At 38.6% G+C, this 62,094-nt stretch overlaps 3 protein-coding genes across 4 annotated transcripts in view; all 3 read left to right on the top strand.

The window, feature by feature from the left end:
* Nucleotides 1–1,765: 1,765 nt before the first annotated feature.
* On the top strand, nucleotides 1,766–30,826 carry PAIP1 (poly(A) binding protein interacting protein 1; the record flags this gene model as incomplete). Of its 2 annotated transcripts, none has more annotated exons than XM_084233781.1 (11): nucleotides 1,766–1,793; nucleotides 2,586–2,755; nucleotides 10,773–10,958; nucleotides 14,321–14,433; nucleotides 17,774–17,885; nucleotides 19,295–19,420; nucleotides 21,892–21,998; nucleotides 22,784–22,901; nucleotides 23,654–23,708; nucleotides 28,672–28,765; nucleotides 30,733–30,826. In XM_084233781.1, 11 exons carry the CDS (start codon nucleotides 1,766–1,768, stop codon nucleotides 30,824–30,826), a joined length of 1,203 nt encoding a protein of 400 aa, XP_084089907.1. The 2 variants fall into 2 exon arrangements, with proteins under 2 accessions (XP_084089907.1, XP_084089906.1); XM_084233780.1 differs by having other exon boundaries at nucleotides 1,766–2,018.
* An 8,682-nt stretch (nucleotides 30,827–39,508) lies between these two features.
* LOC311170992 (uncharacterized protein C5orf34 homolog) lies at nucleotides 39,509–55,037 on the top strand (the record flags this gene model as incomplete). The annotated part of the gene is made up of 12 exons (XM_084233528.1): nucleotides 39,509–39,703; nucleotides 39,847–39,936; nucleotides 41,085–41,725; nucleotides 43,791–43,892; nucleotides 45,014–45,137; nucleotides 46,172–46,263; nucleotides 47,130–47,199; nucleotides 48,258–48,428; nucleotides 48,820–48,914; nucleotides 50,040–50,138; nucleotides 52,527–52,567; nucleotides 54,847–55,037. 12 exons carry the CDS (start codon nucleotides 39,509–39,511, stop codon nucleotides 55,035–55,037), a joined length of 1,911 nt encoding a protein of 636 aa, XP_084089654.1.
* Nucleotides 55,038–61,209: 6,172 nt separating this feature from the next.
* The window catches only part of TMEM267 (transmembrane protein 267), a gene marked incomplete at both ends in the record, with an annotated part of 3,163 nt that continues 2,278 nt past the window's right edge, over nucleotides 61,210–62,094 (top strand). Inside the window, one exon of the mRNA XM_084233258.1 lies at nucleotides 61,210–61,521. Coding sequence (XP_084089384.1) covers nucleotides 61,210–61,521 — 312 coding nt within the window. The remainder of the gene's footprint in view (nucleotides 61,522–62,094) is intronic.

Genomic DNA, 62,094 nt, shown 5'->3' with positions numbered 1-62,094 from the left:
GGACTGGACACAGTGCAGGTTTTCTAGGATCCCATGCAGACCAGGTCAAGGAGGAGTCAGAGTCCTCAGTGGTTTTTTGCAGGTCTTTTATTGGGATTTACCCGGTACACAGCAGGCAGGGGTGCTGGGGGGCCGGGAGGCTGGCCGTCCTCTCAGCCCCCAACAAGTCTTCATTCTATCTGGGCTCTCTGGCCTTCTCTCAGCTTCTGCTTCTCTTGCTTCTCTTGCTTCTCTTCTGCTTCTCTTTTGGCTTCTGCTGGTGTCCCCGTGACGCCGCCCTTAAAAAAGCCCAGTCTTAGCCCAGGTGAATCCCATCTACCTATGCCCACACCCTACTCCAGGTGCCCGCCATCAGGCATGCATTCAGGACCTCAAGGTTCCATCATCTATCCTGATGGCGGGAGGGCAGAAAAGCCTGGCATTTTCTTTATCCTACAATGTTTCAATCTAACCGGAAAGAAGTATTTTTTTCTCCTCTGTTTCATTACTTCCTTCATTTGATGTTAGCACTGCTGGGCCTGATCCCACCAAATAATTTACACATAAAATATCTAGAACTTAGCAGTGGAACACGGTAGCCATTAGCCACATGTGGCACCGAGCTCTTGCAATGTGCCTGATCCCAACTGAGATACCCCGAAAGTGTAAAATATACATCGGTTTTTGATTGGTACCGAAGAGAGAGAGAGAGAGAGAGAGAGAGAGAGAGAGAGAGAGAGAGAGAGACATGTCTCATTAACATTTTTATGTTAAGTACACGTTGAGCTGACACCATTTCAGAAAGATTGGGCTACGTAAAATATTTTATTAAAATTGACTTCATCTGTTTCTTTTCACTCGGTTAACGTATGTTCCAGAAAATGCATAATTACATAAGTGGCTTGCATTTGTGGCTCGCGCTGTTTTTATTGGACAGCACCGGTGGCAGATGAACTAGAGGGGAGTTCCAGCGCAAGGCAGTGTATTTTCTTCACATTTCGGCAGGGGAAGAGAAAAGGTAGAGACCGGAGTTCAGTTACCGTCGAAGCGGTTCACGCGCTCACCCCCCGCGGGGCCCGGGCCGGGGCGGGGGGCGCGCAGGGCCGGGGCCGCACCTCGCCGCCCCCGCGGCCGGCGTAGCAGGTGGCGGGGCTCGGCCGGGCGCCCTCCTCCCCAGCAGTCCTCGGGGCTCGGCCGGCGCCGGGTCATCGAGCTCACCTGCGCGCCCCCGGAGGTGCGGCCCGCGAACCCCGCGGCTGGCTCCACGCCCCCTCCCCCCGTATTTTTATTTTCCGGGCCTCAACCGTCGGTCTCGCACGGCCCTCCCGGAACCAGCGCGTCCAGCGGGCCCGCCTGGGGTAAGCGGCCCCCCGCCCTCGCCCGGCCCCAGGGCCGAGATGCCCGCGCCTCGCCCCCGCGGCGGGCCGGGCCGTCCGGCGGCGGAGCCGCCACTCGAGCCCCGAGGCCTGCTGGGCCTCGCCCGCCCGCCCGCCGCGAACCGGCGCGCCCGGGGCCTCCGGGCCGCGGGGGGCCGCTGTGACCCGCTTGGCCCCCGCCGCGCCGCCGGGTTTTAAGCGCCTCGGCCAGTCCAGGGTACCCGCGGGCTGGGGGCGCTGTGGCGCGGCGGGGTCCGCGGGAGCTGGAGCCGCCGCCTGCTCGGCGCCGAGGAGCCGCCGCTGGGCCCGCCGCCCTGCGCCTCCATGAGGCCCGAGTGAGCGCCGCGGCGCCTCCCCCCGCGTCCTCTCCCCAGCGCGGCGGCAGCGGCCCCCGGAGGAGGAGGAGGAGCATGTCGGACGGTTTCGACCGGGCCCCAGGTGCTGGTCGGGGCCGGAGCCGGGGCCTGGGCCGCGGAGGGGGCGGGCCTGAGGGCGGCGGTTTCCCGAGCCGAGCGGGGCCTGCTGAGCCGCGGCCGCAGCCCCAAGCCCCGGGCTTCCTGCAGCCGCCGCCGCTGCGCCAGCCCAGGACGGCCCCGCCGCCAGGGGCCCAGTGCCAGGTCCCCGCCGACCCCCCGCGGCCTGCCCGGGCCGGGGCGCTCCCAGGTACGGAGCCGCTCTGGGGGACCCCGTTCTCCCGGGCCAACGCCTCCCCGCAGCCCCCCGCACGCGTGGAGCACCGGCGCGCCGCCCTCGGCTTCGCCCGCGTTCCCCGAAAGCAGTGCCCCCGGGGCCGGGGGGCAGGGCGGGTGGGCCCGGATCCGGCTCGGGAAGGTGGCTGCGGGAATCCTTTGTGCGCCCCGGCGGGGGGAGGGGCCGGGGCGCGGGCTGCGAGTTCTGCCTTCCCCGGAGGAAGGCAGAACCCCCTTCCCTGCCCCAGCCCGCGTTGGGGAGACCCCTGGGTGAGCGGCCGTCTGTCCTTAACCCACTCTTCCCAAGGAAAACATCCACACCCGCAATGTTCATTCAGAAGCTGGTATATTCATAAATGAACTCAAGCAAGGCTATTGTTCCTCTTTGCAGGCTTTCTGTACTTCTCCTGGAGATAACCTGACATTTCATGATGGTTCGTGTTTAACTCTGAACACCATCCCGTTGCAGATGACTTCAGTGTGTAGGTAGTTGTTATACAAAGGAATGAATGCATCTCACCCCCTTTTTTCCCTTTCTTAGAACAAACGAGGCCCCTCAGAGCTCCACCTAGTTCACAGGATAATACCCCGCAGCAGAACTCGGAGTCAGCAATGGCTAAACCCCAGGTGGTGGTAGCTCCTGTATTAATGTCTAAGCTGTCTGCCAACGCTCCTGAATTTTACCCATCAGGTTATTCTTCTAATTATACAGTAAGTACACCCTTTTGCTAGCAGCGCTGGGTTAATATTGCTGGAGTGATGTAGTTATTACTTTATTAATTATAGTATGCTGGTGCTTTTTTTTTTTTAACTGCATGTGAAAGCATTATGCATCCCTTGAACTTGAGAAAACAAGTGATTGAGGAATATTTATTTTGTAGTGATTATATTCAAATGTCAGGATATAAGCTTGAGAATACGTGTTCTTGTCTGTCTCCTTCACGGCTGTATTCCCAGGATCTATTTAGTCTCTCAAAGCTAATGAAAATAAACTTGATTTAGGCAAGGAAACCTTCAGTCTCTAAAACTAAGATCTGTGTTCAGGATCTATAGATAACTTATAGAGTAGTGGCCCAGCAAATTTTTAATTTGATTTTGGCAAGATAGCTGATTATTTACTGATGGTTTTGGTAAATTAAACAGTTTTGCTGTAGACTAATTGAGGTGGCTTTTTGAATGTTAACAAGTACACATGTGGGCTCCTTTAAGTTGAATGGAAGTATTTTATGTTCTAATTAAATATTGCATGCAGAAATGCTATAGGGAGTGTGATAAAGTCTTTACATAGGTTTAAACTTCAAGATTCATGTCTGGTGAATCCTCTCACTCCCCACACCTCTGGCTTGTACCCCAGTTCTTGTATGCATAAATAAATCTTTAAAAGAAAAATTCATCTTAGTAAGGGTTTTAAAAGTTGGTCAGACTTAAATAGCAAGAGGAAATATGAAATATGGTTTGGGTATACAGAATTTGTTGTGCTAGGTAGATGCCTAGCAATTAATTGAGATACAGGGTAACGACTATTCTGGAAGGAAGAAAAGATTGATAATACTTTAGTATAAGTTTTTTTTTTTTAAGATTTTTTATGTGTACAGGAGCTGGGGTACAGGCCAGAGGTGTGGGGGGTGAGAGGATTCACCAGAAACAGGGTGGGTAACAGAACAGGCAGATTGAAATACACTGCTGAGGGGAGCAGTGGGGTGAGTCAGGAGAGGTCTGCTGCGCCATGTGGGTTGCTCCCTGGGCGGGGATCGAACTCGTGCTGCAGTGGCTGTAGATAGCTTCATAGGTTGTGTCTTAACCCTTTGTACCACTAGGGAGGCCCACTTTAGTATAAGTCTTGTCTTTTCTATCTCCTTAATCTTACTGACTTATAATATATAGTGTTCATAAAGGTTAGTGCAAACTTTCAGAAAGTAGAAACTTGGGCAACCAGCATTTAAATCAAGAAAAGGCATATTGTTAACATCCCAAAGCTCTGTCTGTCTCTTTCTGCTCATTACTGTTCTCCCAGGATAAGCAGTGTCTTGGTTTACAATTTTGTTTGTTTCCAAAGTTTAATTCTGTTCTCATGTTGAACATCAAAATCCTGTGTTGTAGCATATAGTTCGAGGTGACTTATTTTCATAAGTCTGTTTTTGTCGCATTTATCCCATGAATGCTTTGTGGCTTTCAGTTTCAAACTGTTATGAGTAGAGCTGCTATTCTTATCTCTGTCTTGGAGGATATATGCTCTTTTCTTAGTAAGGGTTTTAAAAGTTGGGTATATACCTAGGAGACAGCAAAATGGTTTTTCAAAGAGATTGTGCCACTGTACTCTGAGTAGTGTGTGATTTCCAGGTTCTCTACTTCATTGTCAGCACTGAGTGGTCTGTTTTGTTTAAAAGTTTAGCCTTTCTGGTGGGTGTGTGATACCTGGCTCTTATTTGTATTTACTTGCTAACTAATGGTTTTGGTTTTGGGTTTGTTTTTTTTTTGCCTTTGGTTTCCTTTTTTTTTTTTTTTTTAAAGATTTATTTATTTTATACAAGCACTGGGTACAGTCAGAAGTGCAGGAGGGTGAGAGAATTCACCAGAGCCAGAGCAGGGAGCAGAGCAGGCAGATGATGAAGTACATTGCTGAGGGGAGCAGCAGGCGCAGCAGGAGAGGTCTGTGTGCCTTGTGGGACCCTCACCTGCAGCCGGGGGTCGAACTGGCACTGCAGAGGCTGCAGGCAGCTTCGCAGCTCAGCGCTCAACCACTGCGCCACCGGGGAGGCCCCTTCATTCATATTTTGTAGAAAAAGCTTAGAAAAGCTGTATTCCATATTATAGAAATTCCATGCATCTTGGATTGCTTTAGGAAAAAGCATTGGGGCTGTAAAGAGGAAAGTGTATCAGAGCCAGAAGAGTTGATTTAGCTATCATCAGCCATGTGAAGTAGAAATGAGAACAGCTTGGGCTCTTGCCAAAAAATTGTATTTGGCTAAGTGAGGAAAGGAGTAATTGGCAAACCGTGAATCATTGAATAAACTCTTAAAGAAACTTACCTTCTGCCAGCCATTAATAGTGCCCCATTTGCTTGTCTTCTGTTAACTTGGACTCTGAGGATAGGACAGATGTAAATTTTTTCATAATTCTGGACGGTAATTTTTACACAAAATTACTATAAAGCAGTGCTCTAAAGGGCTATAAAGCAGTGTAGTTGTTACTTCGACCCACTGCCATCTTTTTTGGCATTCTTTGCTATCCTTCAGTAGATCACTTTCTTCTATGCTCAATTTGCCAGAAAAGACTAATCCGGAAGGCTCTAGCTCATGTGTGGCCTGCAGGTGTGTTGTCTTTGATGCTCAGTGTTTTTCAACAAAAGGTTTTTCCAAATACCAACATACAATTCAGATTTAATTTTTTTTTTCCTTAGGTTTCTCTTGAAATCATAAGAAATGGTCATACTTGACTGTTTTTTTACTAGAGCAAAAATTAGCAGGAGCTGAATAGAGAGGCAGCCCTTTTAGATAGTGTGTGAGCTCTGATTCATTTGCTAACTGACTTCATTGATTTGTAATCCACCTGGATTCTATAAGCATCAGTCTTGCTACCCACACTCCATTACATTTTCTAGCCTTACTCATTTACCCTTTCACTCCGTGTTAAGGCTAAGAGTTCTCAGTCCACCTAATCACAAAGCCACAGATCCTTGCTTTCCCCTTAACATTCAAGATATGATCTTACTGTGAGGGAAACTTGAGTGGCAACCATAATATATATTTAGCTGTCTTCTCTCACTTTTCCTGAGTCAAGCACCGGGGATAGAGCAGTGAACAAATTGGACCATAATCCCTGCCGTTGTTGACCCTCTAAGTGGTCGCTGACTTGGTTTCTAGAAATTCCTTGAGTCTGCTTTTGTTAGATAAATGAAAATCTGTTGCTTGATATCCTTCATCTAGGTTTCCCTTAAGAATGCGTTCTTTTTCTAAAGCCTTTGTAATAGTTTTTGTTGTGATTTCTTAACTCTTCCAAATCTCCAGGTCCTTTTGTCTCCACTTCTTCCCTTTTCCCTTGCTGATTTCCTTTTCTGTACCTTCTTACCAGTGAGCTGCTGTCTCCATCCCTTGCTGGCCATTGCTTCTCCTCAGATAAACCATTAGTTACAATTTAATATTTAATTACATTTCACTTATGAGAACCAAAAATTTCACATAGGAATTCATAAAACATGCATTAAGAGAAAATCCTCCCCCACAACAAGAAAAAATTACAACTTTTTTCTAAGAACGTCCAGTTTTACTTCTGCCTGTCAGCAGTGATGTTTCCCAAAAATAGTGTTTACTTTTGGTACCACTGTACTTACTGGGCTGATCAAGCCTCTGTGGACTGGTGCCCCTATTCTTTATAATACTACTTATGTGACAGTTGCTGATCCCCTTCAGGTTTTATAATTTATTGCCCTCTTAACCTTTACTTAGTAGACTTTGTTGATCACACTGTGGTCTGTTTGGTTTAATAAATCCCACGGTGCCAGGCGCCGTGGTTGTCGCCACGTCTACCTTCATCGTCTTAAAAAAATTCCTTTCGTTTTTTAGGGACCAAATATTCAAGATACTAATTTTGTTTTAATTTTTCCTTCTCTGTTCATAGTCTCCTTCACTCTCAAGATTCTGCAGCCTCATTCATTCAGATTTCAGCCCCTGGACTTAACCCTGTAGCACTTGATATTGTGAGCATCTCCTTTCCCTTCTCCTGTGGCGTCTGTGGCAGTGCTCTTTCTTCATCCTTCAACTTACACATCATTCATTCTCTCCTTAGACTGCAGTGTTGGGGGTTTTGGTTTTGTATTTTTTTTTTCCCATTTTACTGTTTTCCTTTTTGATCTTACATATGTCCTAGAATCTCACCATCACCAACCTATCCCCTGGTAACTCTAAAATCTAGTTCTTTCTTACTCCAGGCCTGCCTGTGTTTCCATTTGTTAAGGGATCTCACGTTCAAATTAAAATATAAATTTTTTGTTTCGTCTTCCGAAAATCTCTTAATATTTTTATATTGCTAATTACGTGCTCAGGCTACAAACTTGGTGTGGGTCATTGATTTCCCTTTTTCTTTCACTCCCTTCAATCCTGTTAACTAAAGTCATCTTGACTAATTCATCTAAGTATCCAATCATTTTCCTTTTAATTCTACTTGGAATTAGTTTCTCACCTCTTGACAGTGTGTTCGAAATACCTACTGTGAAAAGTACATTTTCTAATTGATGTCCTTGCTAATCTTTGTCACAGAATTCTGAGAGAAACAAAACTGAAATCTTTCTCAGCCTGGAAGCCATTTAACTCCACATTGAAGAATGAGAAATTAATACTTTAAAAAATGTGGTACTAGAAAACTAACACACTTTTTGAGTCAAACACATTGGCAGGCTGCTTCAGAATATTTTGTGCCTCCTTTTTTACCCAAAACAGCAGACTTTGATTCCTCTGTTCTGCTATATTCAAAGCAACTCTGATTTCCTCTTTTACTTGTCAGACTTCAGATTTTCTTAAGAAGTTAAATTTATTTAAAAAAATCCACTGGAAATTAACATTCTAAATTGCATTTTTATCACAATGAATGGCATTTAATAGAAACAGAAAACTTAATACCTTTGACAGGACCTGAAGACTTCTGATTTTCACTATTAATAATAGGATACTACAAGTTTATAAAACTTATATATCAAATTTAAACTAGTTTTAAATTTTAAAATTCACACATTCATAGTTAATGTGAAATATATAATGTGTGTATTTACAGTGCTTAATTGCGTTCACAATTTTATAATAAAAGTTCTGTATTTATAATATGAACATTCCTTCATTGAAGAGGTAACTTAGAGGTAGCACTGTTATCTCTTGTCTATCTTTCCAGAAATCTTCACTGTCTATAATTCTTTTTTAAAAAATTAATTTGTACTAAAACAGATTTTCTTTTTAAACACTGTTGGCAGAATTTCTGTATTGATAGACATAAATGTCCTGAGTGAGTATCTGGTATTCTGTCTTATGGTTATAACTATTTAACCAGGTCCTTGTTGGTGGAATTATTAGATGGCTTTTTGGCAGTGAATATCCTTCTGTGTCAGAGTTGGGTTTTAAGCCTTTGTCAGTTATTTGCTGTGTAGCACAGAGGCTAAAGGTACAGACTTTGTTTTTAAGTTTTGGTCTGGCTCACTGTGTAATTACCTTAGGTTGTTATGTGGGCCTTCCTTGCTGAAACCCACACTAGCTGCTTCCTCATGGTTTCTCCCTGCCTTTAGAGCCTATTTCCTTATAGTGGTTACCAAGACCCTGCACAATTATCCCATCTGCCTCATTAATCTCATTAGCCATCGCTGCATCTGCACTCTCTGATCTAGCCTTTCTTAAAGGTTTCAGGCTATCGCTTTCTTGTTGGGGCCTATATACTTCTAATGCCCACTGCATAGGATATCTTTTCTCAGATGTTTGTATGGCTGGATTTTTTTTTTTTTCCCTTTAAAATTTAGATATAAGTGCTTCAGAATTGTTCCCTGCCCATTTTTAGGGTATATGTCAGCTTGTGAATAACTTCTTCCATCATGAACTATAAACTCCATGAGAGGAGGACTTTGTCCGCTTTATTCATGGCATGATAGTACACTTGATACCTGGTATAGACTTTGGCACTTAGTAGTAGACACTGAATACTCAAGACAGTTTTAAATAACCAAAGAGAATGAACTGCTTAGTGCTTTTTTCTTCATCTTTGCAAAGGAGATAGTAATATTTACCTTAAAGTGTTTTATGGTTAAGTGAGAGAATGCATGCAAAGCCCTTATAGTGGTTAATGCAGCTGGTGGTTGTTAGCTTATTAACAAATTATTTAGAGCACTTTCCTAGGTACCAGCAAGTGTAGCTTTTCATCGTTCTACTTTTTTACACTTTGGCCCCTTCATATATGTGTATATTGTTGTTGCATTTGAAATATATTTCTGTGTTTTCGTAGAAATTTTAAAATTTGTTGAGCACATAGTGCCTTACTTTGTGTTAGTCACCAGTCCAGGGGCATTTACTTATTAACTCATTTAATCCTTAGTCACACAGCTATGTCTCTAGCTAATGATTTGAATTTCGTCAACATTGATACCTTCTTGGTCCTCCCTAGTGGTGCAGAGGCTTAAGTCTTAGCACTGTGGCTCTATTGGCAGCCATTGCAGCATGAGTTTGATCCCTGGCCAGAGAGCTAACCCCCCATATGGTGCAGCAAACCTCTCCTGTCTTCCCTGCTGCTCCCCTCAGCAGTGTATTTCAGTCAGTCTGCTTGTTCTGTTCCCCACTCTGTGTCTGGTGAATCCTCTCACCTCAGCCCACCCCCCACTGGGCTACAGCCCAGCTCTTGTATGCATAAATAAATAAAATCTTTTAAAAACAAAACATTGATACCTTCTTTATTTTACAGTAGTCATTTAACTTGGATTCAGTTGTGTGATCAGACATTTAATCTATGAGAATTTATCTGCTGTTCAGTAAACACTATATGAGCATGTTATGGGCACATTAATTTGTTATTCCTATTGCTGATCTTATTTCCTGAGCGCTACTCAGTAGTACATGCAACTTGTCATTAATATCACTGTTGTGTCTAGAGATAAATAAAAACTCTAAAGTCATCTGAAAAAATGGTCAACACTAACAGTGGAGGAATAATTGACGGTTAGGAAAGTTCCACATTAGAGAGTGAGACTTAAGGGAAATTTTGAATAGGTATCTTTTTTCCCTTTGTTTCTAGACTGTAGTCATAATTCTTTCATGTGGTTTCTCATTTCATTCCTTTTTGTGGAAAGGTAAATTTCATCAAGCAATATAGTAGTTAAAATAATTTCAAAATGCTTTGGTTGGGATCCTGGGTATTGTTAATATAAGGGTTGATAGTCTGCTATTTGTAAAGCCCAACCTCCTGCCATTAATTAAAACATTACCAAAGGTACAAGTGGTGGAGGATTACCAAAGGTACAAGTGGTGGAGGCATTAGCTGGAAACTTCTGCTATTTCCAAGGTTAGCTGGATATCTGGATGTAGGCAAAAAGTCTGTCACTGTACATTATGGTGGTATTTTGTATATGTTTTTCTGTCTTTGGGATTAACAGGTAGACAAAACTATCACCTTTTTTCTATTCATAGTAGAAATTATCAAGAATATAAAGAATGATATAATGACTCCCCATGGCCTCAACAGTTAGTTACATGTGACCATTCTTGTTTCTGTGTCCCTGGCTCTTCTCCCCTTTCATTTTGAAGCAAATCCTAGATTTTACTGCTTCCATAAAGAGATCAAAACTTTCATTTTGGTTGGCTTTATAAAGGTTAGTGGACATAGGGGCCTCCCTGGTGGCACAAGGGGTTACGACGCAGCCACTGCAGCATGAGTTTGATCCCTGGCCAGGAAGCAACCCACATGGCACAGCAGACCTCTCCTGACTTGCCCGCTGCTCCCCTCAGCAGTGGTATTTCAGTACATCTCCTGTTCTGCTCCCCATTCTGTCTCTGGTGAATCTTCTCACCCCCCCATCTCTGGCCTACACCCCAGCTCTTGTATGCATAAATAAATAAATCTTAAAAAAAAGAAAAAGTGGGCATAGAAGGATAGCTTAGTGGACTTAATTTTATTAAAATTACAGATAGGCATCCAAGATGCCTCGTGTTTGTTTTAACCAGTTGCATGGATTAAAAAATAAAAATTTTTAACCTCTTATTTATAGGAATCCTATGAGGATGGTTGTGAGGATTATCCCACTCTATCAGAATATGTTCAGGATTTTTTGAATCATCTTACAGAGCAGCCTGGCAGTTTTGAAACTGAAATTGAACAGTTTGCAGAGACCCTGAATGGTTGGGTTACAACAGATGATGCTTTGCAAGAACTTGTAGAACTCATCTATCAACAGGTAGGTGATTGACTGGTATCATGGCCTGGGCATCACATAGTTTCCTTCAAATCCAGGAATTCTGGCTGTTCCTCAAGGAAGGCCAGGTTCATGTTGACCTGTCTCCGCATTTGTGAACTCTTTATGGTTCATGGGTGCTGTTAAGTCTCTCATATAAATTCTTTTAGTTCTAGGGATCCAGGGCTGAAGCCAGACTTCAGAATTCACCTGTAAAACCAAGACTTTCAGGCAATTAAAAGGAGCTTTGGGCATTTATGAGGAAGGCTACATAAGTGTCACACCTTTTTTCACCTGACCCCCAGATTTTATAGGACCTGAAATTAGCAATACACGAGAATGACTGTAATTCTTTTTCTTCTGCATCTTGAATTACATCGGGTTTATTGGAGTAGGGGAGAAGAAAAAGTAGGACAACACTGAATTTGAAGTCAAATTTAAAATCAGTGTATGAGTGCCCAAAAACAAGAGCAAGAGGTTAACAGAAATATCAATTTTAGTGTTAAAGTTGTTGGCTGAAAGAGCAGCTGAAACTTGGAATAGATAGTGTGATTTTGATAATATGTTGATCATTTTATCTTGCTTAGTGTTTCATTTGACTGCTTTTCCAAGTTGTTCTGTATTGATGCTAGGACTCCAGTGTTAATTTAGCCAACTTTTGGGTTTCCAGAAATGCTTGGAATTTTAGCAAGATCTATGTTCAACCTCTAAATGAATTAAAAGAAGGAATATGAATAAGAAAGGAGAACGGAAGAATTATACTACTTTTCTGGTTTTATTTAGTTTCATTTCTTCAGTAGGCTTCATGATTATAGTTCTTCAGGGCTAAACAGAAGGGCTGCAGCCTGACAAAATGCAATTATTTCTGTGATAAAGTTAATTACTCAAATATGAACTCAGTGTTATTGAAAGTGCCAGCAATCTGTGGTTGGTAATAAGCATATACCAACAATTTTTAAATTTCGTTGAGGGAATTTATGGAAACTTGCTCAGGACAACTAAGTAAAGACCTATTATAAAAGATGGCAGAAACACATATTCATCTTCGATTGCTTTCCAAATACCACTAAATTGACAGTATGAGGATTTTTAAAAGCTAAAAGCCCACAGAGAGGAAAGGAAATAAAATGTCCAGCTTGCAGACTAGAAAGCAAATGGGTGTTAACTGACTTAGCAGATACAAAGAAAATTCTAAGCCAGTAGAGCTAAGAGGTGCTTCAGTTTACAACAGGATTTCAAAAACACCTTAGGATAAGGATGGAATGAGGCTTAAAAAGATTGAAAATGAAATTTTAGGCCTTTAAGATCTTTTCACACTGAGTTGCCGGTTTGAAGTTTTGCTGTAACCTGGTCTCACTCATAGCAGGAATTTAGAAAACCTGAATAAGAGACCAGGAAAAAGACTAATCAATACAAAGTAATAATCAAAATCAACAAGCAGCTATAAACCAGACACACTGGGGGGGGGGGGGAGGGGCGGGGTAAGGAAGAACTAGTCGAAATAAGGGGGAGGGGGAATGCAATTGTATGGGGAATATAACCAAAATGAGAATGCATATATTGTGCAAAGATGAAAAATGATGTAAGAATTATATAAAATAAAATATTTTTTAAAAAGTTTTGCTGTAATCCTTCTGAGTTTTTGAAGGACAAATTAAGGCAAGAACTTGAACTAGAAAACAGGAAACTTTATAGGAGAGGCTAAGTGTCTCATGCAAATAATAGTGAAAGGAGAACCAAAGTAAGTAGTCACACATGCAGCAGTTTTAGAGCCGCCAGGCTTCACTGGAGCAGGACAGAAAGACTCCACAGAAGAGTTCCATGTAAGGTGAACGTAATGTATTTGTTCATTTTCTCACAATAACTTCAAACTAGGTGGCTTAGGGATAAATCAATGAGAAGTATATAAACAAAATACAAAAATTAAGTAATAACAAAGTTGTACAAAAAAGGAAAAGTCGGTATAATACATGGTTGAACTGTAACTGGAAACAGAAAAATAACAAAGCCATGATATAATTATATTGGTAATTGGAAAGACTGGGAAATAGTGGAATGGAGTGGGGTTGAAGCAGGGTGGAGACTAACTTCTCATCTTCCACAGTGGAAACCAGTAAGAAATAATGTCTGCATTTCTGGAGATACAGAGGTTAAGGCTTTTTTAGCTGAAAGAATTAAAAGTGGCTGTCATTAGGAATAAAACTGAGCTATAGTAGAAAGGTAGGAAACTTTGATAACAAGCCTTATAGAACTTCTTTGAATAACTAAACTAACTTTAAATTAAGGAAAACAAACAATGCCAATCAATAATTGGGAAAAGTATAATTTTTGAATTTAAAGCCTTTTGTGGAACCAGCTACACATAGAGGAAAAACCAGTCTTTCTCCTGTAATGAGAAATGTATAGGATCCTGTCTGAGCAAGAAAATTAGGGAAAAAAATAATATAAGCACCACATGCAGTTCTATACACTTGACACATAGTTCATTCATATAAACCTCAGTTTGTAGCAAGGAATTATTATTCCCCATTTTATACATATCTTTAACAGGCTAAGTGACTTATGTAAGGTTACCATAACTAATAAGTAGAACTAACATGGGGTTAGAGGGGCCTTGGGTCATTTGTTGGATAGATATCCTGGTTAGCTACTTATGTGACCTTGTCCCTTAACCTCTTAATGTGGATTTTTCTTAACTAATACTAGGTAGTGAATTAGTAGTTCTCTACTACTATTTCAAAATTGTTAGTAAAACTTTGAGTGCTGCTTTGACTATATCACATAGTCTTTAATGTGTAGTGTGTTCACACTGTCTTAGTTTTTAAAATAATTTCTCTGCTTAGATCTCTTTACCCCAAGCATTTTTTGAGTGTTCTTTAAGTATTAATCTCTTCTACCAGGTACCATTATAACTTCTTTAGCAATCAGTAAATTGAAAGAGAAGTTTAATGATATCCAAGGTCACAAAACAGAAGACCTGAGACTCTTGTTCTGGACTGCTAGATGCCAAAGTCTATGCTGTCCTTTCTCTGAGACATACCACTGATCAATAGCTTGGCAATTATTCTTACTATAATTGGCACCATGCAACTGGATATTTATACATATTTTGTGCAAAAATGGGTTAGTATAGAGATTGTTTGCTTTCTGGTAATCTCACATAAATGGTGAGATGAAGTTGTTCTGGTTCTTGGTGTAAAGTTGGGAGAGAGTAAACCTAATTTCCTTATGTCTAACGATTACAAAAGACTTCTACATTTTTCTGTTTAATATGGTCCGTTTGGGGACAGAAATGTTACTTTTAAGTGTTTGCATTAAATAAGTTGATGTATCTGTGTCACACAAAACTTTTTTCTCCTTGAAAGGCCACGTCTATCCCAAATTTCTCTTATATGGGAGCTCGCCTGTGTAATTACCTGTCCCATCATCTGACAATTAGCCCACAGAGTGGCAACTTCCGCCAATTGCTCCTTCAAAGGTCAGTGTGAATATGATTAAAAGAAAATTACTTCTGAACATACTAGAATTTGACCACTACTCTTTTTAAAAACTGTACATTATAGAAGTAACAGGGAAGAATGGGGTAGACCATTTTTATTTTATGTACAGTGTTAAAAATTTATAGTCATATGTGTCAGTCTTTCGTTATGTAGTAGCCTCTGTCTTTGGTTTTGTTCTTAGAAAGTTCTTTTCTTTCTTAATATCTTAAAAAATGATCCCTTTTGTGTTTCTTAGTACTTTTGTTTTCTTGAATAAGGATCTAATTTCATTTATTACCACTTGTTAAGCAGTTTTTCCCATATCCTTTTTTGAATGATTCATTTTCTTATTGATCTGAACTGCCACATTTATCACACTACATCCTTATATTTGTGTTTTGATTCTGAACTTTCATGATGTTCTATTCAGCACTTGTCCTTTTCCTGTTTAATTGCCATACTACTAAAAATTTGTAATTTGTTAATATCTAGTTAGTGCCCCATTCTTTTTTTGCAGAATTTTCTTTGCATGCTTGTTTTCTCCAGTGAACTTTAGAATCAGTTTGTGAAATTTCACAAATCTCATACTTATTGCCTATTTGGGTGATTACATTGAATTCATAAACTAATTTATGGAAACTAATTTTCCTATAATTTGGGTTGTCTTATTCAGTAACAAGGTTGTCTTCAAGTTTATTATAATTTGCCCATTAGTTCTATAAAGATACTTTAATGCTTGCGAAAAATTCCATTGTGTGGTTATACTGCTTTAGAATAGATTGTAAAGATTCCGAAAGTAGACTACAGAGACTTGAAAACTAACCTATTGGTGATAAGATTTCAGATACACCTGTAAAAGAAAGTGTTCTGACACAATTGTGTGCTCAGGCAGAAAAATAAAGATTGGTTCCTGTTTCACCCTTTAAATCAGAATATATTCCAAATACACCAAACAGTAAATAAATACTAGGGGGAAATTGACAATAATTTTTTAGTTCTTTTAAGCAAAAGATGATACCCACATGCCCTAAAATGAGATTAAGTTTTATTACATATAGGTTACAGTACCTTGGTGGAGGGGTCATAAATTTATGAAATGAACAATAGGGATATTTATGACACATGGCAATGACCTTATTTATTTAATATGAAGAGGAAGCTCTTAGAAATGAGTAAGAAAAAGACTGGCATTTTAATAGAAATATTTGGAATGGTTCTCAACATACATATACTTGGGAAAAATATAAATGTAAAGGTGTCTAAGTTTGCCTATAATTAAAGAAATGCAAATTGTAGCTTCTTGAAAGTTGTGAAAGGAAGCATTTCTAAGAGGTAGGATGGCAGAAAGTCTTGCTTATCTCATCAATGTTACTTAGTTCTGGCTATGCCTTAGTTACCTAGAAGCTTAAAATAGGGCTGAGACTCTGCCCCCAACCTTAGAAATCCTGATGTGGTTAGACTGAAGTGGAGCCTGGGCGTAGTTTTTTAAAGTTTCCCAAGTGATCCTACTGTGTAGGCATGGTTGAGGCCACTTTTTCACTTCTCTCTTTACCCTTGTGTGAATTTCCATAGTAAGTACTGTGATACTGCCAGATTCAATAATGTGGAGAAACAGCAATGATAACACAAGTGAAAATTAGAGTATAATTCTATTATGTAACTTAAAAATAAATGCATACTCTAAAAGAAGACAGAAGTTACTGTTGTAGCAGTTATCTTCAGTTTGCAGTGACTTTGTTCTTTATGTGTTTCTGTTTTAACCTTTGTAAAATAAGAATCTATTTATAATTGAAACTTGGGGGGGCGGGGGCGGGAGGGGAGAGATTGGGGTCAGAATGGGGGGGCTGCAATTGTATGGGGAATATAACAATAAAATTTATAAAAAAAAAAAAAAAGTCTTAGGGCCTTTACCCTCACCTAGATAATTAGTGATGTGTAGGCGTAGGCATTTACTTTTGCACATATATTAACATATCTTAGCATAAGTTCTTACTGTGGTATTTATAAAACAAAAAAAGGTCATTTTATAATCATCTCTTACTTGCAAAATCTTGAAGAAAGAGCTGAGAAGGAGAGCAGTCCAACAAGGTAGTTGAAGAACTTGATCTTTTCCATTATAACCATACTGTTCTATTTATAGAAATCCCAACTTAATATGTCTGATAAAGGAACAAATATCTTAGTGTAGCTGACTCAAATAGAAGATGTTGCACCTTCACTGAAGCTTAAAAGCATGGGAATTGACAACATAGATAAAAAAAATCTGTTCTGGTTTTATGACTCATTCACAAAACTGACTGAAGGTAAAATCTTGATCAGTTTTTTTTTTGTTTTGTTCTGTTTTAAAAAAGAGTCTTAAAAGCCAGCGGAAATTGGTCCCTCATATTTGGAAGCCCTTCAGTCTTTATAAAGCTCCTCCTTTTATCTTTAAAAGAAAAAGTGTCAGTCAATTATAAATCAAATGACTTTTCCTAGCGTTTTCTTACCACCTTATGGTCAAGATAAGACAAAATACTTAACACCAAAATGATAAATGTTTAAGATCCATTTTAAAAATTCGTTTAGTAACAGTAGTTAATACTATAATTTACTAACATAAATTATAGTGAATGATAGATTTAGTGTGAGTTTTGTTGCGGGAACTCTGGCCATAAGGTTTGAGAGGATTTCTTTATTTTGTATAAGGCAAATGTACCAAATTGAGGGAAATAAGTTATTTAATGCCTTCAGTTTCCATTGGAAATATAGGCCAAATTAATTGCTTTTTATGTTTCATTTGGGAACTTTTACCTTCATTTCTGATTTATTTTATGGGTATTATAAGGGCAGTGAACTTAATTCATTTTATTTTCCAGCTTACTTGTAGGCCATCTATTTATTTTATACATCTGTTTCAAAGTTCTTATATTCAGAAAAAAGTAGAACTTTTAAAATTGTTTTAAAACTCATTATTCAGAGTAGAACATTTTACAGAAACAATTTGAGTAAAAATAGTGCTTTCTAAACAAAAAGCCTGTAAGACAGTAAGGTGAGACTTTTTATTTTAGGTGCTAGTATACTGTGAACCTATGAAACCTCTGTTTAAATGTATTATGAACTTGGCCTGATAGGAATAGTTGAAAATAAAACTGCCAGTTTCTTGAAACAAGAAACCTTTGTATGAAAAGATGATCTATATTCTGGCTCTGCAACTGACAGGGACACATTCTATGATAGGATGTTGGGTATTGTGCTTGCCTCTTTATTGTTTGCGGACTACCAGACTGACAGATGGTCGTCTTGTTTGACTATAAAAAAAAATAAAGCAATGTGAGATTATAAAAGGTATGTCTTTATTAGATGTCGAACTGAATATGAAGTAAAAGATCAAGCTGCAAAAGGGGATGAAGTGACTCGAAAACGATTCCATGCATTTGTACTGTTTCTGGGAGAACTTTATCTTAACCTGGAGGTGAGAAAAAAAATTTCCTTTTGTTGAGTCCTGACAAAGTCTGAGAATGTTAACTGATCTCAGTAAGGAACTTTTTATTTCATTATGCCTTTATGGCATTAAGAGTGAAATGAAAGAGGAAATGGGAGAAAATATTAATGTCTCTACTCCTGGGAGTGTCTGCACTGTAATGAAACCTTTGTGACATTTGTTTCTCCTGTTCCTGCTGGGCATAGTGTTGGGAAGTACAGACAGCCATTAATAACTTTTGAGAAATGTTCATCAGACTTCCACATGAATGCATTTGTTCAGAGTTGACAGCAAGCATGTTTGTAAATTGATTGTATTCTTGAGAATATGCCTCTTATTGGGTAACCTAAGTACTGGATAATGGATAAGTACTGTATAAAGAATTTATTTATTTATTTATTTTGATTGGTTAGTCTGAGATAGAGGTGCTTTTTTTTTTTTTTTAAGATTTATTTATATCTATGCATACAAGAAACTGTGGTGTAGGCCAGAGGTGTGAGGGTTGAGAGGATTCACCAGAGACAGAGTGAGGAGCAGAATAGGCAAATCTACTGAAATACACTGCTGAGGGGAGCAGTGGGTGAGATGGGAGAAGTCTGCTGTGCCATGTGGGTCAGCTCCCTGGCCAGGAATCAAACTAGTGGCTGGCAATAGCTTGATAGTGCTGAGACTTAACCCCTTGCACCACCAGGGAGGCCCAGGTAATACTTTCTTAATTCCTGATTTGAGGACTTAGTATCATAAACCCTACTGAAAATAAATAAGAATTCACCATTAAATGTGCATGTCATTGCATCTAAAAGGGGTCTATGTTGAATCTGTTACCTAATTTACTATCCCTTTTTACCACAGATGTACTTAATTTTTAAAAAATCTCATGCCTTTTATTTTTAATCCAAAAGAACACCATTCTAAAATATGCCTTAAAGTCATTTTAAGAATGCTATTGAATGTTTCCTTTGTGGAAATAAAGATGCTGTATCTACAGGAAGTATAAAGATAGGACATTCTCCTGAACCAACAATTCTTAGTTGTGGAGTTGAGATGTATGTGTACCATTCTAATGCAAAGTAGTGTTTTTTTTTAAATAGTATATAAAAAGTGGCATAAAATGCTGTGTGTTCCTGGAAAGGCTGTAGCTTAATAGACTAGAAAATGCTTTGTGATAACATTAAAGTAGGCTTAAATATCCTTATGTTATGTGTTACAAATGAAAATTAAATTTTACTTACAGTTTACTAGTTTTATTACAGGTCTTAGTTACATGTAAAGGAAGTCTAATTTTCTGGAGATACCACGGTGTGTTCCTGTTTTTGGATTACTAAAACACTTGTCTATATATATATATGTCTGTATTATATTTTGGCACAGTTGATTCTAATTTTCTTTTGTCCCAAAAGATCAAGGGAACAAACGGACAGGTGACAAGAGCAGATATTCTTCAGATTGGTCTTCGGGAGTTGCTGAATGCCCTTTTTTCTAACCCTATGGATGACAACCTAATTTGTGCAGTAAAATTACTGAAGGTAGGTTTTACTTTTTTTTTTCTCCTTCATATTTAATTGTTTTACCCTGTTAGTATATAATTTAGAGAAAGGAAAGTTTGTGTATAATTCAGAGGAAGGAATTCAAGATTAAGTTACTACTTTAAGTTAAAAATTGAGAATTTATTTTGCTCACAGGTTCAAACATTAGAAAAGCATTGTGTATGCTTAAAAGAAGCAAAATTTAGAAGTAAAAAATGGAAGTCCCTCATCTTACCTCCATTGATCAATCCCCTCCTATCTTTCCTATGTCTGGTGTGTTAAGATCTTACTCTACTGTAGCTTTCTTTTGCCACTTAAGGGAAAATATAAGATCTTTCCATGGCACACAGATTGACCTCTTTTTTTGTTAGCTTTCTAATGTTCCACTGTATGTATGCACATTGTTTATCCATTCTGTTGTTGAACAGTTGGGTTATTTTCGGTTTAGCCACTGCAACAGTCAGTAATCCTCATGTCCTTATATTTGCAGTTGTTTCTGTAGGTTAAATTTCTGCAATTGAATTTGGTGAGTCAATAATGGTATATGTCGTAATAAGTAATGCCAAATTTTCCTTTCAAATGCTGAACTAGGGCTGTTCTCACCTGTAGTGAATAAGTATACCTTTTTCTTTACCCATATCACAAACATGATTCTAGGTTTTTGTTTGTTACAGATAGTGAGTAAAAACAAAAAAAACTTTTATTTTGTGTTTTCTTGGCCGCTAATGAATTTAAGCTTTTCTTCATGCTTACTACGCTTCCTTTCATTGGCTTCTGTGATTTACCTGTTTATAGCCTTAACTTTTTTTGCTGATGGAATTTATATTTTTTTATTGAAAACTTCTATATTTTTTGCATTTTTCAAAAAGTAATGATAGGGTTTACAAAAGCCAAAATGTGGAAAGAACCTAAATACTTATTGATGGATGAAGGAATAGAGAAAATATATATACAGTCATGCCCAGTTGAGGAAATGTCCTGGAAAATGCTTGTTAGATGATCTTGTCATATGAACATCCCAGAGCATAATTAAACAGAGTTACATGGTATAGCCTGCTACACGTCTAGGTGCGGTGGCATAGCTTACTGGCACGATTCAGTATGCAGTGCATTGTTGACTGAACGCAACACATGACTGTGTATACAAAGAAATGTTACTTAGCCATAAAAATAATTTTTTTTTAAGATTTATTTATTTATTTATTTATACAAGCACTGGGTATAGTCAGAAGCGCGGGAGAGTGAGGGAATTCACCAGAGCCAGAGCGGGGAACAGAGCAGGCAGACTGACAATGTACACTGCTGAGGGGAGCAGCGGGCGGCAGCAGAGGTCTGCGCGCCATGTGGGACCCTCGCCCGGTGGCCGGGAATCGAACCAGCGCTGCAGAGGCTGTGGGCAGCTTCGCAAGCCAGCGCTCAACCGCTGCACCACCAGGAAGGCCCTTTTTTTTTTTTTTTTTTTTTAATATTTATTTATACAAGAGCTGGGGTACAGGCCAGATATGTGGGAGGGTGAGAGGATTAACCAGAAACAGTGGGGAACAGAACAGGCAGACTGACGAAATACACTGCTGAGAGGAGCAGCGGGTGCGACTGGAGAGGTCCTCTGTGCCATGCGGGACCCTTGCTGGCCAGGATTGAACCGGCGCTGCAGAATTTGAAGCTGCGGACAGCTTCACAGCGCTGTGCTAAACTGCCTGCACCACCAGGGCAAGCCCAGGAGATTTTTGCTGTTTATAACAACATGGAAAGGCCTTGAGGTCATTATGCTAAGTGAATTAAGTCAGAAAGATAAATACTCTGATCTCACATGTGAAATCTTAAAAAGAAAAAAAGCCCCCAAACCAAACTCATAATATAGAGAACAGATTGGTAGTTGCCAGAGGTGGGTCATGGGCAATAGGTGAAATAGGCAAAGAAGATCAAAAGGTACAAGCTTTCTGTTATAAAATCAGTCAAGGGGGTGTAATATATAGCTTGGTGACTAATTAACAGTGCAGTGTTGTATATTTAAAGTTGAGAGACTAGATCTTGAAACTCATCACAGGAAAAAATACAGAACTGATGGATTTAACTAGACTTAACTGTAGTGATAATTTAGTGATAATACACAGATACCAATACCAAATTTTTATGTTGAGCACCTGAAACTTACGTATGTCAACCTCAGTGTTGAGAAAAGTGAAATGTTAATTAAACATGTATAGCCTGTCTTGGTAATACCAGGGACTAGACCATACAGTTATTGATGCATAAAACCTCTGGTTAAAGTTATGCTATAGTTCCTTTTAGTCAAGAAAACATACAGGGTATAAAGAACCCTGAATATTAGATGGTAGAGAATAACTGGAAATGTTTAACCTGCTAAATATATCTTGTTTAAAGAATGCTTGAACTGCTACTAATATATTTTTGGAATTTCTGTAATTTAGTGTATTGAATTTTCTATTTCCTGATGGTTGCTTTTTTAGTTGACAGGGTCAGTTTTAGAAGATGCCTGGAAAGAGAAAGGCAAGAATGATATGGAAGAAATTATTCAGAGAATTGAAAATGTTGTTCTAGATGCAAATTGCAGCAGGTACGAAGAGAAGTTAATGTTGGTAGCCAGTAGGTCAAGTTTTTTTCCCCCTTTTTAATCTCCTGTCTCTGATCAAAATTAAAATTTTAAAGATCTAGAAATATTTTCTTGGAAGGTATAAGATTTTATTTATGGCTATTGCTCACTAGCTGTTTTTATTCAATTATGTTTATAAATTGGACAAGTAAAGATTTTCTTGTGGTAAGATGAATTTATTGAAAAGGAAAATGATTCAGACCTCAAATACTGGTCAACAGATATTTGTTTAATGTATGATGAGTTTAATAGGATGCATAAAAATATTTGCCAAGAGAGCCACTGCCTTTAAGGATCATATAGTCAGTTATGTGGAACAAATTTCAGATTTCTTTTTTTAATTATCTTTATAGGAAATGACTTAGAAAATCCAGGATTTGGATATGCCTGTTGAATTTAGGAAATAAAGTTTCAGGACTGTGAAATATATTAGAGCCTGACAACATTTATGGTGGATACACCTAAACTGATTTTTTTTTTAAAGATTTATTTATTTATGCATAGAAAAACTGGGGTGTACACCAAAGGTATGGGGAAGAGAGGATTCACCAGAGTCAGTGGGGAACAGAACTGACAGATCTACTGAAATACACTGCTGAGGGGAGCAGCGGGCGAGGCAGAAGAGTTCTGTGCCATATGGGTAGCTCCCTGGCTGGGGATGGAACTTAGGCTGTAGTGGTGAGAGCACTGAGACTTAACCCCTACACCACCAGGGAAGCCCTTAACTGATTTTTTACTTTTGTCTGCAGAGACGTAAAACAAATGTTACTGAAGCTTGTAGAACTCCGTTCAAGTAATTGGGGTAGAGTTCATGCCACCTCAACTTACAGAGAAGCAACACCTGAAAATGACCCCAATTATTTTATGGTATGTCAATGTTTACATTTTAAGTTTTACTGAATGCATGAATTCCAGTTTTGGAAATTTCTAGAATGAGTTACAAAAATCTGTTCTCAGAATTTAATTACCTAGTAACTTTTCCTGAGTAAGGGTCACATGGCAGCTAGCAATTAGGTAAATAGAAGAAGAGGCATGAACTAAAGGAAGATCCAACCAATTTTAAGAGAAATTGATAAGCCTTGCATTCTGGTGAACATAGGAATTACAAAAAGCAGTTTTTCCAGAGAATTCCTAACTAAATACCTGCATCTCAAATTTTTGCTTTGTGTATTATAGCAAATTAAGGACAATAAAAATGCTTATCAGACAAGTTAATATCCTGAAAGCTTCTAACATAAGCAAACATAAAGCAACAATGGAAGAATGCTCCTGTACAGCCCCAGTCCTGGAGGTTCTCAAAGATAAAAATGGTGGGGAGAGGGAAACCTCAACTAAAAATGAATGGACATTAAATCACAATGCACAACCACCATGTGTGGAACAGACCATAGATGGGTTAAAGCTGGGAGAACCTGAAATAATAGAATTGAAACCTGAAACCATAGACTTTCTAATGAAAATGATTGTTAGGAAGTAGCTAAGGTGGTGGTTGGTTGGTTTTTTGGGCTTATTTTTTGCTTTGTCAGTAACAGATGACATCAGCCATGTTTCATTAAATAATGTTTTAAAAACTAAACTCTGAAATGTTTACATATTTTTTCACTTTGATTCCATCCTAGAATGAACCAACATTTTATACATCTGATGGTGTTCCTTTCACTGCAGCTGATCCAGGTGTGTTGTCATTTCCTTCCCACCCTTAGTTTTGGTGAGATAGTAAATTACAGAAAAGCATATCTTCACCACCACAAAGCTATTGCTTTTTTAAAAGTTCACATTCTAAAATATAAAGGTTTTTCTCAAATTATCCTTTATAAAGGATAATTTGAGAAAAACCTTTATATTGATCACTTGGAACCATTTCAAATGGAAAGTCTGACTCAATATATAGTACGTATCACTCTAACAATGGAGAATTGAAAGCATACTTCAATTATGTGCATTTTTAGTTTATATTTCCTCTAATGCTTTCTTTTTATATGCTGAATTTTTAGGTGATTGGAATGGAAGGGTAAGATGGTTATATGTAGCTTACTCAGCAACATCCATTAATGTGGATTAATACTTGCAAACCTTAAGAATGCTGAACTTGATTAATACTTGGTGGGCCAAAGTCAAAATCTAAATTTCTACACACTTACCCTTCAGAAAAGGACTGTATAGGGAGATCCCTTTAGTTGTAATAGTTAGGATGCAGTGTGAACAAGAGAGAAATGTTTCCCAATGAGTACAGCCCACAGCTAGCTTATTGGAATTTCCCCATTTGTTTCCTCTGGATAGTAAGTACTGACTACCCTTTGTCTCTAGCGCAAAATAAATAGCGGCTTAACTTTCAGCTGAAAATACGAAACAGTTCAAAACTAAAACCACAAAATTCTAACCTATTGATTTACTATCAAGATCAAACCATGTCATTTTGTCATCTATACTTTGAGGTTTTTTAGTTTGTTTTCTTTTTTAAAGATTTATTTATTTGTGCATACAAGAGCTGGGGTACAGGTCAGAGATGCAGGAGAGTGAGAGGATTCACCAGAGACGGAGTGGAGAGCAGAACAGGTAGACTAACTGAAGAACACTGCTGAGGGGAGCAGTGGGCAAGACAGGAGAGGTCTGCTGCGCCATGTGGGATACTCCCTAGCCAGCCAGGGATCGAACTCGTGCTGCAGCGGCAGCGATTGCTTCATAATGCAGTGCTTAACACCTTGCGCCACCAGGGAGGCCCCATATACTTTGAGGTTTTTTTAAAGAAATAAAACACTTAAAGAGATTCTCATAAACCATTTACCATTCTTTGTTCTGTGATTGAACCCTCACCCCCGTCTGGTCCTTCCATCACTTTCCTCCCAGAGGCAATTAGTATAGTGGCATGGGTTTGTGTCAATGTCATTTTTATTTTTATTTTATTTTATTTTTTAAAGATTTATTTATTTATTTGTACAAGCACTGGGTACAGTCAGAAGCGCGGGAGGGTGAGAGAATTTACCAGAGCCAGAGCAGGGAACAGAACAGCCAGACTGACGAAGTACACTGCTGAGGGGAGCAGCGGGTGGCAGGAGAGGTCTGCGCGCCATGTGGGACCCTCGCCGGCAGCCAGGGATCAAACTGGCGCTGCAGAGGCTGCGGGCAGCTTCGCAGCCCAGCGCTCAACCGCTGCGCCACCAGGGGAGGCCCTCGATGTCATTTTTATACTTCATATATGCCTATGAAAAATGGGGATTATTTTCTGTACTTACCCGCATTGAAATATTTATGATGTGAATTCATTTTAAATGCTAAGTATTGCACTCAAAGCAAATCAAAGTTTATAGATCCCAAATCCCCTACAGACATCTTTTTTTTTTTTTTTAAGATTTTTGTTTATTTATTTATACAATCACTGGGTACAGTCGGAAGCGCAGGAGGGTGAGAGAATTCACCAGAGCCAGAGTGGGGAGCAGAGCAGGCAGAAGGACCGAGGTACACTGCTGAGGGGAGCAGCGGGCGGCAGGAGAGGTCTGTGCACCATGTGGGACCCTCCCGCAGTCAGGGATCGAACTGGTGCTGCAGAGGCTGCGGCAGCTTTGCAACCCAGCGCTCAACCGCTGCGCCACTGGGGAGGCCCTCCCCTACAGACATCTTTAAGTAGTCAGACATCTCTGATTTGTCAAATGAATTTTGTTTCTGCATTTTCTTCAGAATGTCTTAATCTCATTTTCAAATTCCTTATTCTAAGCATTCTTTGCTTTGTGCAAAGAGTTTATGGTAAGGAAGTAAAATCGTTAAATTATAGGCTATGTGTATCTTCAGCTTTACTAAATGTTGGTAAATTGCTTTCCAACATGATAGACTTAGTAGTCCACCAGCAGGTTGTAAGATTTCTTCTTGTCCTCTGGCAATTCCTGTTATCAGACCTGTTTTATCAGCCCGAATGTACGAAACTATAAATTGCTATTTCCCTGCTAGAGGTACTTTCAAAATGTTCATGTTTCTGTTGACTGTCATTTCACCTATTGGTCCTCTTTGCCCATATTTCTATTAGATTATTTCTTTTTAATGATTTATAACTCCTTACTTAGCCTAGAAAGTGATCCTGAGTCAGCTGCTCTACTAGGTGCTCTTACCATTTATTTTGTCATACAGAAGCTTTGAATTTTATTTTTTTTGAACTTTCAACATTATTCTTTTGTCATTTACATGGAAAAGCTCCCAGATTCAATGTCTACTGTTTCTTTTATTTTTTTGTAAAATGAAATTTAACTTGGAAAGGGAAAAAAATTTTTTTAATATTTTTATATAATTCTTACATCATTTTTCATTTTTGCGTAATGTGTGCATTTACATTTTGGTTATATTCCCTATACAATTGCACCCCCCTTATTTTGACCTTAATCCTTCCTCTCCCCGTCCCCCCAGAAGCTTTGAATTTTAATGTAAACAAATGTGTCTGCCTTGTATGAACTTTCTGTGACTTAGTTTTCTTACCGCTATTAAATTCCACTTTTTCCCCAAAAACCTTACTTTATTTTTTTTTTTCATATATAGGCCTTTAATTTACCTAATTTTCATAGGTAGGATACAGTAGGAATTTTTTCAGTCTGTCTCAGTACCAGGTGTTGAATCATTCTTCCTCTCTTAAATGTAAGGTCTTTGTGTTGTGTGCCATGTAACTTCTCTGCAAATTAGTGTCTTCTTCCTGACTTAATGCAGGAACTTATTAATGTGATTCTTGAGTCTGTCTCTCTACACCAATGCTGCATTCTTAACTATTCTTACTGTAAAATCTTGCTGTGTCTGGCAGGTAAATTTACACTTCTTTCCTTAGTCTTCAGTTACCTTAATTCATTTTGGTTCTTTGTTCTTCATCTTTCATTATTTCTGATGACTCTAGAGAAATTCAGTTTGATTTGTCAAATGAATTTTGTTTCTGCATTTTCTTCAGGATGTCTTAATCTCATTTTCAAATTCCTTTTTCTAAGCATTCTTATTTTTTTGTTACCTTTTAATTCTAACTCTGCTTTATTTTGATTGTCACATACAAAAAATTGTTCCTTTAGGTTGTCATCTTTTATTGCAGTTTCATATTTAAGTGTCTTGAGCTTTTTTTCTGAATGATTTCAAACTTTACAGAAAGTTACAGAAGTAAAGGTTGTACAGAGAACATGTCTACCCTTTACACAAATGTACCAATTATTAATGGTTTACTCACTTTTTGTTCTTGTCATAGGGATTCTTTATGTGAATTGTCAAAATTTGAGGTGCAGACTCATTGTTATAAATTCTCTAGGGAACCAATTTTTTAGAGTACTTCTGTACCTGAACCCAAGTATTCTGTACTCCTAACCCAAGCAGAGAAAACCAAGCTTCTTTGTCAACACTTCTTTTGCCACTGAGGTGTTTCCCGTTGTCCCTCCCTACCCTCCTGGTCCCCCATCAACTTTTTACTTGTGATAATCTGCTTTTGAAGGTCCCAGATCTGACAAGATGAGATGAGTATGGACCATAAATTCCAGTACCCTGTTTTACGTGGGCCCAAAAACTTGCTTTCTGACTTTGTGGGTTTTAAAATCCTAAGACCTAACATGCCGCCTACCTACAGTACCAGCCGCCTACCTACAGTAGTTACATATGACTTTCAGTTCTTTTATTTCATCATTCGGTGACTTTATTTTCTTTTTTTGTGAATTCATACATTTAAAAGAATGTTATATCTGCTACCTCAAGTTTTTGTTGTGGAAAGGTTTTATAGTTAAAATTGTCTCCAATTTCTAAATTGGATGTCAAAATGCCACCAACCCTTTAATCTGGAATTAGTTTTATAGAGACTGACAATCTTGGAAAAATAGGGTCTTCATCTAGTTGAAAATAACTATTTTATCCTCTCAAAATTTCAATTGGTGCTGTTCACAAGAAACTAATTTTAAGGTAATCAGTTTTAATATAAACTGATGTGTTATTCAGAGCCAAAGACTAGGTAGAGACATGGTAATACTAAAAGATACTCAGTAACTCTACCTTAGATAGTCAGCAGTTGGAGATACAATATCATCTGTATTGCTTTGGGGGAATCCAACTGAAAAAGTTGGTAGAACTGTAACATTTATCAGGAAGCCATTGCCCAGCTGACTTTGGAGAGGGAAGATTAGAAAATCCCCTTTCCTCAGAACCTTTGCTAGGTTAGCCTCATCTGATTGAGAAACATGGACTAATGGTTGCTTGCTTCATGCTAGCCACATGACTCACTTTATCTCCGTGGGGAGGAAAAGTCAGAAGCCAGAATGTGTGGTTGAAATTCCTCCTAATGAAAGGAATAATGGGAGTATGGAAGGAATATATTTTTCTCTAACAAGTTATATAGCAGTATTTTGTCTGATGAAGCAGTAGAGACTGTAAATAGTGGGCGCATAGGCTCTGACATGTACCCTGCTATATTCACAGTGACTTTAATTAACCAACTTATATTAAGAGGATTATGATATATATAATTAAGATTTATGAGTTTGCGTGGTAGGCAAAAGCAAGCCAATTAGAATGAATTTTGAAAAACTATCCGCTGTTTAAACATTGGGTCTACTTAAATGAAATTTCATAATACAAAGAACTTTTTAGGAGTAACTAGCCATTCGTTAAATACTGAGCATTTGCATTTATTTTTTAATAGATTACCAAGAGAAATATCAGGAATTACTTGAAAGAGAAGATTTTTTTCCAGATTATGAGGAAAATGGAACAGATTTATCAGGGGCTGGTGATCCGTAAGTTCTCTCTAACAATGAATTTCTTTGTGAAATTTCTGCATGCACGATTTGTAGGAGTTTAAACTAGAAAAAAGTGAGATGATGTAAGAATGTATATTTCAATTTGATAGTGTTATAGTGGTATATATGTAGTACTGCCAAAAATTTCCAGAAAATCATGAAAAATGCACAAACTATGATTCTGAATATTTATGTATAGTTTAGGGGGAAACTATTAAAATGTAGCATGTAAGTATAATTTTTATAAAATAGGTTCTATCATTTTCCCTAAGATTTAAAATTAAGTAGCTCTCAGCTTCCTTGCTCTCCCTGGCCTCGTTCCTCCAGCCAGGGAGCCCCACTTTATTTCTGTTCCTTTTCTCCCTAATAAACTTTCTTTCTCTAAACAAAAAATTAAATAAATAAATAAATAAATAGAATTAAGTAGCTCTAGTACTGTAAGATCATGAGTTAAGTGCCTGTTTCATCTTCTATAAAATAGAAATAATAGTATCCTTCAAGTTTGTTTAGAGAACTACATGTAAATAATACATAAATACTTAGAACAACCTTCTGGCACATAGAACAGCCTCTGGCATATAGTAAAAGGCTCAGATCTAAGCTGTGATGGGTAAATTAAGATAAGCAAACAGACTACTATATAAAAATGTTTGAATTTAAGGGAATATGTACATTCTAGTCTCGTCTGTTTCTTCACCTGCCATTCTTTGTAATAAAAAAGTTTACTTATTTACCATCAGATTATGCTACGTTTTGTTATAGAGGAGCCAAGAACTTGTGGGATTTCATCCCAGCTCTGTTAGCAATTTATGTGAATTTGGACAAGCTACTTAGGCTTTTTCTTTAAGTACCCTGTGAGGGGCAGGGAGCAAGTTACATTTGTGGCTTAAGTTTTTCTTATGTCCCATCTCATTTGTGTTAAAGGTTCAAAAAAAAAGTGAGCCACTTTCTCTCCTATCTAGTGAATTTTTAATTGTCAGTTTGAGATCTAATATAATATTCCCATACTTTTATACTATGCAAGAACCCATGCCTAATTAGGAAGGTTCAGCCCTGTTGGGTATACCATTGCAAGTTCAAGTTAATTGAATTTGAATTTCTGGTTATCCTCTAAAGTTTTGCTTGGTAAGCATTACATTTTTTTTGCCCAAATGAAGTTGTGGCCTTTTCAACACATGATCTTATACTAGAATATTTGGTGGAGGAACAAAGAGAAAAAAATGATAGGATTTAGGTGGAATGTGTGAGAGATGTGTAGAAAGCTATTATGTTGTGCAGGAAAAGTGTAGTAAGAGGAAAAACAATCTGGAGTCAGATTCTGACTCTGTCATACACTTACCTAAATCTTAAAAAGTTATATAGCCTCAGTCTTTTTTAATCTTAAACGAAATTGATAGAAGTCTACCTATCTTTTTGTGACAGTGAGGGAAATTTAGTAAGAAAACCATTAATCTTCCACCCATACTTAACTGTGGAAAGATTTGTTTTCCATCATTTTGAACAATTGGAAAAAATCTGAAATAGATGGTCTCAAAGTACTTTATTATGAAAACCAGATTCCAAATAAATAAATGGTGACTAAATTGTCATTGGAGGATGTCACTTCTGATGTAAAGTAGACATCTGAAGTTATGTTCTAATTATAGTGTACTTTTTAAGATAAATTTATGAAATATCAATCTTGAGCCCTAAAGTTTATATGTCAAGTCTTTCAATTTAGCTTTTTAGGGTAAAGAATATATATCCAAAAGAGACTTCAAACACAAGGAGCTCAGAATCACAAGGAGCTTTAGTCATCAAAATAAGTGGTTTCTGAGGACTGACATTTAATGTGAATTCTAATAGTGCTTGCCTTCTATTCCAACAGTCTAGAAAAGTTACATCATATACTTTTTTCATGACTTAGTATCTTAGAATTTTCCAAATTTAAACATTAAGTTTGGTCATCTTTCCTTCTTTCACAGATACTTGGATGATATTGATGATGAGATGGACCCAGAAATAGAAGAAGCTTATGAAAAATTCTGTTTGGAATCAGAGCGTAAGCGAAAACAATAAAGCTAAATTTCAGCCTATCAGTTTTATAAAGGAGTTTAGGTTATGGTGTTTAGCGGAAAACAGGCGAGCAAGAAAATTTGTCACACTTATACCAAATTAAGGATGTTGAGTTATGTTACTAATGTATGCAACTTTAATTTTTGTTTAACACTATCTGCCAAAATAAACTTTATTCCCTATATTAATGTGTATATATATATAATAGTTTATTATGTACAGTTAATTCCACTGTTTTGGCTGCAATAAAGTCGATTTTGAAATAAATGAAATGTTGAAAGTAAATTTTGCTAGCTGGTTAGAAGCTTATCCTTTAAATTCTACTTTTCTCGAAGGAAAAAGTTGTAGGCTGGAAAAACATTACTCCAAAAATGTAGCACCCTTTATCCTTTCTTAGATATGAGTATTAATAGTTTTCATTTAGTTCTACATTTAGTGTTTCAATGAATTGCGTTTCAAATATGAATCACAATCATGAAAATCCTTAGCACTAAAGTCTTAGAATATATTGTTAACCACTGAATTCCATATCCAGCTGCTATTTGATACCAAGGGCTTTTAAAAAATGTCATTAAAAAAAATTTAGAACTCGCAAATAGTCAATATTCTTCACTGAGGGTCTGATGCAATTCTAGAATTTTTTCTTCTTACCTAATAACCTCATTACCCTAAAGCCTAGAACATTATTCTGCTTTATTTACATAGCTTTCTCATTTTTATTTTTAGCATGAGTTGCATTGACTTTTTTACTAGAGAATTTTACTAGATCTTTGTCATTAAAGTTTTCATCTGCTTTATAATTGATAGACCTTGAGGATCACTTTTCTAATACTTTTACTATAATGTGGTACCACCTCTGCCCTATTTAAGTAATATTTTTACATAATGTCAACTCTTTTTCCAACTAACTAAAACTATGTACAAAAGGATTGGTTGTAAATATGCATGTAAATAGTTCTGTTAATAACCCACTGTTTTACATTTGGTACATCTGTGTCTGCTGCAGTTAGCTTTCTCACTTTACTGCTTGTTTGTTCAGTCTGGATTAAACTTAGACTTTGAAAATAAAGTTCAAATAGTTTTGTTTCCTCTTAAGTTTTTGGAGTTGTATCCTGGTATTAAATTCTGTTGAATTTTTTACATGGTGTCATAAAGTTAAGGTTTGAAAGCAGAAAAACTATACTAGAAGATATTTTTATTCAGTAACAGATAAGTCTATTGCAAAAACTAGCAAATCTAAACATTAAAACTTTTATTAGATTCCTTGTTGTTAAAGGGAAGTATATATGTAATTGGGAGTTTGAGATTGTAATAGAATTTTTCAAAACAGCTCACTATAAATATCGGGAATAGGGGCATGAGGGTCTAAAGAAAAACTACTTTAGACTAAAGGCATAGTATATGCTAAATAAATACACTTTAAACTTTAGCAGGTGCTTTGTGAATAACCATCGAGTTTTGTCCACTAGTGTGTTGTCCCCAACCACTGCCATACTCACAACAGCTAGCAACAGGCTCAATATCTGCTCTAATTACTAGTGCTGCATATTACCACTTAATGTCTTTGAGCAATAGGCATTTTATTATGCTAGTGGCTTTTTTTTAATTTATTCTTATTTATGCATACAAGAACTGGGGTGTAGGCCAGAGGTGCAGGGGGTGAGCAGGTTCACCAGAGACAGAGTGGGAAGCAGAACAGGTGTATCACTGAAAACCACTGCTGAGGGAAGCAGCAAGCAAGACAGGAGAGGTCTGCTGTGCCATGTGTGGGTCAGCTTGCTGGCCGGGGATCCAACTCAGGCTGTAGAGGTGATAGCGTGATAGCCCTGAGACTTAACCTCTACGCCACCAGGGAGGCCCTTATTGTGCTCATTGATCCTGTGGTTCAGGAATTTGGACACGCTAGAGGGAGGATGGCTTTTTTCTTTCCTGTAATATTTGAGGCCTCAGCTGGGAAACTTAAGGACTGAGGTGATTCAGACACCTGGGGGCTGTAAAAATCCATTCACATGGCTGGTCACGGGATGAAGGGCCTTGTAATTGCCACTTGACTGGAACTATCTTCATGTGGCTTGGATATCTCAATCTTCGGAGCTGAATTTTGAGAGGGGGCGCTGTAAAAGACTCAGAAAGAAGCTTATTTTGGAAGCCGCAGGCAGCATTACTTCCATTAGTCTCTTGGTCCCAGTGAGTCTCTGAAGCCATTACCAGACAGAATGCCAAAGAATGTGTGGACGTGTTTTAATTTTTTTTTTTTTTTAGGATTTTTTTATTTTTATGCATGCAAGAGCTGGGGTACAGTCCAGAGGTGCGGGGGATGTGTGAGAGAGAGGGGATCCACCAGAGACAGAGTGAGGAACACAACAGGCGGATTGACTGAAATATACTGCTGAGGGGAGCAGCAGGCGAGTCAGGAGAGGTCTGCTGCGCCATGTGGGTCGTTCCCTGGCTGGGGATCCAACTTGTACTGCAGTGGCTGCAGTTAGCTTCATAGGTTGCATCTTACCCCATGGGCTGCCAGGGAGGCCCTGGGCAACAACACATAATGAAAGGAAGTTGGCCCTATGCTGCAGTTGTTGGCCTTTACGGTTGCCATTTCTTCAAGACAAACGGGCCGACATGCCTTGTAAGGATTAGTAGTACATGTCTCCAGTGTGCAAGGGCACAAAAGAGTGTCAGACCTGTTTTTACCAGCAACAGAGCACATATGCGGTCTGAACCTGGCAGTTGTGTCATAGACTGAGGCCGAGTTTATGTTGTTCAGTGCCCTTCTTGCCAAGACTACCGGGAACGCCTGTTCATGAACATGTTGGGTTTAGTACTTGTGGTAAGATGGATGGGAAATGGGTGTGTGTCGGGAAAAGGGAGTTGAACCTGTTAACAGTATTTGGGCTTTGGATGATTTGAGGAGCAGGCTTAATAAACTAGAGGTTCACTCTAGACTGGGAGTTTCCAGAAAGCAGTGCAATTCTGTGATCAGGTTTTTCATTAAATGTTACCAATAGGGAGAACAGATGAATGTGGAGTAAGTAGTGACTTGTGAACAAAATCAGTTACCCAGTTCTCCTGCCGCCTGTGACTATACAGGGCCCTCTCTCCTTTTCCTAATAAACCTGTTCTTTTAAAATGTAAAAAAAAAAAAAAAAAAAAAAAAAAGTTACATTTAGTGGAAAGGAGGATGCTTAGTATGAAAGCAAAAGGAAGGATTGAAGGATTGAAAGCTTACGCTGGAAAAGGGAAAAGCAGCCTGGCCGTTAATTGAGCGGAGAGAACAGACACAGATAAAATCAGTAGAAAAATTTCAACAGGAAACTTTTTTCAAGGTCATGCGGCTATCAAAATCTTCATGGCCTCTCCTTGCTGACCGCTGGTTAGCTACCAATGAGGCCCCCAGCCCTACTTTGCTACTAGCCCCATCATTACTGGGGATACTGTTACTAATCTGCCCTTCCCTCATGACAGCACCCAATCCCTAGTTGACCCCTGCTCTCCTAATCTGCAGAAACAGCATCCAACCTGGGACTGGTCTTCCCTTTAGAGTGTCCTCAAAATTCTCTAGCAACAACCTAAAGCTTAGCAGAGATTGTGCCCTCCCCACCTTGTGGAACTTGCCACCCATGTTTCCCCTGGAGTGTGCTCCTTCGCTTGAAATTCAGTAGATTAGATTTTGCCAGACTTCAGGCTTGATCCTGGTGTTCTCTGGCTGTTAAGACTTAAGCAGATGTCAATTTAAGGTCCTGAAAGCTGCTGTCTTCCTGTCAGGCCGGCAAAACACCAACCCTAAATGAACCTGACGCTGCTGCATCCTGGCAGTGAGGGGGCAGGTTTCTGGTTTATACCACTCTAATTCACAGTCAGCTCCTTCATGAGGTGGTCAGTGTTGCCAGTAATCTTACTGTGTTTCTTCTCTCCCTTTTTAAAAATTTCAAACCCTCTAAGCTGTCCTTCATCCCCAAACTGATGGCTTGACAGGAATATAAAGCCACCACACAAGTACAGAAAGGCGCCTGCATTGACACCAACTCCTTCCTGTACAGGAAGTCTCGTATTCAACATACACTTGAATCCCATTCCTTCTCTCATGAATGCTATTGTTATTTTTAATCTTCTCCTTTGACCCTTTGCATGCCATTCCTCACATCAGAAGAAATCTGGGGGGCCTCCCTTGTGGCACAAGGGGTTTAGTCTCACACTGTGAAGCTATCCATGGCCATTGTAGCATACATTGGATCCCTGGCCAGGGAGGTGACCTACACAGTGCAGAAGACCTCTCCTGTCTCGTTCAATGCACCCCTCAGCAATGTATTTCAGTCAGTCTGCCTGTTCTGTTCCCCGCTCTGTCTCTGGTGAATCTTCTCACCCCCTGCACTCTGGTCTGTACTCCAGGCTCTTGTATGCATAAATAAATCTTAAAAAAAAAAATCTGGTCCTCATTTTTCCTTCATTTTTCCCTCCAAATATATAGTCCTATTTATGCTTCCTAGTCTGCCTTTTCAAAATGTTCCATTCTTTTAACTTTCCTTAGCATCTATTTGCTCATTAAGCCCACTATAGCTTCTGCCCCCATTATATACAAGATCCCTCACAAGCACCTCCAGTGAGCTCCATTTCACTAAATCCAGTAGACACTGCGTTCTCTAGGTTGGTCTCTAAGCAAGATCTGGTACTGTCAGGTGATACCAACATTGAAACCCTCAGGGCAGTACAGTAGTTTTCTATCTTTATGGTGTTCCTCAATGTTTCTGTGGGATTCGCTCCCATTACCTAGTCTGTAAGTATTTTGGTTTTCCTCAGAACTCGGGGCTAAGCCTTCTTTCTCATGTTACAATATCCTTGGACTATTTCCACTTTTCCTGTAACTTTGGTTAGCTGTCAACCACTGATCTCCCGATTTGTTTCTGATCATCTCAGCCTAGGGTTTTGATAACTGGTCATTTCCACCGACAGGACTCACAATTTTTAAGTCATGCTACTTTTGCTGTTCTTCCATCCCCCTCTCATTGATAGTACTGCCATCTAACCACTTACCCCACAAGAAGCCCTGGAATTGTTTTTAATTCTTACTGGTCAATCATCACCAAGACTGTAGAGTTGATCAAAGTATTTCTTGGAGCTTGCTCTCCATTCTCATGGGCCAGTCTGTCATCTTTCCTGTTGCTTGCCTGGAAGCCTGCTATAGTGCTCCCCACATTTGCTTTTGCATACTATAATGCATTCTCCATTCAGCAGTCCCAGGAATCTTTCTGAAGTACAAATAGCATCACAAAAAAAACCCCTATAGTGGACTGGATTTATATATAGGAGGTTTTCAGACATTGGAGGGTGGAAGTTGGATAGGACCTAAATTAACACTGCATAATCCAAACTGATATTACAAATCAGTGAAAACATGGTTGTCTACAGATGCCCTTGTTACGCATTACATAAGACTGATGTTGATTTGCATATCAGACTTCTTAAAATGGAGATAAATTTCAGGGGTTAGATTCCTCCCCATACCTTGATGTCACCTTTGCTTAAAATACTTTTAATAGTTCACCATTGCTTTTAAGATAATGTCCATGATTCAAAAATTCATGATTTGGCCCCTGCCTACCACCACAACACTATTTTAGACTTCTCTAAAGTCCTCTTTCTCCATGTTCACCAAACTGACTTTCAGCCCATTTAAGGAAGGATCCCTCCTGAGGGCCTCTGGGTTTTGACACAGGCTGCAACCTCTGCTTGAAACCACCACCACCACCTGTCCCTAGTGCCTCTATTTTACTTTGCTGACACATTTGTATTTTAGTGGACATATTTTCTCAATCTTGGTTAGGGCTGCCCACAACATGCTCTCAGAGCCCCCTGTCTTGTATCTTAGGATCATCTACCACAATTGATCAAATAATTTCTGTTAATCTCTTAGCTGACATCCTCAACCTCAAGGAGTTAAGTTGCATTCCTGCCTTATCTCCAGCCTAGCACATAGTAGTGCTCCATAAACACTTGTTTAATGGAAAACAGACATGTCTAGTTGCTCTTTTATGGGGGGGGGGAGGGTGGAGGGGAGTGCAAGTACATATTCAAGACTTATTTTCTGACACCAAGTTAGGAAAAGTTCTCTTAGCTTTGTTCTTTTTTTTTTTTTTAAAGATTTATTTACTTATGCGTACAAGACCAGGGGTGTAGTCCAGATGTTGGCGGGGTGGTGGTGAGAGGATTCACCAGAGACAGAGTGGGGAGCAGAACAGGCAGATCTACTGAAATACACTGCTGAGGGGAGCAGCGGGCGAGACAGGAGAGATCTGCTGCGCCAGGTGGGTCAGCTCCCTGGCCGGGGATCGCACTCCTGCTGCAGCGGCTGGCCATAGCTTGACAGCGATATGTCTTCAACCCCTGCGCCACCAGGAAGGCCCCCGCTCAAGTTTTTTAAACAGCTTTATAGAGGTGAAACTATTGTTTACATTACTTAAAGACTATCACGCCACTAAAGTCAGTCTTCCCGTATGATTAGTTCTTGTCTGGGCCATCGGAATGCTGACCTACACCTGCTTCGCAGCCGCCGGCCCCATTGCTTCCCAGGTGGACGCAGACGTAAAAACCCGGAAGGAGCAGGCTCCGGCCTGCAGCCCTGGCCCACCCTACTTCCGGCCCCGCCCCTCGCAGGGCGCGCGCGGGGCGTGGCGTCAGCGGAGGGCGCTCTGGGGGCGGGACTTCCTGTAGTTCCTGGGGAGAGGAAATCCGGTCCCTGTGCGGGAAGATTTGAACGGCGGCTGCTGCCCTGTGGCCTCTCTGTGCGTCCTAAGGGTGCTGCCACGGCTCTGGCTGCTCAGACTCTTGACAGACGTCTCGGCCATAGCAAATTCTTCTGCATTGATTGTTTTTGTTCATTATGAAGCCATAGTTCTCGAGAAATTGTCACATTCAAGCAGTATCCCTCGAGAAGTCGTGGGCAGCTCTCAGCATTTTGCAAATTACAGTGCAGGAGCCGTGGATGGGCCTCATTTTCACGCTATTTCAACTCACAACTGCTGCGTGAGGCAAAGACGGTGGTGGTGGTTTCGGTGAGGCTTTTTCTTAAAGTGGATAGCGCATTTTGAAAAATCGGGGTTCCCAGTGATGTCAGCAACAGACTTGCTTTGATCGTTAAACATTTTCTGACGTATTGTATTGGGTGACGAAAACACAAAGCAGTAAAGAGGAGCTTGCAAACATGGATTGAAGCTGGATTATGTTTTTGGTGATATGCCAAGAACGTTAGTATTCTTGTGTATATTCCACTTAAATAAACAATAATGCCTCAGTACGGTATTAAAAAAAAAAATCTTGGCCAAAGATAAAGACCTTTTCCCAATAGGTATAAAAAATAACTTTTCCAACGGTGTATCTGCATTTGCACCTCTTATTTTTCTGAGATAGTAAGTAAACATCTAACATGTTTATTTATACACACACACGGTTTATATATGAATATATGTGATATGTCTGCAAAATAAATGCATTTATTGTTGCCATTTACCATTTAGCCAAGTAATGTGGTTTATATGATTTAGGGTGTAGAAATTACCTCTAACAGTAACACTAGAAATGAATTGGAGAGGGAAGAAAAAGAAAAAGTTCCCAGATAGCTGCAGGCATTGTGGCTTGAAATAGAAAATCAACAGGTGTGTGGAAGGTGTGTGAGTGTGTGGAGGAAAACCATAAGAAGTAAGAAGTCAAATAGTTTTTGCTAAAAATTGCCATTAACTCAAATTGCAAATTCAGGAGGATCAAGAATTAAAATATTCACGTACTATTTTATCAGTAAATAAATATTTACTGATGTTTACACCCTTCTTATTTGCTAACTGTTTTAGTTGCCAGCAATACATTGTGAATAAGACATAGATGGGGTCTGCTCTGATTGATTTTATATCCTGGTGGAAAAAGACAAGTGAATCAGTTTTGATAGCAATAGATGCTCTGATGAAAAACATGAAAATGGATAAAAATGATCGGGAGATGACTGAGAACAACTATAAGCTAGTCAAGTCAGACCTCTGAGGAAATGCTGTTAATGCTGAAATCTTACTGATGACAGAGACCCAGCCAAAGGACATGGAAGGGACATGCTGAAAGATTAGTGCAAAGCTTCAGAGCTGGAAACCGCTTATTTAAAACACATACACGCATGCACACACAGTGCTGGTGTAGTTAAAATATCCTCAACAAGGACAGAGTCAGGAGATGAAATTTGGAGAGGTAGCTGCGGTCAGATTATGTGACCTTTGTATGTCATGGTTAGGAATTTGAATTTTATTCTAAGTGCAAATGGTAGGCTATAGGCAGAGAGTGATAGATCTCCTTTTTATTTGAAATGAGATACCGAGCATATCACTTTTAGAAATCAAACTGAGAATTTAAGCCCTCGGGTTATAAAGGTGCTTATAACTTGGTGGGCTGTTTTCTCCCTCTGGGTTGTGTTCCCACCCTAGAATAAGTTCTGGAATTAATCAAGCATTCTGGTAAGGATGTTAATTTCAGATTAAGTGCATATAGTAAGGCAATTATTTTCCTCCAACAAAAGTAAATGCATTGGCAATATGTTTTGCTAATATTCTTAGAAACTACATCCTTTAATTCCGATAGAACTTTTATTTATGGTACTGTATATCCTATTTCCTTCAGTCTTCACCTGGAGGGACTCTCTCCACATTCACAATAATGGCAGCTGAAGTGCGAATGATACTTTATGAAGATGATTCAGTGCAAGTACAATATATTGATGGTTCCAGGTTGCAGATTTCACCCTGTGGCTCTGAATTTTTATTTGAAAAGGCACCTCCTGTTTCGGCACATCCTTTAGAACAACCGGAAAGAATTCGTCAGAGGACACACTTTGTTATTAGCACTTACAGAGTAAGTAAAAATAACGCAAAACTGCTTTTTTTAACACCAAGATATTGTTGGATTGGCAAGAATATGAAAATTAACTAATATTCATATTTCAGGTTGCTGTCAATCACTTTTTTGAGTTGGCATTTTTTAATTTCTTTTCATAGGAACATTTACAGCGAGCTTTAGATTTTCGAAATTCTTCTGCTACTTATCCTTTTTTATCTGAAAGCATCACACCTTCTGAAAGGAAAAAGGTAATTTCTTAAACCTCATTTTTGTAAGTAATATTTGAGAAGTAACTAGAAACAGGTAGTTTAGTATTTGGTCTTTTTTCCTTCATAACACTTGGACAGAGACAATACTATAGAAAATATAGACCCATGTATTTCATCAGACAAAGGTGTTTTGATATTTTGTATATTGATAGAAACAGAAAGGCTACATAGTTCCTCTCCCAGCCTTTTTCTTTGTAACTGACGGCTATATTCAGAACTTTTCAGATGGTGACTTTTTGATTAAGTGGTGTCAAAATTAAGAATTTATATGACCATATTTAGTAGTCTATGTGTAGTTATTTGTTAATGTGTAGCAGAGATGTGTAATTTATGAGTATACAAATTTAATCTTTTACTTATATTCCATTTTGAACTTTTAGAATTATTAACTTCTCATTTTTTGAGGGTGTACTATGTGCTAAGAACTGGGAATATTAAAAATATTTAATAACACCAATGTGTCATGGGTACCTGCTGATATATCAGAAAGGTATACTGACTAGATTTCAGCCCCTCAGAGAGTTCCCTAATTGTCTGAAGAAATTTTCTCTTTTTTTTAAGATTTATTTTGTATTTATATATGCATATAAGAACTGGGGTGTGAGCCAGAGGTACCAGGGCTAAGAGGATACACCAGAGACAGTGGGGGGCAGAACAGGCAGATCTACTGAAATCCACTGCTGAAGGGAACAACTGGAGAGGTAGAAGAGGTCTTCTGTGCCATGTGGGTCAACTCCCTGACTGAGTATTGAACTCATGTCACAGTGACTGGCAATAGCTTGATAGTGCTGAGACTTTAACCCCTGTGTCACTAGGGAGGCCCCTGTATTGTGCATTTTAAATCAAAATACATTTAACACTAAATATAATCAGGATTTTTTTTTTTCATTTTCTTCTTTTTTTTTGTCAGTGTACTTGTGTGTATTTGTGGTTTTGTTGTCTTTTTCTAAGAGATATTCTTAACATATATTTTCTGTGAAAACTATATATTGACTGACCCTTGTATCTCCATTTTCCATTCTCTCTGGGTAGTAAAACACATACACACACAAAAAACAATTTGAAGAAGCTTTCTTACTACATAAATAATCAAGTGTGTGGAAAATGGGCTTTTTTTTTTTTTCCAGCGTATCTTCATTGACATCTCAGATGTGACGTGGCCCAGTCCTGATGCTGATGAAGGCATGATCTCTATGGAGGGGGGCACTGTGACAGTGTCATCTTTAGATGGTCACGCTTACCTTTGCTTGCCCAAATCCCAGCATGAATTTACAGTACATTTTTTGTGTAAAGTAAGCCAGAAGCCTGACTCATCCAATATATTGTCCAAAAAAAATAATCAAGCCAAAAAGGACAAACTAGTTGAAAAAGCAGGTAAAATCTACAAATGTGGCCATTTATCAGGACAGAAAACAGAGAATAAAGAAAACGAGCTTTATGGTCAGATTGTGAACTCCAAAGAACGTTTTGAGAATCGTGTAAATGGAACCGAAGGGAGGGAGGAGCTGCCTTCACCTCGTATGAAACCCACCTGTGTATACACGTGGGTAAAGCAGCACTGGTCTGTGGCCTCCTGTCCAGAGCAATGGAAATACCCTTTGTCGTTAGCACTTCGTTTTCATCGTAAAATCAGCAATTTGTCAAGAATCGATGCAGATAACACCCAAGGTAGAATTTTAACTTCTGATGTTTCAGAGGAAAGAGAAAAAGCAATTTCTGTTCTTCCCAGGGCCCTGTTACTCAGCTGTCCGGCCCCACATCTGCACAGGTAATGCAAGGATGACTTCTTTGTAATTAAGCTTTTGTTAGAACCAGTCTTTTTAGAAGGATAATATTTCTTTCTAAATCATCTGATCCGTATCAGGAGGACAGTTCATTCTATAGATCCAAAACTTTCTCTGATAACTGATACAAATGATTTCCTTAACAAAACGTGTTGCTTTTGGTTCTAACTTTTGTGTCCATGCATTGCATGTTTATGGAAGGCTGGCTATATACTAGATACTGTATTAAACACGGAGACTATAGAGATGACTAAGACATCCCTGTATACTTGGAGTTTAGAGTCTAGTGAAGGTCAAGCGCACTGAAAAGATTATTAAAGTGTGGTAAGTGATGGCCAGCTTCTGGGCGTGAGTGCAGAGATGCATCAGCCACTCAGTAGAGCCTGTCACCATGGCTGCTGGAGCTCGGATCTGGCAAGTTTATGAACCTAGTTAGAAGCCGCTCCTGTCATGGGTTCACTGTGAGTATGTCCATGTTGAAAAGGGGTAAATATATTACAGTGACTTCTAGATGTCTAGGTATTATAATTTTACCTCCACTAAGAGATGAATAACCTAAAAGTTATAGATTTGTAACATGAACCTTGTGAAAGGAGTGTGGTGTTAATGATAATAGGTAACAGAAAACGCTTACTATGTGCTAGGCACAGTTGTACTTACTGGCTTGATCCAGTAAGAACCCCATGAGGTAAGTGAGCTATTATCATCCCCATTTTGTAGAGGAACTTGAGATACAAATAACCGGGCAGAGTCACACTTCTAGTACTTGTAGAATTGGGATTTGATCCCATGTAGTCTGAGTACATATTATTTAAAACATAATATGGGAATGATTTTTAGGCTTGTCATGATTATCCAGTTAAAATTAGAAATTCCTGTATGTGGGCTCAAAAAAAAAAAATTAGAAATTCCAGTGTTATAAAGAGATTCATGCTTCAGAATGAACAATTCTTCAGTAAACTTTCACTGACTTTAGATTGAAATCTCTCCTCAAATATGATATAACAGGCCTTCCATTATCTGTAATCTGTGTCTGTAATCCTCTACCCTCTTACTATTTCTTCTCTACTTTCCCTTGCTTTCTCCACTCTTGCTAAACTTGAATGCTTGCTCAAGCTTTCATTCACCTCTGTACCTGTTCTCTCTGCCAGGGACACTCCCTTTATCTCTCTCAACTCAGCTAATTTATGCTCATTTCTAGGTCTCAGTATGAACCTTTCTTCCTTAGGTTGGTTATCCTGAAGTTCCTGGACAGGATTATGTTTTTATAAAGCCCATAGCACCTAATAATTCTTTCTTTATATTCAATGCTTACTAATATCCCTCCTAGATAGGGACCCCATTGAGGGCAGGAACCATGTCTGCTTTTTGGGGTGTTATAGTGTTTATATCTAATAAAGCACAGTACTTGGCCCACCAAAGATATTTCAGTAGCTATTTGTTTGAATCCTAAGTTTTAAAAGGTTAGTAAAGATGTGAACTTAGGCATTTGTGCTGAGAATCAATAGGATTATTGAAAATATTGGAAAAAATTTTGAAAAAATGAGACTAGTTTAAAATTTTATTAATGTGGGCCTCCCCGGTGGCGCAGCGGTTGAGCGCTGGGTTGCGAAGCTGCCTGCGGCCTCTGCGGCACCGGTTCGATCCCCGGCTGCTCCCCGGCCACCGGAGGAGGATCCCACATGGTGCGGAGACCTCTCTTGCCACCCACTGCTCCCCTCAGCAGTGTACTTCAGTCCTTCTGCCTGCTCTGCTCCCCACTCTGGCTCTGGTGAATTCTCTCACCCTCCCGCGCTTCTGACTGTACCCAGTGCATGTATAAACAAAACAAACAAACAAATATAATAAATAAATAAATAAAAACATGCTTCTATAAAAAAAATAATAAAAAATAAAATTTTATTAATGCACTTTCATATTAATTTTTACTTTTCATGATCTATTGAGTTGAGTAAGAAATATATTTTGTCATAGTAATACTATTTTGTTGACTTCTAAGGGTAAATATGTTGAGCAACCTGAATCAGTAGCTTTTCTTATCCTTCACAGGTGGGATTTTTGTGACTCACTTTCACAGAGACAGTCTGATGAAGAAGAATATTCCTACCCTGAACTAGTGAAAGTGGTTTGGTACAAGGGTGTTACATATAGGTAAGGCACTTGTGTTAGGGCTATTTAGCGATGTCACAGTGGGGATGGGATGGGTTTTCAGACAGACTCCCATTGGAGGTCACAGTTTTACCTGGACCTGTGTTCTCCTCTGTTTGGTCCTGGGTTTTGTAGGTCTCAAGCTTAATTTTTTCAGTGCATACAGGCATCTTGTGACTACTTCACATTAACCATGTTCGCAAGATTTATGTGACAACTCCAAAGCCAGTGAAGGATTTGTTTTGTTGGTGAATGCAATACTCATGAGGTATTTAGAACACCCTTTCCAAGGATCGGGGGATGTAGTTGTCTCAGAAGGTTGCCTGTTGAGCATGGGATTAGAGAAGAGGTTAAATAGCTTAAGGGAGACTTTGGCCTTCATTCATGCAACAAATATTGCTGGAGTGACTCTGTGTCTGCACTATTCCACTGAATTACCCCGAGTGCACCATGGAGCCCCTTACTAGTGACTGGCATGTAGTGTTTGACAGATTCAGAGTTTCACTTTTGTAAATAATGCTGAAAGAACACTGTAACCATTTTTTGTTGTTTGGGCTTTCCTTTTGCTGTATAAAGATCCTTTCTAACCCCATTTTTCATATGTTACAATGCAATTGACTTGGCTTAAGTTTTTTTATGTTACATAACCAATATCTTGGTTCTACTTGGCTGTTCCAGCTCAGTCAATTATCTTGTCTTGGGGATGACTCCCTTTATACCTGGTTAATCTCATCTGTTAGGCAATGATTCTATTAGTTTCATTATTGAGGAATAATCCTATTTTCAGGTTCTGTGGTTTGTACTTAACTCTTATGCTTTGGGCATTGCCCTGGTGACAGTTATGTGCTAGCCACTGTGATTGGCATTGGGAATACCCGGATGATACCTGACTTCCAGAAGCTGAGTTTAGTTGTTGACATAGATACAGGAACCACTTCTGTGTGTTCTGTTTATCTTTTGCGGGCAAACAAAAAATTAATTTAGCTGATTGGGGTACAGAGTATGAAGTTGCCTATTTTAATGGATAGACAAAACACTATACATCTTTACTTTTAAAAAATGTCACCTTCATGTATGTTTTAAACAATTTAAAAAAATGTTTTTAATGATTGACTCTTCCTTAGACTTACTCATAAAAATGTGAATTCAATAGAGATTCTTCCTGGAGATGGATCTATTTTCAAATCAGAAGGAACTTATTTGGGAAACTATTTTACGTATTGTTCCACTCAAGGAGGATCAGAAGAGGTAAGCTGACAGTGAGGCTTCAGCTCAAGAAGATTCTTGGAATATAGCAGTTTCTAAATAATTCCGAGTATGTATGGAAAATTTGATGTTTATATAATATTGCTTGCTACTTCTACTCCTCAGTCTGGAGAATTAATATAATCATATTGCAAACATTGGAACAGCAATTATTAATCACCTTTTATTTTACTATATTCTCATCCTGTATACAGTTATCCTGAGCAATTTGTGTTTAAATCAGAAGAAGCTAAAATTTTTGTCATAGAATTTGTCTGCAGGAATCACTGAAACCAGCAATATTACTTTGAATCAATATACTTCTTTGAATTAATATTTGTATGTTGCAAAAAACATTTTGCTACCAAATTATTAGTGTATACAGACATCTTGTGACTACTTCACATTAACATATTCACATGATTTATGTGACAACTCCAGAGCTAGTGCATACTTTAAATACCTCAAATCCTAAATCTTTTAATACAACTAGAAAATCGAACAAGATTGCTCTCTTCTTGAAAACAGTGGAATACAACATGACAAATTTAATATATCAGATTTAGTATTACCAGATTATCTAATGTAATAAGATGGATGTTTTGCTAGAGACTTATATAGCAAATTTGAATCCAGATCTGGCTGTACTGTCTTGTGGATCAGATCAGATCTCTTACACCCCATGACTCCCAAGACTCAGTTTCCTCATCTAAAAAAAATGGGAATAATAGTTCTTATCTTTTGAAGTTATTTTGGAGATAAAATATTTATGTAAATCCATGCTCATTTAAGTATAGACAAGATTTAAATTAGGCAGTGAGGTCAAGGCTATTAGGATATAACTTTTGAGTGGATTGGAAAATTGGAAAGGCATCATAAAATACCTTTAAAAATATGCCTCTTGCGGACTTTAAGTTAAAATAACTGGCTTGCTTTATTATTGTGTAAATACATATTTCAAGAGAAAAAGAGCTAAATATATAATCATGGCCAAAATTCATTACTGATGAGATTTTTCATTCTGAACTTATTTTCAGAAACAAGAGAAAACTTATTCAGTAAATAACCTTCCTCCAGATAGACCAGGAAGTCTCTTCTCGGTGTGTTCTCTAATTAAACATGCAACCAAGTAAGTTCCTCATATTCAGCTGAATCAAGTGTTACATGTCTGAGAACCTTGGTACATTTTCTGGCGTGTCCTAATGAGATTAAGGATTGGTAGGTACAGTGGAAATAGGTCTTTGATAAAAATCTGTCAACTTTTCTGGCTTCATCACTTATGGAGTAAAGTAACCACTATATCATTATGAAAGTACTTCTGTCCTTGACATATTAAAGTTAAATATGGAGGAATATCTATACATAGTGAACAAGTACTTGTGGGAAAGAAGTGCCTTTTCTGTTTAAGTGTGGTGTTACTATTTTCTCTTGGAATTGAGGATTGGATAATACCCCTAAATTTTCCTACTGTTTTATGATCCTAGAGTAATAAAGATTTCTGAGAATCAATACTGAAGATGAAGTGTAGTTTTGCGCCTTTTTTTTTTTTGATTCTCCCAAATTAATCTGTCGCACCCAAAGAATAAAAGTAGATTGTTGAATTAAATGATTTATTTTTATAAACTTAGGTCTCAACAGCTTCCAAAGTAGATTTGAAGGAGCAGAATTTGTGATTTTCTAGGGACACTTGGTTCACATCCCCACCACTCTCATGCTAGGCCCGACTTTTCAGGTGCTATGAATCTATCGGCTGTTTAAAAAGAGCACCTGAAAATTCTATTTGGAGTCATTTTATTGCTAAAAATTAGAGGAATAACCTTAACTAGATAAAGCAGCACAAATGACTTGAGGATTTCTGGAAGAAAACAGATCCAGACATATTTTAGTGGAAGTGAGTTACTTGCCTTCAATGACACATGGGGTTGAGAATGGTGTGCTATAATTGAAAAATGCTATTATTTGCAAATGTGTAAGTAGTGTTTTTTATCTTTACAGAATTCTTCAACATTGCGCCAAGATGAGGCTCTCTTTAAGCCATAACTATCATATATGCTGCTGGAAAATGGTATCTTAAAGTTATTTCAAAAGCAAGATTTTTTTATATTTTTATGGCTATTTTCCTTAACTTTCTTGCTACAATAAAATAGTTTTAATAAAAACCATTTTGGTATTTTTTTTTCAATTGATACAAGTTTTTCCTTTTTTTAAATTATAAGTTTTTTAAATTTATTAAAACTTTTTTTATTAATGGCATTAGTTTATATCCTTGTTTTTTTTGCCCCCACAATATAGAATTTCTTCCCACAGGTGTGGTCACCATAGTTTTTCCACCGCCAAAGCAACTATATCAGCCTCCATAGTCCATTGTGCTCTCCCCCAAGCCTCCTCACCCCTGCTTTCCTCCCCTCCCCCTCTCTAGATACCCCAGATGCATGGTCAGTAAAAGCAAGATTTTTTAAGATTTTTTTTATTGCTTCCAAGATCAAATTACTTTGATTTAAGTTATGTGAAATTCTTTGTAACATTGTTATTATTGGTTTATTCAGAAAAAGATTCACTTAATGAAGTGAATAAAATGATTCACTTTATTTCATTAAATGCAATGAGTGAAAAGATTCACTTAATGAATAGATAAACCACTTTTTGAAAGCCTGACTTTTAAAATAGGTTTTGTGTTATGCTTTTATTATATATAGGTTTTTTTGCTTCTTTTTTCTTAATGGGTGAAGGAGGCAGAATTGATTGGATCTGAAGTATGTAAAAAACAGTCATTATACCATGATACTACAATAACTATAAAGTAAATTCTTTAATGCTGACTTGGAGGAAGTGTCTGTATCTATACTAATTTAGTTATAAACCTGTATGTTGCTATAGTTCCAAATTTGTTTTTTTATGTTCTGTGTACACCTCGGAACAAAACAGTAAATTTCCAAAGATATCAAAACTTAATCTGCTTGTGACAGACTACTATGAATATTCAGTTCTGGAAAAGTTAAAACATACTTAAGATCTCTACATTCAACTTCTAAATTAGAAACTGAAGTTGTGTCATTGTTCATTAATCATTTAAATCTTATTAATGAATCACAATTTCCAACTATTTTTATAACTTCTTTCTAGGCACCTGGGATAAATGACAGCAATATAGTGCCTGTGCTTTTGAAAGAATCATTCATACCCAGCGTGGGAAGATTTCTTGCATACTCTGATGATATGGTACATGCTGTCTTTTTAGATGGCATTACTCTCACCCTGAATTGGAATTTGGGCTCTTTTATTGAAAGGGAACAGGTGAATATACTTCACATAGAAATCTATCTTTTTTATCTCTGGAAAATCAGTGTGGTACTTAATTTTTTTTGTTCAACCTCAGTTAGTTTTCTGAATATAAAATCTTTGAAGAGACTTGATTGATCTCGTTGGATTTCCTGGTAAAAATCAGAAAGATTTGGCAGATAGTCATTTCTTTAAAAGTTTATTACAGAGGGAGGGACTAAGATTTTTGTTCTTTGGGTAATAGATCTGTAAAAGTGGTGATTAAATAATACCCATATCCCATATGAAATAAAACTTAAATTAGTTGAAGTAAATTTTAGCTTTTTTAAATTAAGGAGATAATAGTGGGTTTTTGTTTTTTTTCCAGTTTTAGATTGATAAAACTTAATTCTCCTTATTTCTTAAGGTAAATCGAGGCCTCAATTTAGGCTGGTGTAAATTAACTTTTCCTGATGGACAAGATCAGTTAATTCAAATTGAGCACACTGGACCATATGAAAGGTACTAAAATGCAATTTATAAAATTACTTTCATGTTAATTACATAATTTCTTCATTTTTTCACGTGGATAATATGAATTTCAGTGTTTCAAAGTATACAGTTACATTGGTGTTTTGCATAACTAAACATCCCAGGTCACCTTTAATTTCCATTTGTATTCAAGTGATTTTTTCAAAATGATTGTATTATTGATCTAATGGGCTTGCTATTGAAGTTAGCCTGTGTCCAGCTGTGTTAACCAGTTAACTAATTAATCCCCTAACCAATTTGAATTAAGGTTTGCAATGACAGATAAACTTTTATATACTTCTATAAATTGAGGAAAAAATAAATTTGTTGGTTATTCTGAAAATGGAGAAGATTCTTATCAGCTTTATATAAAGATGTTCTGTCTCTTTTGGTTTATGCATTTTGTTATAATCGTACTTGTGATGTTCTTGACATTTTAGTGACTAGACTTGAGGATGTTCACACAAGAATTGCTTTTTTAACCTCTTGATTTTTCTGTTGCGATTTATTGCATTTTGGTCTCAGTGTTCCAACATTCATTTCTAGTTAGAATAATTTCCATCAAAAATATTGTGTCTTTACAGACATTAGTATTTGTTTCAGCAGATCACTTCAGATTATTAAACTGGGTGCTTGTTCTGTCTCTTCCGTGAGTTACTTATATGTAGATGTGGGGAAGGGGCCGGGCATGGAGGTATATGCATAGTAGCTGTTTTCTGGTTTCAATTTTAGAAAGTAAGTTTTCTCAGTCTTATGTATAAAGGCATTTTCATGACAAAATTTAATGAAACTCATTTTACTCTGAAAAACTACAAGGAGAATTGAATTTGAACTTGGACTGAAATACAGACATTATCTTTGTTCTCACTTTTAAATCTCATCTTTATTAATCATGAATGAGTAATATTTTATTCTTAATGAATGAGAAAAACTTGCCTTTTCTGTTACCAATAAAATGATTTAGAAAATTGTCCAGTAAATAACTCACTTTAGAATTTATTTCTTTATCCTTTTAACCCAAATTGCCTTAATGATTTTTTCCATTCTTTTTGAACCCTTTTATTACTATTACACAAGTTCGTCTTTCAAATTTTCCTTTTAATGTCTTCAATCTAGATATGTGACAACAGTAATGTCCTGGTGCAGAAAACTGACCCAGACTAGACAGGGAGAGATGCCCACACATCCTTCATCTCCTGTTCTTGAAGAAAACTGGTACATATATGTTTTTATTTTTTTTAATTTATTCTGATAGAAGACCAACTAATATTCAAGCAGTAAAATGTTAGATGGTAAACTCAAAAGATTTTTCCCTAAGAGCACTTTCTTTTAGCTTTTGATAGCTTAAGCTTAAAAAGAATTTATCTTTAGTCAGATATCTAAATTAATACATTTCATCATATTAAATTTCATCTGAAGTTCAGAAAGCTGCACTGAAAAATTTACATCAAAATGGATGACTTTTTAATGTGATAAATTCATTCTGAAAACTTTATGGAAAAAAGTGTTTTTTAATTTTAGAAATATTAAAGGAAATAAAATGTTGACTACCATAATACACTCAGAAAAAGTTGACTTTTATCCTATTAATTACCTTCCCAAAATTAATTGGCAAATAAATAAAGCAAATATTTTAGCATTTCCTATGTATCTTTCTGTGTACAGGAGACTAGAACTGAACTTCAAAAAAATACTTAGGGAAATTAAGACAAATTAGGAGGGAAACAAGGGCAGAAATAAAAAAGGATATTTTGGCCTGTGGAGATAGTGAGAAGCTAGCTTTTATGATGCATTCACTATCTGTTAGGGCACAATGTGAAGTCTGATAGGAATGCCTCTTGTAACCAATAGAGGAGTTCAGACTTGAGCTACAAGTTCCTAAATGGAAAAAAAAAAAAAAACAACGCAAGAAGAAAGGTCATTAGGAAGGGCAGTATCACTGAGAGTATAATCTGAATATAGAGTGGAAAAGATAGATACCAAGAACAATTTAGAATGGTTTAAAGTAAGCTGTAAGATATCTTAGAATAGTGTTGTGAACAAATATAAACATTAAACATTAAGGCTGATTCTTAACCACCTTTTCTTAACTTACTTAGAGAAAGAAGCACAAATCGAATCAGTAGTTGTTATTTGAATATCTCAGTTATATTACATGTTCACCTTTCGTACCCCTCATTTTTCAACTGCAGCCTGTTTAGAGTAGAAAAGTTGCAAGTAGTTAGCAAAAAACATCATTGATAAGAAGGAAAATTGTACTTAGCTGCAAAATCAGTCACTTCATGTTGCAAAGTTTATAAAATGCTAGCCTTTTAGTTTGAAAGCTTAGAGGAGGGTAACTGTCAAGATACTCTAAAAAATGAGGGTGCAAGAGAAGTGCAGATTGGTGACAGCAGCTGTGGGTGGAAGCAGCAAGGTGCAGCAGAGAGACCAAGAGATTGAAGGGATGGCAGGAGGCAGACCCTGCCATGCATTCGCTCCATTTCCATTGTGGAGTCTAAGACATCTCCAGTGCGACTTGTTTTCGTACCAAAGAGAGTAGGTAGAGAGTGCACCACAAACAGCTACCTATGCTGTATTTTGGTATTATTTCCCCAAATTGCCTTCTATTCACTTACTAATTTAGCTTTTAAATAGGAATACTAGTCAAAAGCTAGTAGAGAAGATAGTCCATAATTTGTTTCAGCTGATAAGTGACAGCATTAAAGGTAGTTTCTAGTATTGCTTATATCTAAAAAGATGTATCTTGGCTTTGGAGTAAGTCATATCCACAGATTCTTAAAGTAATGAAGTGTCTCTTTCATTCCGGTCCATCAAACAATGGATGGACAAAGGTGCATGTGGATCATTGTAATTAAACTGGTAAATCATACAAGTCACATACCCTTTTATGAACTGTGAAGACAACTTTTCTAGTGACTTGAATTAAGAGATGTTTTAGACATTTATGCCCTCACTAATTTTGCAGACACCTGGTAGAGTTACACTATTTTCTGTGTACCTCTGCTTGTATTTTATTTTAACCTGATGAAGAAAAGGAGAAAGAAATTACACATAAAGAGGTTCAGCTGGAGCCTCCTACCCTATCAGATGCCCCAATTTTTATTCTGTGGAACATGGTAATGTTCATATTATCCTTCAAATATGAGGAAAGTTCAGTATGCGGTGCTTAAGAAAATGATGAAATAAGTATGTGGACTATTCCAGAAGGAATTTAATAGAAAATCATTATTTTTTTTTGAGAAGTAATGGAGTTTTAGTAGGTTTTTAAAGTTTCAGTAAACTTTAAGGAGGTAGGTAGAGTGTACCAAGGTAGTGCTAAGAAGCTGTAGCAATCAGGTTCTTTGCCTTCAAACATCAATACTTGCTGATTCAAAAGTACTTGAAATGGAACATACATTCATTTGCCTTACTTATTAAAAGCACTCAGTATGGATCAGTTAAGTCAAGTTGATTTGTTGCTAAATAAAGCCCATATAAAGAGAATTCTTTCAGATTTTTCTAAAATTCTGATCTTCATAAAAAAATCAAATATGCTTATTTGAAATATTATGGCTATGAAAGAATCAGATAACTAGGATAATCTTTTTTCCATCTCCATAGGTCTGTAGCTTCTGAACTTGAAAAGATAAAGAAGTTTAACTGTATCCTTTAAAAAGAATGTATTGTCCTGCATCATTACTTCCTTTCCTTTTTTAATTCATAACTGTACTTTATATTAATCCCTACTTACATATGGGAGTCTGTATTGGATATTATTTAAGATTATAATTTAAAATGTATCTTGTCTGTAAAAGGTGCATTACTTTGGGCCTCCCCTGGTGGCCCAGGCGGTTGAGCGCAGCGCTGTGAAGCTGTTCGCAGCCTCTGCAGCGCCGGTTTTATCCAGGCCCGCCGGCGAGGGGCCCACATGGCTCAGCAGACCTCTCCTGTCTCACCTGCTGCTCCCCTCAGCAGTGTATTTGTCAGTCTGCCCATTCTGTTCCCCGCTCTGTGTCTGGTGAATCCTCTCACCCTCCCACACATCTGGCCTGTACCCCGGTTCTTGTATAAATAAATAAATCTTAAAAAAATAAAAATAAAAAGGTGCATCACTTTAACATTTATACTTTTTACTGGATTTAAATCCGCAAAGGACAGTGAACTGGGTGTTTAGATTAAGGTGTCACCTGGAGACCTTTGTACTTAACGAATTATATTCTAAATTATAACTCAGACCTGTATGTCACTTTTTTCTTTTTCTTTTTTTGATCTTCCTTTTTTTAACAAATATCTACTGGACTTTTATATGTGCCGTACATCATTCTTTCTAGGTAAAATATTACATACATTCCTTTTTCTACCCAAAAGATTATTTCTTTTTTTTCCCCCCTCCCCTACCAAGCCACCCCTAACTTTACTCTATCTTTGTTGTTTTGTTTTTTTTTTAATTTCAGCTTTAAGGTGATATAATTGATAAGCAAAATTGTAAGATATTTAAAGTGTACATCATGGTGATCCCACACATACATACACTCCAAAAGTAATTAGCTCATACCCGTATCTACCCTTTGTGTCTTTTTTTCTGATGAGAACCCTCTTGAGTTCCATCCTCCCAGAAAACCTCAACCATACAACACGTTATCAACTATAGTTATGTCATACATTCCATCCTCAGTCCTTATTCGAATATCTTATAGCCAAAAATTTATACCTTTTACCAACCTCTCACTATTTTCCCAATCCTCCAGCTCCAGACAACCGCCATTCAATTCTCTATGTCTGAATTATTTTTTCAAAAATTGTGACATCCTGTAGTATTTGTCTTTCTGTCTGGCTTATTTCACTTAGCATAATGGCTTTAGGGCTTATATGTGTTGTTGCAAATGTCAGGATTTCCTTCTTTTTCTTACTCTGTTGTATATGCACAGCACATCTTTATGCATTCATCCACTAATGGACACTTAAGTTGTTTCCATATCTTGGTTATTGTGAATAAGCTGCAGTGAACATGGGAATGCAGACATCTAGAGACTTTTCATTTCCTTTGGATATGTATCCAAAAGTGGGAGCACGGAATCACATGGTAGCTATTTTTTTTAATGTTTTGAGAACTTCCATACTGCTTTCCATAGTGGTTGGCCCAATTTACATTTCCACCAAAGCATACAATGGTTCTTTTTCCCCCTGCATCTTCACTAATACTTGTTCTCTCTTCTTTTTCATGATATCCCTTTTAACAGGTATGAGGTGAAATCTTGTTGTGATTTTGATTGGTAGTTGATGATTAGTGATATTGAGCACCTTTTCACTACCTATTGGCATTTGTGTATCTGGAAAATATTTTCTCTGCCCATTTTAATATCAAAAATTGTTTTGCTCCTGAATTTTTTTTTTTTTTTTTGGTGGGACCCTCACCGGTGGCTGGGGATCAAACTGGCACTGCAGAGGCTGCGGGCAGCCTCGCAACCCAGTGCTCAACCGCTGCACCACCAGGGGAGGCCCCTGAATTTTTTTTTTTTAAAGATTTATTTATTTATATAAGAACCGGGATACAGGCCAGATGCATGGGAGGGTGAGAGAATTCACCAGAGCCAGAGCAGGGAGCAGAACAGGCAGACCAACGAAATACACTGCTGAGGGGAGCAGTGGGAGGCAGGAGAGGTCTGCGCGCCATGTGGGACCCTCTCCCAGCGCTGCAGAGGCTGCGGGCAGCTTCACAACCCAGCGCCCAACCACTGCGCCACCGGGGAGGCCCTCAAACTAATTTCTTCATCTATGAGGATAGACTTTATAATTTCACAAGCCCCAATTCAGAACTTCCTCTCAGTGGAAGATCTTTCTCCCAATAGAGAAATATTTTAAGAATGATGCCAGTTTTTATGAATAAAAAATTCTTTATGTAATGAAAAATAGGGAAAAGCTCCTTAACGAAGTTACTTAGTATTATTGGAGGACAGTGGTATCCTAAACCAGACTTCTGACAAGAAAAATGAAGAGTCTTCTGATCACGGTAAACCAAAACCTTCAGAAATTTTGCTAGAAGTTAATGCAAAGTGTGTGTCAGTGGCATTGAAAAAAACCTCTGAAATCCTTCAAGATATTGACTGTCTTCTATCAAAATCTAAAAAGTGAAAAGTGGAATTATTACAATTATTACTAAACCTTAAGGATGATGTTTCAAGTGACTGGTATGAAATTACTAGCAAGCTAGGAAGTTCTAATACTTCTCTGTACAAATATTATCAAAGAAATAATTTAACTTGGGTGGTATTTTACCTAACTTGTATATTTTGTGATGTATATTTGTAATAAACTTTATTAATAAAGAACTATTTAAAGTTTTTGAAGTTTATTTCAAATTTATGATAAAAATTTATAAAATTATAGTTGTTACTATCTTGTAAACCACTATTAAGCTTCAAGTGCTTTTCTTTTTATTTTTTTAATATATATTTTCTATTTATTTATTTATACAAGCACTGGATACAATCGGAAGCGCGGGAGGGTGAGAGAATTCACCAGAGCCAGAGTGGGAAGCAGAACAGGCAGAAGGACCGAAGTACACTGCTGAGGGGAGCAGCGGGTGGCAGGAGAGCTCTGCGCGCCATGTGGGACCCTCCTCCAGTGGCCGGGGAGCAGCCGGGAATCGAACCAGCACTGAAGAGGCTGCGGGCAGCCTCACAACCCAGCGCTCAACCGCTGTGCCACCGGGGAGGCCCTGCTTTTCTTTTAATATGCAGAAATGTATGCTGTCATTTGCTATTTAGTCTCTCTAGTTCAAGTACCTTGCAGTACAACTACGAGATGAGAATTGGATTAAAAATTTAACACAGGGAATACTGCTTCCAACCAGGTGCAGCAGACTGACTGCCGAGGGAAAATCTGTAATAAGGCCTCCCTGGTGGTGCAAGGGGTTACGTCTCAGCACTATGAATCTATCTGCAGCCACTGCAGCACAAGTTCCATCCAGGGCCAGGGAGCTGACCCACACTGCCCGGCAGACCTCTCCTGTGTCACCTGCTGCTCCCCTCAGCAGTGTATTTCAGTCATTCCGCCTGTTCTTCTCCCCACTCTGTCTTTGGTGAATCCTCTCACCCCCACCCCCACCCCTGGCCTACACCCCAGCTCTTGTATGCACAAATAATTCTTTTTTTAAAAAAAATCTATAATAGGTCCTGTTTTGATTGCAGGAAAAGTTGCCCCTCACTAGCTCTACCAAGCCTAGACTAACAAAACATGCATTATAAAAAGAATGCCTACTTGTTACTGCATTCAAAAAAAAAAAATCATCTTTAATATGACTAAACGTACCCAATATTCTGGCTAATGTATTCAGTGACGAGTAATTTTTAATTAGCATTTAAGCTAGGCAAATTACGTATAATTTTCTTCCTCACATGAGTCTTCTCCATTGGCTAAGAAGGTGACCAGCAATGAGGAATTACACAATTGAGAAACTACAATGCACTTCAAGGTTTTGTGAAAGGCCTAAGAATTACAAAATTACAAATCTTCTATGGTCTCTTTCAACTATATAATATAGTCTCACTGCTGTCCTTGCTTTCCACTGACACTTGTTTTGATGAGAAGCTACAGGGAAAAAGGAGGAAGAATGCACCTTTTTGAGCCTCCTTTTTTGGGTCAGTGCACAACAGATATTTTTCTAGGTGCTCAGTGAGCACCCACCACTCCGAGGCAGGGAAGTAAGACCCAACCAGGCCACAGACCCAGTAAACTGCAACTTCTCAGTCCAATTAGGTCAAGCTACCCCTTATGCAGTCGCTTTTTTGATCGCGCATTTAGTACTCATTAAAAGTCCCAGCCAATATTCATCACTGCTGTCCACAGAAAGCGCAGCCCCCCAACGTCCGCCCGCAAAGCGGGGAGCACAATTATCAAGAAATCCCCAAGGGGGCAGTCAAGAGCTGCGGAGGAGCGTCGGGTCTGCAAGCTCGCACGGCCCCTGGTCTCGAGAAATACCGGAGAATCTACTGCAGAAGTGGGAAATATCTACACCTTAGGGACCCACGAAGACGCGTCCGGGCCGCAGGCCGGGGCGCCCGACATTGGGGGAGCCACGCCCGCCCCCCAGCGCCCGGCCGCCCCGGGGCTGCGCGTGGTCTGTCGGCAGCTGCGTCTGTGGTCCCGCTCCGGCCGAGCGAGAACGAATCCTCAGGTTTGACAGAAAGAAATCAGCACTTTTCCCTGCTCACCCCATCCTCCCAAAGGTCTCCTTTTTAGGAACAGGGTGGGGAGAGCTCCGGATACCGACCCGCTCCATCAAAGAGCGCTTAAGCATCGGTTCCTGCCGGCTCAGCGTGGGGCCAGTATCCCGAAAGCCCCTCGGCTGGCGGGCGCGCTGGAGCCGCTCTAGCCCGCCGTGCATCTCTATGGTGCCAGCCAAGGAGGAAGCGAGGGGCGGGGCCTCCCTTAACTGCAAACTTCCGCGGGGAGGGGCAGGGCCGGGGCGGGCGCGACTGAGGTGCGACTATCCGGGCTAGAGGGGTTCGGAATGGACCCCCCGAAGCTGCGGCCTGAGGCGGGAGGCCAGAGGCAGGGACCGTCTGAGCCTGAAGTCGAAGATCCAGGTTCCACATGAGGCGGGCCTGCAGGCGCGGCAGGCACGCGGGGCCCGAGGAAAGCCGGGGGCGCCTGACCCGGGTCCCCGAGATCTCCCAGGCGCCCAGCGCTCCCCTAATGTCCGCGCCGCTGCCATTTCTCTGCTTCAAGCGGGGTGTCGGGGACCTGCCGGAGGAACCCGCTGTCCCCCCGGTGGGCTTGACAGCCCTGAGGCGCCCTGGACGCCAGGAGGCTCCTGCCCTGCAGACTCCGGGCTTTCCTCCTCGTGTATTTTCTTAATCGACATTTATATTGCATCCCACCAGCCTTAGGGAATTTGCTGAGCTTTAAATACGTTGACATTCTGAATTGTGAATTTGTCATGGTGATAGGAATTAACTCCTGTGCAGATTATAAAAGGCTTACGTAAAAGTGAGTGAGATTTGTGTTTCCTTTTGCAAATGAGCTGCATTCAATTTGGCATTTGCTTTAGGTATTATATGTTAAAAATTACTTTCGCATTGACTACAGTTTAGTGAAGAATTTATTTTTAAAGCACGCTAAAAGCAGAGAATTTTAAGTCTCACTCTTAGGTTTTTGTAGCTACTTGTGAATAGGGCGGGGTGGAAAGCACAGGTGATATTTACATTGGGAACTTGTTCTAATTTGTTTTGGCAGAAATAGTGTCTTAAGAGATTATTAAACACTGCACAATAGTATATAATCGAAGTAACCGGCTAATTATGTGTTTATAGAGTTAAGGAAAGGGAAGATTACTACTATGTGTAATTTGCAGGACCTTTAGTGGTGACATTTTGTTTACTATGAGGGCATGGGATGTGGCGAGTTGCCTATCAGAGAAAGTGATAGAAATTTACCATTGGTAACTAGCTTATGTCAAAGAAGTCCTTTGAAATAATATCTTTAGTTCATAGACAGGATTACTTCTTGTATTAGCTTAGTGAAATATTTATTAAACACCTTGAGCACTTTATGACTTACATATGTAAGGTTTAAAAGAAAACTATGTTTAAGAAGCCCACTCTCAAGGAACTCAGGAACATGGAAAATAAAACCGTTTTGTAGTTTGGGAGGTTCAGGAATCCATTCTATTTGTAGGGGAAGGAGCAGAAAGTGGAAAAAGATAAGAAAAATGGACACACTTAGAGGTCTTGGTCAGAGATGCTAAGAAGTATATTTATTAATTTTCTCATACTCAGAATCTAAGCCAGAGATATTAAATATGTGCACCAATAGTTAGAATGGGATAAAAGTCAGAATTGTTGGTTTGCAGGACCATAATTTTTACCTTTTGTAAAAGTAGAAACAATACAATACTGCACAGCAAATTTTCCCAAAACTTACAGGCTTGAAACAGTAAGCATTTAGTACCTCGCCAGGTCTGTGGGCCAGAACTTTGGAAAGGTGTAGGCAAGTGCTTGTGGCCAGGTATCGCAGTGCTGGTCAGATGTTGGCAGAGCTGCAGGAATCTGAAGTTTTGAAAGACTGAGGGATCTGCTTCCAAGTTCTCTTATGAGCTATTTGTTCCTTTCATCAAACAAGCTGTTTTCTACTTTCCATTTATAAAATGCATCTTGTTCTCCCCTTTTGTATGTATGTTCTTACTCATAAATCCCAATACAGTTATTTAGTGAACATGAGTTTTTCTTGGTTCATCATTTATGCACCTGAAGTGATCTTTTGATTTTTTTCACTTTGCTTATTCACTTTTTTTTAGCTACCCATACCTATTAGAATCTGCACTCATATAAAATTTAGGTTAGTGGCACTTAAATATATTTTTGTTGATAAAAATCGTTTCATGAGTAAAGAAGATGGATGTAATGCAGTAGCTATAGAGACATCAAGCAAAATCACCTTTTATTTTTGTCTGCCTTTTGGAATAAGGTTGGAAAATAAATTTGTAATGAAATGCACAATATCGGGATAGCTTGAGTGGCAATAGAGCTTTTCTATCAGGCTTGTAGTAAGTAGTACTTAACAATTAAAGTCTTTTCTAATGGACTGATTGCCAGTGTGGATTGGTCATTTCCCATTTAGTGTATTTTCAGATTCATTTTCTGAGGCATCTGGAAGGGAAGAAAGAGCCTACCTTCTATATATGCTGATATGAACAATTCTTATCTTTTCCAAGCTCCCTGGCAGCGGGGCATGGGTTTGTGACTTAGACCGAGCTAATCAAACATTTGCCTTGTCCCATTCCCCATTTTATATTGAAAGCAAATAAACAAATATTGACAAGAACCTCTTGTGGCAGCAGGAGGCAGAACAGGATTGGCAGTGGTGCTGGTGGTGTTCCCTGGTGGCGGGGTTTAGGTAGTGTTATCTGGGCATAGTGGCAGGCAGGTCCTCAGCAAACCAGTTTTGCCATCATTCACTGTGGAGCTTGAGGCGGAGCTTGAGGCATAGCTTTGAGGCCTGGTTCTTGAAACCTGTCAAGTCTGATTTCCTAGTATCTTTTTAATAAATTCGGGGTGTTTTGTTGTTTTTTTTTTTTGCTTATACTCTTGATGCACTGAAGAACCCTTACTGATACAGGGTCTGTTTGTCTACCAGTCTGGAGTTATACACACACACCCCTCATCCCTATGCCTACCTTTGACCTGTTTCTGGACTTTATAAAACCATGCAAAATAAAAACTTCAGGTCTAACAATAGTGATAACTTTAAGTGGATAAATGATTTCTATATTCTGTGTCAGCTTAGCACTCAGTACAGATTTATCATTGCTTTTTTATTATCAATTCAGGTTCTCTGTTTAGAGGCAATAGAAAGGAAAAAAGAATTGACTGGGAACAGCAGGGATAGCTGCGAGAAGTAAAGGATGAGTGTCATGAGCTAGGGCAGCTCTGAGCCTGAGAAACTTAGAAACTGTACCTGAGGACTGGATGTTCTCATGCTTCTTTTTCCTCCATGCTGTTTCATGTAGTAGAGCCCGTGGTCTCCAAGCAGAAAAAAGTTTTCCCACCAGCCCCACTTAGGAAAATTCTGGAAAGGAGTCAGATTGACTCAGCTTAGGTCATCTTCATCACTAGATCACTGCTAATCACTACTGGAAAAATGGATACTCATTACTATTTAACCAAACTAATAAAAAGTCAGGGAATTTTAATTAGCTTTCAGAGTTTGGCTATTGTGAAAAATGGTTTTCTGTAAAGAAGAGAACTATTTGATGAACTCCAGGTGGTATACAGCCATTAGTGGGCTTCCTTAAGTTGCCAAAGACACTGCCTTTCCTACACTGGGCCACTTGGCACGTTACATGCAATATGTAAGAAATGCCAGATTTATGTACTTGAAAGTTGCTAAGAGAGTGCCTCTTAAATATTCTCACTCCGGCTCCTAAACACACTCACAAGGTGAGGTAATGGATGTTTAACCTCACTGCAATGATCTTTTCATATGTACCAAGTCATCATGCTGTACACCTTAAATACACATAGAGTTATATGTCAATCATATCCCATATATGTCAATTATATTCCAGTAAAGCTGGAAGAAGGAAAAAATGAAACCACTGACAATAGTTCAAAAAGAAACACCAGTTTTCACAATCAGGTTTCATAAATGTGAAATTATTGCTGATATTGGCTCGTTTAAGTATTACATATCAGCCTGTAGTCGCTATTAATACTTTTTTTTTTATTCTAGGGTGACTGGGAATGTGAACAAGTCTATGCTGCTGCTCCTTGATGGCTTTTAGTATATACTGACATCGCTTGTGATGGAATCTGAAACTGAGAAGACCCGAGCCTTACTCCAGTCTTGCAGCACAGAATCTCTTATTTCCAGCCTCGGTCTAGGGATATTTTGCTTAGTAGCTGACAGACTTCTGCAGTTTTCCATAATTCAGCAGAATGACTGGCTTCGCGCCCTCTCAGACAACGCGGTGCATTGTGTCATTGGCATGTGGTCGTGGGCCATCGTCATCGGTATCAGGAAGAAGACTGATATTGGAGAAGTCATTTTGGCTGGATTTCTAGCCTCTGTTATTGATGTAGACCACTTTTTTTTAGCTGGATCCCTGTCTTTAAAGGTACGAAATAACTATGTTTAATGTTTCTGGTCTTTTAATTTCCTTAGCACCATCATATTGACCTTCATAGCATCACCTGAGAAGACTGGCCTTATTTTAAAATAAGAAAGCCCATGCATCGATCGAGCTCTTTTGCATACTTACTACTTCAGTAAAGATGTACACAAATCCATTGCTAGTTATTTGCCATCGCCAAGTGCCATGGACACACACAGAGCAGGACTCACTGTACCTGCAGAGTTTCATACTGGCTCTCCTGAAGATGTATTTAGCCACATCTTAAAGATGAGCCAGCTGGTTTGAAGTCACAGGAGTCATTCTCAGGGCTTTTCTGTTTCTTTTTGTATTAATGTTCTTTCTTCAGAACCACACCCAGGTGTTCTCCCTTGTTCTTTACATTTATAGTTCATATTCAACTCCTAATGCTCCATCCTAGTTGAAAAGTGTTGAGATGATTTCCAGTGTTGGGGAATGACTTTAATAGACCATTTCCCCAGGCCCTTTTGGGGCCAGAGGCTCACAATTTCAGTGGGCTTATTGGGACAGTTCCTGGTGGAAAATTGAGGAATTTCA

This window comes from Talpa europaea (genome assembly GCF_964194135.1).
Source record: "Talpa europaea genome assembly, chromosome: 5".
NCBI classification, from domain to species: domain Eukaryota; kingdom Metazoa; phylum Chordata; class Mammalia; order Eulipotyphla; family Talpidae; genus Talpa; species Talpa europaea.
The sequence above is the reverse complement of the archived record's forward strand: the minus strand, read 5'-3'. Positions and strand labels throughout refer to the sequence as shown.